A 71510-nucleotide genomic window follows, 5' to 3' on the forward strand; every position below is an offset into this window, starting at 1 on the left:
GTCACAGGCTGGGGGACCCATGAGCAAAAAAGGGTAGGGTGAGGGTAGCCAGTGTCCAGGGTGACTGGCACAGACCTGCAGAGTGCCTGAACGCCAGGTTAGACCAGATGTAGGACAAGGAGGAGCCATGAAGAGTTCTGGGGAGACCAGACTGGCGATTAGGAGACTGAATACGAAGCAGTCTCCATTAACGGTCACCATCCTACCAAACACTGAAGATGCATTCATTTCATTTACAGCAAACTTGCACGTGTCCACAAGGCGCATGCACAGTAAGCAGCGAATGAGGACTGCAGGATTACTGACAACGGAAAGCAGATGGAAGCCACATGCACGTCCAGCGATAGTGTCTGTGCGGTTGTGGGAGAGGATGTCACGTGGAAGATGTTCAAGATACTTTCAGTGAAAGAAAAAAAAAAAGCTCTCATGATAAGAACTTGATTTTGCTTTTGAAAAAGTTACTCATAACCCTCCTCTTTACATATGAGTGGAGATAGGCTAAAATGTTAATGGTAGTTACCTGCTTGGTGGCTTTCTTAGTCTTGTGTTTTCTGTTTAAAAAATATTTTCCTATGATAAACATGTATTACTTATTTAAAAGAATAAGGATAAACATTAATTGTCATTAAATGGTAGAGAGAAAAATTCTATTTTGCCAATCTTCTGATTATTCATGGGAGAATCCAGGGAATGGGGGGGCAGCAGAAGGTAACATCAATGGGTTAACTAATGATTCAAAAGCGATTTACCTTTTACTTTCAACAAGAGGGCAGAGTGAGGGGTGGGGGTGGGAGATAAAGGCATCGGATCTGATTCTCAGTGTTCACCAGTTGAAGGAGCTAGGCGGTTCCACATTGCCAGTGGACAGAAGGTCTACCCCTTCAGCCATTGGAAAGAACGACAGTTCATGGTTTCATTCCTTCGTTCATTCATTCACTTTTTGGGTGAGCACCTGCTGTGTGTTAGGTCCAGAGGGCAGTTCTAGAATTTATCTGAGACACAATCCTTGGCCTCTCAAAGCTAGCAGCTGATTTATTCAATATAATAAGTCTATCTGCCCATATTGAAATTGCCTGCCTGGTAGAGTTAAACATTTATTTACATATTTATTTTGGCTACATTGGGTCTTGTTTGTGGCCTGTGGGCTTTCTCCAGCTGAGGTGCACAGGCTTAGTTGCCTCAAGACACGTGTGATATTAGTTCTCTGACCAGGGATCAAACTCATGTTCCCTGCATTGGAAGGCAGATTCTTAACCGCTGGACCACCAGGAAAGTCCCCAGAGTGAATAAAGAAGTATCGAAAGCTTCCTATGTGTCAGGTGCTAAGTGCTCTAGGTAGATAATCCCACTGACACCTCTCCCTCACAAGGTAGTTACTGGTGTTGTTACTCCCTTTTATAGATCGTGAAAGTGAGCCCTCAGCAGTTAACAAGCTGCCTGTTGGAAGTGGTGGAACTTCTACTTCAGGAGAAACGTCATCCCAGCTCACAGACTTAACCTGCCTTATCGAAAGCACACAGAACAGCAGTGTTGGTCGGCACAGCCGTGAGGCGAGTGGTCGCCTTGAGGATGCTGAGTGAGCATCTGCTCTGGGCCAGGCACTGCGCTGGGGACGCCATGGGGGCTCAGGCAGGACTTGCCTTCAAAGAATGTCCAGAACTGAAGCAGAAGCACGGACAAATCTGGTCCCCATGCCACAGAAGAGGAAACGAAACCTCTGAGAGCGTGAGAGGCATTTCTGAGTTTTGCATACAACAAGGCACGTATTGATAGAAGCAAGTCCACTTTCTTGCTTCTCTTCACATTCCAGTCTGTGACTCTGCATAGATTCATGAATTAGTGCAGTATTCATACAAGTTGAACGAAGCAGTTGAGGAATCTTTTGTAAGACTAATTCTTAAAACTCTTATTTATATATTCATAGGTCAGGCATAATGTGGAGGGAGCGTGATACCATCTCTTTACATTGTTCTACCCCGAAGCAATTCTCAAAATGTGGCCCAAAGACAAGAATTCTCTGATGGGCCGGTGGTTAGGACTCCATGCTCTCACTGCCGAGGGTCTGGGTTCAATGCCTGCTCAGGGAATTAAGATCCCACAAAACTTAGACATCATTTCCTCTTCTCATGTTAATTCTCTTGTGAGCGTACAGTGTTTCTCAGAGGCTGCTTGGTGTGGATGTCATCACCACTCTGACAGCTAAGAGAACATGTGCTAGTGTGTCGTGTTTTAAAAGTTATCAGTTTAATTTCCGATATGGCAATTGTCAATAGCTTCACTTTACACAAATAAGAGCTCTTTGGAACCCTCAATAATTTTTAAGAGTATAAAGGAGTTCTGGCATTAAAATGTTTAAGAAATGGTATTTTATAGATTGAGATAGTGCTTTAAGAAGTTTTCGAGATATAAGGGATAGCAGTTTATATTATGAAATGAAAACATTTGTTATTTTCTTTGTGACGGTGGTGATGTATCATATGCCATCCCATTATTTTGCTTGCACATGGTACATAAAATGTGTGCTTTCATTCTGAATCCAAGTAATGCTTAGAGAATAATTTCCAGCCTTATGAGGTTTCTCCAGACTGAAGTTAATAAAAAACCTAACAACTACAACAACTCAAGGAATGTTGTCTAATTTGGCATGACTGTCAAATTGATAGTATTCAACGGTTCAGGTGTACAACACAATGAAACACAATTTTTTAAAGTTTATACTACATTTATAGCTAGGAAAGTCTCTATTATATCCACATAATTGGTGATTTTCCTGTGACAAATGCAAGAAAAACAAATTTTACTGAAAGAACGTGTAATCATTTATGAATAATGTATAATTAGGTATACATTTATTACTCAACCAAGCATTGCCAGCCCATCACTTGTACACTCAGACAAGCGCAATAAAAAGTTTAGTCTTTTGACATTTTGTCAAGTTTTAGCCCAGTAATAACCATAGCTTTACCCATTTACAAACTATGGTAATTATGGAAGTATATCCTCGAGGTAGGTAATAGAATGTATTTTATTTGAAGCTTATGTGTGCTTGCTCAGGCATGTCCGACTCTTTATGACCCCAAGAACTCCAGCCCACCAAGCTCCTCTGTCCATGGAAGTTTCCAGGCAAGAATACTGGAGTGGGAGGCATTTCTTTCTCCAGGGGATCTTCTCAACCCAGGGACTGAACACACATCTCCCGTGTGTCCTGCACTGGCAGGCAGACTCTTTACCACTGAGCCAGGTTTGACAATTAGCTTAACCAATAACTTTTCAATATTTAGACAAGTGGTATGAGAATCTTGCCTGGGTCCTGTACAAGTTAAGGACGGGCCTGGTGTTGTGGACTGGGTCATCGTTTCTCACAGAAGAGGGCAACAATTTCTAGAATGTTCAGATCCCATGTCAGCCACTTTCTACTCAAGCTGGCAGTTCAGTTACCAGAGAAATGTGGAAGATGTGGAATCCACACTTTAGCTTGAATCATGGTGCTCGCTGCCTTTTCCATGGCCCTGAATTGCCTGAGACTTGTGAGAAGTCACCATCCTCCACAGGGAGTGTCTCGGAGCTTGCAGTGCAAGCAAACGTTTTGCATACACAGAGACCAGGACAGGGAGACCCCTGGGAGACGTCCTCCTGCCTCTAGTACCCTCATGGGGGCTGCAGTGATGGGCCTGAAGTCCTGGACGACAGTGAAGGGCAGAGCATCTCCTTGGGCAAGATGGTCCTCACGGGAGACTGGGTCTTGAAGCTCCAGGCCTGAGGTTCCCTGTGGCTCGGCAAGTGTGGCTACCCCAGCTCAGCTCACCTGGACACAGTTTCTCAACACGGCTTGTCCATCAGTCCTGGAAATCCGGGTCAGAAGGCCTTGCCCAGACCTCAGTTCTTTTTCTACACATCTCCACAGAGGTTGCTCAGGAAAAGAGCCGTGTGGGGAGCTGGGGGTGAGGCGGGGGTGGCAGCCAATGGGAAGCCAGCTCAGTGTCTGCAGCTTGGCAAAGGAAGCCCCATCTGCTTCACCTCACCTGTGTGCTCCAGCTCGACCTCTCTGTCCATGTCTCATTCTTTTGCCTTTCAGTATGGAAGGAAGGGGGCTTCCCAGGTGGCGCTAGTGGTAAAGAACCCACCTGCCAATGCAGAAGGCATAGCAGACACATATTTGATCCCTGGGTTGGGAAGATCCCCCGGAGGAGGGCATGGCAACCCACTCCAGTATTCTTGCCTGGACAATCCCGTGGACAGAGGAACCTGGTAGGCTATAGTCCGTGGGGATCGCAAAGAGTTGGACATGACTGAAGCGACTTAGCGTGCATGGAAGGAAGGATGGGAAAGAGGAGAAAGAGTGACCCTGTCGATCTCTGACGTCCCCTCTGTCCACCCAGGGGTATGAGGACACAGTTGAGGGTTACCAGGGCAGGGAGAGCCATGACTTTGGGTCTTCCTCTTCCTTCTCCTCCTCATCACTAATTACCACTGATAAGCAGCCACATTAGGTGCTGCCCTGGGTTCAAAAGGTGATGCCGTTCCCTACCTTCCAGGCATCTCCGGGCCAGGAGACTGGAAGGACAGATGTGTCAGTCTCTACCCAGGGCAAAAATAAAAAAGATCTGGGAGATAATTGGACCAGATAGAAGGGCTGGGTTGGGAGGGTGACGATAAAGGCAGAGTGGAGGTGGTGAGGCTGACTGCTTGCCCCGCACACCAGCCCTTAAAGAGTCCTGAGTGATAGAGGCCCGAGGATATGGCAGGGCGAGGCCAGAGGCTGAGGCCGTGCCCTGTTGCTAATTCAGTTCTCATGAACACTTACTGCCTGGCAGACCTCATTCCATACAAAAGTGGTTCTTTTCCTCACAACACCTACTATGTTTTCAACCAATGTCTATTGAGTTTCAACCATTTATTGAGTACCTACCATATACATGATTCAGAGCTGGCCACTAGAGTCTAAAAGATAAATGCAGTTCTAAGGAGCTTACAATGGAATATCAAGGTCACCTGAGCACAGAGATAAATGTTAATGAACATAGTGATTGAGGACTTAAGTTTTCTTATTTATAAAATGAGGGGGCTTGACTGTCTATTTATTACCTGCATCCTACCTGCTTCCAAAAGACTTTGAGATAGCTTCCGATTAAACACACTTTATAGTAATTTTGTTAAACCAGAATTAGAAAATTAAAAAGCAAGTGGAAGGAGAGAAACCAATTGAAGGGGAGAAGGGAAAAAGAGAGCTAAAATGAAGTCAAATTGCGTTAAGAAGTCAGATGTCAGTTATCCTCGTTATGTTGTTGCTGTAACTATGGCTCTGAGCTCCCCAGTAGCCAGGCAAAAAGAGAAGGAGAAATGGTCATGTAAGTACCATTGTCTGGTAAAATAAAACATAAAAGGTCTTTAAGCAAGATAAATTTTTTCCTGGTAGTAAATACTAAAGATAAGTTACCATGTGGGTCCTTCCTTCTGGTAACATAGATTAGGAGAGGAGACAGTGCCTTTAGTGGTAGCTTTTCCCGGACACAAATAATGTCATTTCTTCGCCAAGCATTAACAGATGCCAAGAGTGTAACACTTAAATGGAACTGGGCTGAGGGCATTTCTGCATGGGCAGCTAAGCTAATGCGGTTCCGATGTACAGTTTTCTGGTGACATGAACTGATAGTGAGATAGAATATGCAGAGGAACAGTTATAGAGTGGGTTGTCTCCCCACTTGATCACAGCTTGGGGCACGCTTCCACATGTGTACTGGCTTCATTTATATTAAGTAAATATACCCATATGTTTATCGATATTTCCTCTTCTGTAAACTCCCTGTCTATAGTCTTTGATGATTTTGAAACTTTATTTACTTTGGCTGTGCTCTGTCTCCCTCGCTGCTTGGGCTTTTCTCCAGCTGTGGGGAGCAGGGTCTGCTCTCTGGTTGCGGTGCGCCTGCTTATTGTTGAGGTGGCTTTTCTTGTGGCGCACAGGCTCCAGGGCACGCGGGCTCAGTAGCTGCTGCACGTGGGTGCTAGAGCACAGGCTCGGCAGCTGTGGCGCACGGGCTAAGTTGCTCTGTGCTATGTGGGATCGATCTTTCCTGATCCGGAATCCAACCCGTATCTCCTGCCTTGGCAGGCAGATTCTTCACCACTAGGCCACTAAGGAAACCCTCTTTGACTATTTAAAAAACTGTTTCCATGTCCTCATCTATAAATCAGATAATTATAATGCTTATCTGATAGGGCTACCTACTGTGAGATTTAAATAAAATAATCTATGTGCTTAAAATAGTGTCTAGTACATAGTAAATAATCATTAAATACTAGTTTTTATGATGATTAGACTTTATGTGAGTTTCCTTGTAAATTAAGGAATAATCCCTTTATCGTATGCTTTTTCATTATTGTGAAATGTTTTTATGGTAGTCTTCCGTTGAGGGTTGTTTTAAAAAATTGTTATGTAGTCAAACGTATCAACCTTTTCCTTTATGACTCCTGGGTTTTCCATCCTGATTAGAAAAGCCTTCCAGCTCCAAAATTATAAATCAGTTCACCTGTACTTTCTTATAGAACTTCTACAGTTTTATTACACTTAAATACGCTTTGTTGTTGTTATTCAGCTGCTGGATAGCATCCGACTCTTTGCAACCTCATGGACTGCAGCACGTCAGGCTTCCCTGTTCTTCACCATCTCCTGAGTTTGCTCAGATCCATGTCCATTGAGTAGGTGATGCTATCTAACAATCTCATCCTTGGCCATCCCCTTCTCCTTTTGCCTTCAGTCTTTCCCATCATCAGAGTCTTTTACAATGAGTCAGCTCTTCAAATTAGGGGGTCACAATATTGGCGCTTCAGCTTCAGCATCAGTCCTCCCAGTGAATACACTCATCATGATTGAAATAGAATTTGTTTTGGCCCCATCTTTATTATCCCCCCCAAACAACAATTCTGGTATCTCAACACCATTTATTGAATATTCTTATTTCCCTGTCTATTTAAGTGAGAATTCTAGAAACTTTCACTGAGGTCCCCAGCCCTTTCCCTTATCTAAGACTCCTTTGGTCTTAATATGTTTGGATGGATGCCAATCCGCTGGAGGAGATAAGGCGTGAATGGAGAGGAGGGCACTGGACCAGGAGGTAGTCAGCCTAGGTTCTGAACCTCTGGACCCTTAGCCTTGTGTCTGACCTTTTTTTTCTCAATTAAAAATCTTTTTGTTGAAGTATTACCATATGATCCAACAATCCCATTCCTGGGCATATATTGGAGAAAACCATAATTAGAAAAGATACATAGACTCCAATGTTCATTGCGACTCTATTTACAATAGCCAAGACATGGAGGCAACCTAAATGTCCACTGATGGAGGAATGGATAAAGAAGATGTGGTGTGTATATATATACACATATATTACTCAGCCATTAAAGAAGAACAAAATAATGCCATTTGCAGCAACATGGATGGACCCACCGATTGTCATATTGAGTGAAATAAGTCAGATAGAGGAAGACAAATACCATGTGACATTGCGTTGATGAGTGATCTTAAGTCACTCCTGCTTTCCGGTTCCCCGTTTCTTCTCTCTGTAAGATGAAGAGATGAGATTTGATGATTTCTAAAGTCCCATCCAGTTTTAATACTGTTCAAGTCTAGAGATTACAGAGAGAGTGTGCACAGGAGCAAGTGAGCCAAAACAGGAGATGGAGGCATCATGCTGTTTGTCAGCCTCAGTACCAGCCCTGTCCCCTCACTGTCCACACTCCCCTCTCCTCTGCCCCAGGCCCAAGGGCTTGGGAACCAACTGCCTGCCATCCTGAGAGACACCGGCTCTGGTACAGGAAGGCAAGACCCCAGAGAAGCTGCTGACTGAGGGCTGGTGGACAGATGGCACAGGTCCCTGAGAAAGCCAGGCCTGGGTGAGCACCACTGGGTGCCCATTCCAAGGTCTTAGACTTTCCCAAGAAAGGAAGGCCAGGAAAGGACTGGAAAGCCCTACTCTGAAGGGTGGAAGTGACTATGAGTGTCTGTGGTGTGCACACGCTTGCAAGCACGCACACACACACACACACACACATGCATGCACACATGTCAACAATGTGTATCCACAAAGGAGGGCAAAATTTCGCTTTGAGATGAGACAGATGTGGGTTCAAATCCCTGCTACACCGCTTCATCTGTGTGACCTCAGATACTTACTACTTCTAGCATCTCCTAGAGAATCAACTTTATTAGATTTTTGTGACAGCTCAGTGAATTCTCACACAGCACCTGGGACATGGTGAAAGACCAGGATATGCCATGTCAACTCCTGTTCCTTTCCTCCCCTTCCTGGATGCTGGAGTCTTTGAACAGGCCACAGCACAGCACAACAGAAGGAGATCTGGGCTTTGGAGTGAGGCCAGCACCCAGCTCCGTGAGCTTACATCTCTAGGGCAAGCAGCATGTCTCTGCACTCCCAGGGGCACACAGTAAGTGGTACTAATATTATCACTCAGTACTGCTCTGGGCTTACTGAGGGCAGCATCCAGGCATATCCTGAGAGGACAAGGTGCCCAGATTGGAGGAAAAAGAGATTGACTGGGAGCCCCAAGAAGGCTGAGTCTGAGGGTGCATGTGTGAGTGCTAAATCGCTTCAGTTGTGTCCGACTCTGTGCGACCCCACAGACTGTAGCCCGCCAGGCTCGTCTGTCCATTAGTTTCTCCAGGCACGAATACTGGAGTGGGTCGCCATGCCCTCTTCCAGGGGATCTTCCCAGCCTGGGGATCAGACCCATGTCTCTTATGTCTCCTCCCTTGGCAGGCTGGTTCTTTACCACTAGTGCCACCTGGAATGCCCCTGAGTCGGCAGGATTCACTAGCAAATAAACAGCCTAAGACGATGGCACAGCAACAACCCTATGGCCCTGGTGGGTGTCTTAACCCTTATCTTCAAGTTTAGTTCGACCACTGCACAGCCATTTTCTGGCCCCACATCCCTGTCATTCCAGCCAGCCCATAAACTGTCATCAGCAGGTTTTCCAGATAAAATTTAGTATGCACAGATAAATTTGAATTTCAGGTACACAATGAGTAATATTTTTGTATTATAAATATGTCATCCCCAAATAGACCCCTTTGACATAAATAAAGATTTACTTTGAGCTAAAGGCACTTGAAAGACAGCAGATTTAAGAAGGGCATCCTAATCTCTTTTCTTCCTGAAAACAGGAGATAACAACTTCCATGTGAAAGACGCCTTCCCTGTACCAGGAAAAAAAGCAAACTCTTATCTTCCTTTAGCCTCACCATTTAGTTTGGTTACTTCTCCACAATTGTTTGTCTTTGTTCAATCCAATATAAAGGCATGTCATTTTCACCATTTCTTTGGGTCTTTTAGCAATAAAATTCATAGAAATGTGTATGCTTTTCTCCTGTTAATCTGTCTTACGGCAGTTTGATTCTCAGGTCCGGCCAAAACACCCTACGAGGATAGGGGTAAATTTTTGCCTCCTCTACAGTCCCAAATATTGTGTGGGACATACTTATAACAATAACAAATATTTAGTTGTTCATCTGAAATTCAAATGTCACCGGCTTTCCTGGATTTTTATTTACTGAAGTCGACAGCCGGTAGAACACTTTGATGACTATTACATCAGCCGTGTGCTGGCTTCTGCGGTCAAGTTCACATCCATGAACTGGTATGACCTTCCTCTCAACAGATACGGCCTGGTGGCACGCTTGACACTTCAGTGGGGGGGACAGGAAGGGGGGCTGAGGGTGGGGGTCACAAGCAGGACCAGAGAGTGAGCTGGCTCTGGGGAGCCCTCAGCCAGCAGTATTATTATTACTCCCATTTAACAGGCAAGGAGGGCAACCCACTCCAGTATTCTTGCCTGGAGAATCCCATGGACAGAGCCTGGTGGGCTACAATCCACAGGGTAGCAAAGAGTCACACTGAAGTGACTTAGTATGCATGCCCATACAGCATGCAAAGAAAGCGAAACATATTTATTTAAATATATGTATTGAGCCTGATACTTTTCAATGCCCAAGAGGAAAGGTTAGCTGATTCACACAAGGTCCCCCAATGGGTAGATAATGATCAGTTGAATCCTGTGTCCCTGGGGGTCACTTACCTCTCCTTTGAGAATCTGAAACAACATACTGTACATACATTTGAATTTTCAGTGTCTGTGTTTGTCTCCTTTCCTCCCCAGTTCCGCTCCTTCCAGCCCACTGCCTTAGACTGGGATCTCCAGGAAGGCTTGGTTTTACTTACCTTGGGATCCCAGGCCAGAAACTCAGAGTGATTAATTTCAGGGACAGTTATTTATGGGGGTTCTCTCTTTCCAGGATGCTGTACCTTAAGTTGCTGCCTCGCTGGGACAATAAGAATGGCACTGGCCACATGCTCGCCACCTGCCTTGTTCCCCTTCCTCCAGGCTGTGCATACCTGGGACCCCAGGAAGGAGTTAGGAAGGGAAGGACAGAAGATTTGGATGGGACAGAAGACTAGGTGAGGCTGAAGACACTTAGGTTTAAGGAGGAAAAATGCAAAATGCTCACCCATACAAGTAACTGTTTTGGCATTAGCAGTACTGGCATTTACTACGATGCGTGTGTGCATGCAAAGTTGCTTCAGTTGTGTCCAACTCTAGTGACCCTACGGACTGTAGCCTACCAGGCTCCTCTGCCCAGGGGATTCTCCGGGCATGAATGCTGGAGTGGGTTGCCATGCCCCGCTCCAGGGGAGCTTCCTGACCCAGGGATTGGACCCGAAGCTCTTGGGTCTCCTGAATTGGCAGGCAGGTTCTTTACCACTAGCACCACCTGGAAAGCGCTTTACTATGATGGGTGGTCCCTAAAATGAAAGTTTGGTAGGGGAGAGGTCATGGCAGGGACAGATGCAGGGTCAAGATCAGAGTCAAGATATCCAGGGCAGTGCTGAAGATGTCTTAGCATGCTCAGCAGCATTCCACGGCCATCCCTGTCCCCTTACTCCACCTTTCACTCTCACCCACTGGACGTGGCAAGCACACTGCTGTTCCAGGACCCTTGCTCTAGCTGCTGACTGCTCTGCACATCCTTCCCCCAGATAAACACTCAGTTACTCCCTCATCTCCTTCAACCCACCTTGCTCGTACTACCAAACCCTGCGACTTCTCCCCGAACCAGCTCTCCTCTTCATACTTGGCCAGCGCTGCTGTAACTACTAGAAACTTTTACTCATTTATCTTGTATTCTGCTCACTGGTTTATCTCAAACCTGCAGGGCAGTGCCTGGCATAGAGGATACTCAATAAACAGGTGTCATATTGAATTTATTGAACTGGACTTGGAAGGGACTTTGATAATCTAGTTGTTTCTAATCAGATGTACTTTCAGAGTTTCCCATGGGGCTTGTTGAAATACCCTAACCAGGGAAGTCTCTGGTGGTCCAGTGGAAAGATTGTTCTTCTAGTGCAGAGAGTACAGGTTCAGTTCCCGGTTGGGGAACTAAGAACCCACATGCTGTGTGGCACAGCAAAAAAAAAAAAAAGAAAAAAAGTGGCCAAACAAAAAAACACAAAACAAACAAACATAAAATAAATACATAAAATACTCCAGCTAGTGCCCTTTCCCTGGACCTCTTGGGTCAGCTTGTGATGTTTCTTGAGGCTTCTGACATGAAACACCCCTTGTCTGGTGCAGGCCCCTTACTTAGCAACAAGCTTACTGAGGGCACGCCTTGTTCAAGGTCACAGAGAAATCAGGGTCTAACCGGCATCCCCAAACTCTCCCCCACTGGGGCCCTTACTAGCTCTTGTGGCAGACCTGGGGCACCTTCTAGTCCAGCACAGGTAACCCTTAGTTCAGAATGTTAGTTATCAGAAAGAATATCCACTTCTTTTGTTCCACCTGGTTTTCTCCAGAGCACCTCTAACTACTAGACATTCTACTGATTTATCTTGTATTTTGTTCTCTGATGTATCCCATCCCGAGTGCATGGTTGGAGCTCAGTGAATGTTTGCTCCTAATTTGCTGTGCCGTGCTAAGTTGCTTCGGTCATGCCCGACTCTTTGAGACCCTATGGAGGTTGCGGACTCCTCTGTGAGGCCTGTGACACAGGGATTCTCCAGACAAGAATACTGGATCGGGTTGCCATGTCCTCCTCCTGGGGATCTTCCTGATCCAAGGATTGAACCTGCGTATCTTACATATCCTGCATTGGCAGATGGGTTCTTTCCCTCTAGCACCACCTGGGAATCTCTTGTTCCTATTACTTGCTGTCATATTCTCAGTAAAGCATGTCTCAGAACTCTTCTGAGTTTGTTTTCTAAACTGCAAAATGTGTAGTTCTTAGGATTTTTTTTTAATTTTTATTTTAAAAGATTAATTAATTTTACTCTACAATATTGTGTTGGTTTTTTCCACCTGATAATGTACCTCGAGAAGCTCCTTATAAACCCAGATCACCCTGCAAACCCAGCTATCACTGTTGTCGGTCCTCCTGCTTAATGCTCCCCGTGGCCCCACATCTCCGCCTCCCAAGAACAAAACTGCAGCTCCCTGACCTAGAACCTGAGGTCTCTACCTTGGCCCCAGCAGCCCCCTCACTCCATTTGCCGCCACTCCTCACGCACCCTTCAGTCTGGCCAGAGGTAATCGCCGCCCTGAACAGGCAGACCCTTCCACGCCTCCACACCTTTGTACAAACTGTTCCTCCTGCCGGGAATGCCCTCCTCCCTTCACTACCCAGAAAGCTCCAGCATCTCCTGCCTCCCACAGCACCCTGCCTCCTGGTTCCTCTGTACCCGATGTGGAGTTGGGTATGAGGTGAGATGAGATGGATGAGATTCCTGGATCTGCCACCTGTCTTGGGTAAAGCTGCTTAACCTCTCTTAGCTCTTAGCCAAACGGAGGTGATAAGAACACTCACCTTCTCTGGGCACTGTGAGGGTCTGACCCCCACCTGGCGCCCAGCAGGTGCTCAGGAAAAGCTGCTCTTGGGTTCTGATTGATACCTCCCCACTCCCAGCAGCACCCAGGCTCTCTGGTCTCCCCACCAGCCAGGTAGGACCTGGACTGTCCTCTAAGACTACTTGAGGGCCACCCTGGCCTCCCGGGAAGCAGAGGGAACTTTCCTGTCCTAACTGATTAATGAAGCAAGTAGGATGAGAACCATAATGTCAGCGGACATAGGACCCGCCAAGAACGGCTGCATCCTTAGGCAGGAGGCCTGCGTCGCGGCAGGTGAGGGGGAGCCTGGGGAGGGAGAGGGCCCAGCTGCGGCAGGAGTCTCCCCCGCTCCACCAGGTGCCAGACCTGACCCTGCTCCATTTCAGAGGCAAAGTGCTAGGGCCAACAATAGCCCTGTTTCGGTGATTTTCTTGTCTGCCAGGGCCTGCCATTTTCCTGGTTAGTTCCTCATCCCATCCTTCATTCCTGCAGCCTTTACTTCTACAACCATCAATAGTGAAAGTGAAGTCACTCAGTCATATCTGACTCTTTGCGACCCCATGGACTGTAGCCTACCAGGCTCCTCCCTCCATGGGATTTTCCAGGCAAGAGTACTGGAGTGGGTTGCCATTTCCTTCTCCAGGGGATCTTCCCGACCCAGGGATCGAACCAGGGTCTCCTGCATTCCAGGCAGACGCTTTAACCTCTGAGCCACCAGGGAAGCCCAACCACCAATAATTCTCACTAATTATGCACCTACCACAAGCCAATACCATGAAAATAGGGTACCAGCTAAACGTGTGGGCTTTGGAGTCAGGCCAAGTGCTTGGCATACAGTAGGCATCCGATGAATGATCATTGCCATCTCAAATCTTCATAATAACTATTAGACTATGGTGTGCTTTGAAGCCAGACTGTTCCAGGTTCAAGTCCCAGTTCCTCCTCTTTCTGGGTATGCAACCTTGACAAATTGCTCAACCAGCTTATGTTTTAGTCTCCTCCTTATCCCTAAAATAAGGATGATAATAGCTCCTACCTCATGGAGCTGATAGGATGACTACCAGGCTTCCCCAAAGGCTCAGCAGTAAAGAATCTGCCTGCAGTTCAGGAGACATGGGAGACACGGGTTTGATTCCTGAGTAGGGAAGATCCCCTGGAGGTGAAAATGGAAACTCACTCCAGAATTCTTGCCTGAAAAATCTCAGGGACAGGGGAGCCTGGTGGGCTACAGTCCAATGGGTCACAAAGAGTCAGACACGACTGATGTCTTTACAGCACTTAGTGCAATGCTTCAAAGATGGTAAACACTCAATAAATGTTAGTTATTGTTAACCATTTTCCTCTTTGGGGCATGAGGAGACAGAAAAAAAAGAGAAATTAATAACTCGACCAAGGTCACCAAGCTCGTAAGTGATACAGCCAGGATTCCACCCCTGGGTTATTTGATTCCAGAGTCAGAGTTCTCTAGGTTTTTCAATGGTTATCTTTATTTTTTATTACCTTCATTCAATAAATTTAAGCCCAAAAACAAGTTTTTAAATATATCCTAACTATAGTGGCAATAATTTAAAACACTTCAAATATATTTGAATTCACAAGTTCATGATTTAAAAAAACTGATCACTTTTGGGGATGCTAAGAAGTAACCTTTAGATGAGGGTGAAAGAGGAGAGTAAAAAACTGGCTTGAAACTCAATATTCAAAAAACTTAAGATCATGGCATCTGGTCCCATCACTTTAGAGCAAATAGAATGGGAAAAAGTGGAAGGAGTGACAGATTTTATTTTCTTGTATTCCAAAATCACTGTGGATGGTGACTGCAACCATGAAATTAAAAGATGTTTGTCCCTTGGAAGCAAAGCTATGACCAACCTAAACATATTAAAAAGCAGAGACATTACTTTGCTGACAAAGTTCCATCTAGTCAAAGCTATAATTTTTTCAGTAGTCATGTACGATGTGACAGTTGGACCCTAAAGAAGGCTGAGCACTGAAGAATTGATGCTTTTGAATTGTGGTGCTGGAGAAGACTCTTGAAAGTCCTTTGGACAGCAAGGAGATCAAACCAGTCAATCCTAAAGAAAATCAGTCCTGAATATTCATTGGAAGAACTGATGCTGAAGCTGAAGCTTCAATACTTTGGCCTCTTGATGTGGAGTGGACTTATTTGGACTCCCATTTAAACAAACTGTTTTAGAAATGCGAGAGAATTTGAACAATGAATGAATATTTGATGATATTAACACATTATCATTAATATTTTAGTAATAATAGTAATGTGGCTATTTTTAGGGGCTTCCCAGTTGGTGCCAGTGGTAAATAACCCGCCTGCCAATGCAGGAGACATAAGAGACACGGGTTTGATCCCTGGGTCAGGAAAGTACCCTGGAGGAGGTACTGGCAGCCCACGCCAGTATTCTTGCCTGGAGAATCCCCATGGACAGAGGAGACTGGAGGGCTACAGTCCATGGGGTCACAAGAGTTGGACACAACTGAAGCAACTTGGCACGCATGCATGGCTATTTTTAGAGATACATATTGGAATATTTACAAATGAGCTGATATAGCAGCTGAGATTTGCTTCAAAAGAATCCAGGGGTGAACTTCCTTGGTGGTTAAGATTCCACACTTCTTCTACAGGGGGTGCAGGTTCGATCCCTGGTTGGAGAATGAAGACGCCACATGCCGTGTGGAGCATGGCCAAAAATACCACCAGAGATGTAGCAGAAGTGTAGATGGGCCTGACAATCATTAAAATAGGGTAATGAGTACCCTTCTTCATAATGAGTTCATCATATTATTACTTCCTAAGTTAAAAATTTCCATACTAAAAACTAAAAGAAAAAACTGAATGATATAAAAACATTTTGTCTGGATAACTGTGCCCTAGTTATTACTCCTCTTTGAGCCTTGCTTCCTCAAGTGTGAAGTACTGGAGCTAGACTGCCTCCAACACTGAGTGTTTGCCATGTGCCGGGCGCAGTTTTAAGTGCTTGATTTATTTTCAGTCATGGAATCTCTGAGCTGGGGACCTGTATTGTGCTCATTTCTGACGTGAGGAACCTAAGGTCTGAAGAGGTTGCCCAAGGTCACATACACCAAGTGGAGAAGCTGAGATTCAAACCCAGGCATTCCAGCTCCAGAATCCTGGTGCCTACATTCCACAGTAGGCTGCTCAACACACAGTACTACCATCTGTCCCTCTGAGCTCCTCTGGGGTCCTTCCTGTATACTCAATCCCTCCCCGATCCTGCTGCCTCTTTACCTTGCCTCTGGCTGGGCAAAGAGGCTCGTCAAGGGTGGGAACTGTGGGAACCTGCCAACTGGACCCCACCTCGAGACTGAAGGTGTGTGAGAAGTGTGCTCCTGAGAATCGCTGATCCATGAATTGGGCAAGGGTGGGGCCTGAACTTGAAACGGAGGCAGAGCTGTGCCAGGCAGGAGTAGCTGAATGCTTCCGCCTTCCGTGGGCTGCACTAGCAGCCTTTCCCACCCTGGCCCAAGTGTGGAGAGACCCAGTGATCTCTCTCCCAGATGTGTGTGCACATCTGGGGAAGCACACCTGGGGAAGCACTGTGCCAGAGCTGACTGCAGGAGGAACAGGAATCTGATCCTTTGAAGGGAGCAAAGAGGCAGGAGGCTGGATGCAATGACTTCAGGGTCACTGGCTGTTCTCAGCTGTCTTCAGCTCCTAGCTAGGGAGTGTAGATGAGTTCAACCTGACTCTTCTCTGGAGATTATGATTTTAAAGATTTAAAGATTAAAGTCTCCAAATGCTATAGTCACCCAGGTGGGCCTGGCACCATCTCAGCACCATCCTCTGCTGTCTGGATTCTCTCCCCACCCTGTCCCTCGCGTCAGTCCTTATAGTAGTACAGCTCTTCCTTTTTTTCTTTCTCTTTTTCTGGCTGTGCTGGGTCTTCCTTGTGGCATGTAGGCATCTCTAGTTGTAGCTCGTGGGTTTTGTGGCCCTCCAGGCATGTGTGATCTTAGTTTCCCAATCAGGGATACAACCCACGTCTCCCGCATTGGAAGGTGGATTCTTAACCACTGGCCCACCAGGGAAGGCCCAGCAGGCATGTTTTCAGTAACTCATTCTATGGCAGGCACTGTACTTGGCACTGAGGATATGAAGATGGATAAAACATGCTCTTACTTATCCTGGAGCTCATAGTCTCCTAGGGAGGCAGGCATATGAACAGAGAAATGCGGAACGTGAAAGAGAAAAGCACCTGTTCCGAACCCCCATTTCCAGGATGACACAGCTGTCCCCTCGCGCATCTTTCTGCATTTCCAGCTTAGTCTGGATAGATCTTATATCAACATGTCACAAGCCCTCTCCATCTGAGTCTCCCCCATGACATCTTCCCATGGGGTTCCCCTCAGAAGACTGGACAGTAGGGAAGGGATCAGTCTAGATCAGTAAGGTTCAATAGAAAGAAATATGTGAGACAAAAATGCAGGCACATTTGTAATTTAAACTGTTTCATACTCTCATGAAAAAAGCAAAAAGAACAAGTAGAATTAGCTTTAATATTTTATTTAACCCAATATACCCCAAATATTATCACTTCAATATGTAGTCAACATAAAAACTTATGAATAAGACATTTTATATTAGCTTTTCATCCTGTCTCAATAGCAAAAAAGCCCCAGATAATATTGATTTAAAAAATTGGCAAAGGTGTGGGGGGAGGAGGGAAAACCTGGGAGATTGATATTGACATATACACATGACTATATATAAAACAGATTAATAAGAGCTTACTGTGTAGCACAGAGAACTCTATCCACACTCTAACGACCTAGACAGAAAAAGATCTGAAAAGAGTGGATATACACGTCTATGTGGGGCTTCCCAGGTGGCATTAGTGGTAAAGAACCTGTCTACCAATGTAGGAGGCTTAAGAGACCCTGGTTAGATCCCTGATTCGGGAAGATCCCCTGGAGGAGGGTATGGCAATCTACTCCAGTATTCTTGCCTGGAAAATCCCATGGACAGAGGAGGCCGGTGGGCTACAGTCCATAGGGTCGTGAAGAGTCAGATACGATCAAGGTAACTTCACATGCAGGCGTGTATGTGTATGTATAACATTCACTTTGCTATACAGCAGAAAATAACACAACATTGTAAATCAACTATACTTCTATCATTATTTTTAGTAGGCAAAGAACTTGAATAGACTTTTCTCCAAAAAAGACAAGCGGCCAGCAAGTATATGAAAATATAAAGTCACTAATCATCAGGGTAAAGTAAACCAAAAACACAATGAGATACATCACACCTGTTAGGAGGGCTGTTAGTAAAGAAAAAAACAATAACAAATGTTGGGGAGGATGTTGAGACTCTGGAACCCTTTCACACAGTTGGGAAGAATGTAAAATGGTGCAGCCTCTATGGAAAGCAGTATAGCAGTGTCTCAAAAAATTAAAACTAGAACTACCATATGGTCTAGCAATCCCACTTTTGGGTATTTATCCAAAAGAATTGAAATTAGGATCTCAAAGAGCTATTTAGGCTCCCACATTCATTACAGCATTATTCACAACAGCCAAGATGTGGAAATAATCTAAATGTCCAATGATGCCTGAATGCATAAATGAATAGAAGGTGATATATATATCACCTTTTCTCTATCTCTATCTATATACATCACCTTTCCTCTATATTTCTAAATATATATATATAATACATGTGCTAGTCAACCTTAAAAAGGGGGGAAATTCTTCTATATATGACAACATGGATGAAGCTTGAGGACATTATGTTAAATGATAAGCCAGTTGCAGAAGGACAGATGCCGCGTGATTACCTTTTGTGACATATCTAAGTCAAACTCACAGAAGCAGAGAGTCCAACGGCAGCTGCCAGGAGCTGGCAGAAGGTGGAAGTGGAGAGAGTTGCTATTTAATGAGTGTCAAGTTTCAGTTATGCAAGATGAATAAGTTCTACACATCTGCTATATAATATCATGCCTATAGTTAACAATACTGGATTGTGCCCTTAAAAACTTGTTAAGAAGGTAGATCATATATTAAATGTTCTTATTGCAGCAAAGCGTTTTTTAAAAAGTGCTCAAGAAGCATCAGTCCAGGTCACCTTGCCTTCAGTTTTATGCCCCTGCCTTCGGGGCACAGCTTGTGTTCCTTGTTTTCTTTTCTGGGCTCCATGCAACCCTTCCAGGACCCCAAGCGTGACGGAGCCCTTGGGATGGCATCCGGGTTGGAAGGAGGAGCCCATTGATAGCTGTTGGGCTTGGCTCTGTCCTTGCTTGGGAAATGGGACCCTGGGTCGGCTCATGCTCTGACCTCTCTCCAGAAAAGCCTGCAGATCTGTCTTATGCCAGTGACGACTGTCAACTGTTCAAGCAAAAGATCTTTTTTTCTTTTTAAAGGAGACTGATTGAACACTTTCAACAGGCCCAGGACGTCACCCAGTCTGATCACAAGTGCTGCAGAGAACCGGCTACATAGCCTCGACCACAGAGATACCACTGAAATATTTATCAGGCTCATGAAATGGAGCTTTCCACTCTGGAGAAAGAGAAGGGACATGGCCCATGTGGAGACTTACAGCATGGCACACCACTCAGGGAGCTTTATGTCCATCACCAAAGCCTTGCAGCTCAGTAGAGGAGCTGCCATTAACCCCATCTAACTGGTTAGAAAACAGTTACTGAGATGGGACCACATGTGGTTAAGAGCTGGGCTCTGGCTGATGACTGCCAGGTGCAGGAGACTTTGGGCAAGTCACTCCACCTCTCCAAGTCTCAGCTGCTTTCTCTGTAAAATGGAGATAAGAGGACCTACCTCTGCTGTCAAGGGCTAAATGAAACCATGCAGCACACTTACTCAGTGCCCAGCACTCAAGTGCTTGATACATTTTAGCGATTATTATTATTCCCCCAGTCATATTACCCTGCTCACCACTGTTTCTAGGTCTCTTTTCCCCACCATTCTTCTCATGGCTCAGATGTATCCTTCCATGTTATTCCTGCGGGAATAATTTGCCCCCATCAGCAACCTCCTGGAGGCTCATCCAAAGAAATGAATTTCTAATGGTGGAATCTTGAGCCTGGTGTCATCTTGGCCAAAGATAGAGGGCTGGGAAAGGGGATGGGGGTCTCTTCCTCTTTCTGCCACTATTGTTTCTATTAAATGTCACTCTTCCAGATGCAGTTCAAAAGTCACCTCCCCCAATCCCTTCTGATCTCCCAACTAAATATAACCACACCCCTTTCTGAACCTCCCCAGACCGTAGTGTTGATAACCATCAATCATATATGGCTTTATCTGAGGCATATTGGGGGACAAACAGCTGTCCCTGCTCTTCCTAACATTCTAGAAACTTGTGGTTCTTTGCAGAATGCAATACAAGCTGACGCTGGTTACAAGCTTCTGAACAATGACTCAGACAGACAGAGCCCATTGTTACATAGTTGGTATGTTCCACTGCAAGTTCCTTGCGGGCACGGATGGGCGTTCTGCATCTCTGTCTCCCTGACACCCAGCAGGGAGCTGACGCAGAGTAAGCTCTCAGCAAATGGTCCTGAATAGATGTGCATGGCAACAGCTCCAGCGTGTCAAGCCTACCATGTCAGGCTCTGTTTCAGCTTTTTCCATATGATGGTTCATCAAGTCCTCACAATCGCCCCATGAGACAAATGTTAATATTCCCCACTAAAAAGTAAATCCCCAAAGGCAGAGAATTGCATCTTTTGTGTTGGCTGTTGTATATACATCAGTCTGAAATGTAGTAAGACCTCAGTAAATATTGGTTGAATGAATGAAAGAATCAATGGATATCTATTACTAAGCTCAGAGAAGTTTAGTGACTTGCCTAAAGTCACTCATACAATAAGGAGCAAGGTCAGAATTCGTACCCAGATGGACCTAGATCCAAAACCGGTATACTTCACCACTGAACTCTAGCAGGTAGGAAGAGACTGGGGGGAGGGGGACTGCTGTAAGAATCGAGGGACACAGTCTACCTTTAAGGAGCACCTGGTGGGGAAGCAGAAACGTACACGCATAGCACACAGAACACAACAAGTGATCGTAACAACCTGTGACCATCCCAGGAATCAGGGAGGGTGGGTGCCCACACCAAGACCCAGGGGAAGGAAATGACTTCTCAGGGGCCCCCAGTACTGCCGAGAGCAGCAGGAATGCAATTTCACACCATAAGCAGTTCCTACAGCTGGAAGGTGATTCAGGGTGTTGGTGCCTACCAGAGACAACGTGTTCCCATGCTTCACAGACTGTGTCTGGGGAGGCAGTGTGTCCTGGGGTGAAGGAGGGGGAGGCAGGAATGGACACCCCAGCACAGAGGAGTTGTGCAACCAAGCTATGACTGGCCTGGACAGGATGTTGGTTTCTTTGCTGTAGGGCTGTTGGGGGCAGAGTGGGGAGAAGGGGAGGAATTTGAAAGGGCCTGTAAGGATAGCAGTGAGAGGGTTGGGGGCCAGGGACCTGCAGGGCAATGGCAGGCTTCAATATCTGTGGGAGGCTGCCACACCTGGGGCCCTCGTATACACAGGGAGGTGCGCTGGTACCCAGAGCAGGCCTGGACCACTGCCTCTTGCAGCCCAGCCTGAGATCTGCCTGCTCTGAGCCATCCAAGCTCCAGCCCCTGCCTCTGCAGTTCTCTCTTCACCCTCGGGGGCAGGTGTTGCTCCTGGCTGGGTGTATTGGGGGTATGGGTGTGGATCTGGGGAGAGGAGGCTGAATGGCTCTGATTGTGCCCCCTAGGAAGCCTGGGACCCCTCCAACTCGTTCTCCATACCCATTCTAAGTGTTGTCATTTTGAATCACTCCTGGCTGATGGTCCCCGAGCCGGGGTCACATTCACACTTCTGACCTTGGCACGGCCCCCAACCTGTCATGTAACATTGGGTTAGTCACCAGCCCTCTTTGGCCTTTTGCTTCTGTGGCTGTAAAATGAGAAGCGGTGCCTCTGTCCACACCTTCAGCCCCCTCCCCTGGCAGCTACCCCCAGACGGAACTGACTGGGAACCACAGCAGAACAAGAATCCGGAGGGGCCGCCACGGTGTGAACTTGGCGGGGAGGGGGTCTGAAACAGAACAGCGGGGGCGCGTGAGCTCCCTTGCCCGAGGAGTAGCCCTGAAGACACTGACGTGTGGCCTTCGAATCTCTCCATTTCCACCTCAGCCTGGAGGTTGAAGACGGTGAGGGGGATTCTGGAGGGAGGAAAATAATTTCCTTCCATCCCCTGCATACCTCAGGTGATGCTCCAGCTCTGCTTGCCCTCCTCTTCCTTCCTTGGCCTCGCTCTCCTCATGTCCCCGGTGATCCAGCCACTGTCCACATGCTAATGACCAGTGGCCACCCAGTCCCTGGCGACCCCACTGCTAGACTCCACGAGGCCCCAGGGCTGTGCTCCAGGGCAGGAAGGGCAGAGGTGTTCCCCTAGAATCCAGTGCCTAGTGTCCCCTGAGCCATGTAAGGTCCTGCCCAAGACCTCCAGCTGGGTGTCCCACCGGCACCGCAAACTCAACCCGACCCCACCTGAGCACATCAGCATCTCCTCCCTTCTCATAATAGCACCATTCACCCAGGGACTTGGCCTCCAAGCTCCCATCTCTTCTGATGCCCCTTCACCCCTTATCTATGTCCAGCCTCTTCCCAAGTGTGGTCAATTCTGCCCCAAGCCATCTGCCTGGACATCTTTGTCTCCCTTTTTGCCTCTCTCCATCATTTGTCTCACTTTAAAGTCACCAGACACGCATGGAGCACTTGCTATATGGCCGGCCCTGTTCTGAGCGCTTTACCAATGCTAACTCTCAAGCTTCACTTCACAGAAGAGCAACCTGAGGCATGGAGAAGTGGAGCATCTCACGCAGGGCCCACACTTGAGCAGCCCAGCTCAGCCAGCCTGGGCTCTGAATGCCCATTATCAGAACTCTCCTGAAGTCTCCTTGCTATCTCTGCACCTCCAGCCTCTCCCTCATTCAGTCCTTCCCACGTGTTGCTCACAGACATACCCTTCTGCCCTTCTTTTAAAAAACTTGTTCAGTTTTGGCTGCTCTGGGTCTTCATTGCTGTGTATGGGCTATCTCTAGTTGCAGTGAGTGAGGCTTCCTCTTTTGTTGCAGAGCATGGGTCCTAGGGCGCGTGGGCTTCAGTAGCGGTGGCGCACTGGCTTAGTTGCCCCACGGCAAGTGGGATCTTCCCGGACCAGGGATCAAACTGGCGTCCCCTACTATAAGGCGGATTCTTAACCACTGGACCACTCCCTCCATCCTGCCCTTCTTGTTTAAGAAAATGCTTTAATGGAAAAAAGGACTCCAGCAGTGTGGTCTTTCTGGAGCATGTGCTAAGTCACTTCAGTCATGTCTGACTCTTTGCAACCCTATAGACTATAGCCTACCAGGCTCCTCTGTCCATGGGATTCTCCAGGAAAGAATACTGGAGTTTGTTGCCAATGCCCTCCTCCAGGAGCTCTTCCTGACCCAGAGACTGAACCCGCGTCTCTTACATCTCCTGCACTGGCAGATGGGGGAAGCTGTGGAGCATACCTTGCTCAAAAAAACCTTGAAGTCTACCCCTTCTCCCCTGGCCCCAGTTTCCCTTCTACGTGAGCATGGAGTAAAGCTCATTCCCTGGGCTGGGGATTCAAGGATGTTACCCCAACAAGCTCCCGACTCCCCTGGGCAGCTCTGTACCCTCTGGACCCTTCAGGCGCCTCTAAGCTCCCCCATCGCACTTTCTCCAGCCCTCGTGCTGCGCAGCGGTGAGCTCTGAACGTGCTCGGGATGGATCGCTCCTCCTTGAGGGAAGACTGCAGGTCTGATTCCTCTCTGAATTACTGTCCCCCACAGGATGTCACACAGAGGTAAGCATTACACACATGAAGAATGAATAACAGTGGAACCGAGTGCTTTACGAGGGTGGGAATTAATTATTTCATTCAACAACATTAGTGTGACATTTAAGGTTGATAGCTTACTTGCAGCTGCTGTTTAGTCGCTAAGTCACGTCCAACTCTTTGAGATCCCACAGAGCTTTTGCAACTGCCAGGCTCCTCTGTCCATGAAATTTCCCGGGCAAGAATACTGGAGTGGGTTGCCATTTCCTTCTCCAGAGGGTCTTCTTGGACTAGCGATTGAACCAGTGTCTCCTGCTTGGCAGGTGGATTTTTTATCACTGAGCCACCTGGGAAGCCCAATAGCTTACTTACAGAGAACTTGTTATGTGCTGGGCACTATGGGAAGCCCTCTACAGATGATCATTTCAGCCTCTCTACAGTCTTGTGAAGTCAGTACCATCACTGTCCCCCATTTTACAAATGAGGAAACTGAGGCCCTGAGAGGGGAAGTAATTGTCTGGAGTCAGACAGCCTTCAAGCAGAGAAGCTGGGATCTGAACCAAGGCCGCCTGACTCTCAAGCCTGTGAACTTGATCACTGGACTTCACTGCCTCCAGAGGCCAGTGGAGTACTAGACAAGTATTCCAACTTCAGAATGATGAATGAAGACTATAGAATGGGATATATAAGCAAAGTCAAGAGTCAACAAGTCCAACTCTACGTCAAGGTCATAGAGTCCAACATCTGAGAAACATCTAGCACTGACAATGTCAAAATGTCTGAAGAACATAAGGATTGTATATAATGTTGCACTTTCCTTAGCCAAATGTTTATCAAGCACCTACTGTACTGCAGGGCACTATTTTAACTCAGGGATGTAGGGCAAAATGCCTCCTCTCACACAGTTGATGGCAGGAGAGAGATAAAAAAACGAAACAAAAATAAATATCAGAGGTGACAATTGCCATGAGAAAAAATACAGCTGAGTCAGGAAAAAGGGACTGTCCAGTGAACTGAGTGGAGGTACACTGGTGGCATTGCTATTTGTATAACATCAGGAAGAGCCCTCCCCCCAATAAGATGATGTCTGAGCAGGGTGGTGAAGAAGTGGGGGTGTGTAGAGATCCCAGGCAGAGGACAGAGTAAGTGCAAAGGCCCTGAGCTAGGCTTGATCCAGTCTAGAACAGCCAAGAAGCCTGTGTAGCTACAGCAGAGGAATGGGGATACAAGGAGCAGGCAAGAGTCAGAAACACAGGAGAATACCAAGGCCTAAGTAAGCTGGAGCTCTGCATAACATTCTACGTCTGGATAACAGTAATAAGATTCATTCATTCCCCATGCCCGGCACAGTCTTCAGCCCTGCTAACACAAAAACTGCTACAGACAGGATCTCTTAGAGTCTGATGGGGAAACTGATGAACTCCAAGTACCACATGACAGGTGCTATGTCAGGGCACTCTGAAAGTATAGAAGTGTACTAGGGTCCCAGACTAGGGACCACGGGGGCTTCCTGGAGGAGATGGCACTTGAGCTGTCAAACAGGAGAAGGAAAATGCTCCGGAGCACAGGATCAGAGAGGGAGGGAGGGAGGTGAAGGTAAGAACCTGGAATGCTGGGCAGAGCTTCAGCAGTGCCAGGGCCGGGGACAGCTCGTGGGAAGAAGGGGTCAGGGAGAAGGGCTGGGGAGGAGAGTGACAGGACAGGGAGGGGCATGGGGTGGAGACTCCGTGTGTGTGTTAGTGGTGGGAGTGGGGGCTGCTGACAAAGCCTCTGGACAGGGAGGCCCAGGTTTAAGTTAAGTGTGTGGGAAGTTGGTGGTTATGGAGTGGGAGATAGCGGATGAGTGGAGGTGGCAAAAAGACATCAACAATTTACCTGCCAACCCGGGGCAACCCACTCCAGCGTTCTTGCCTGGAGAATCCCAAGGACGGAGGAGCCTGGAAGGCTGCCGTCTATGGTGTAGCACAGAGTCCCACACGACTGAAGCGACTTAGCAGCAGCAGCAGCAGCAGCATCCAGGGCCCTGCTTTCTCTCTAGTCACTAGGTAGGTCGAGCTCGGAGACGACAAGGAAGCAGAAGGCAGGGGGCTACCCCCACCTGCACCAAATCTTGGTTTCTCCTCCCATCCTTCAAGGTTCATATCCTTCTTTAGGCGGATCTCTGAGCCCTCACCCTGGGGCAGTTCAAGACACTCTCAAAGGAGATTCTTCAAATAATAATAACTCAAAAATTCACAGCCCTTTGTGGTCTTCAGTATACTTCTGCCACCATAACTCCTGTGTCTCATAGTACATCCAGGATGGACAGAGCTCCACTGTCAGCCTCCTTCCCACAGGAGATGCTGCAACTCAGAGAGGTTAAAGCTTTGTCAAAGTCACACGGCCAGTGGGTGACTAAACTGGGACTCGAGCCCAGCTCTTGAGGTTGCAAATCCCAGACCAACACTGCAGCAACTGCAGAAAACAGGGCCCAGTGATGGCTGAGTCCCAAGGACAAGACTGGGGAGTGGGGTGGGACCAGCTCTGGAAGGGGGAGGAGATGGGTAACAGGGGCAGTGGAGGCTGAGATTGAAGGCAAAAGGGGGCAATGTAGCGGGGTGGAAAGGTTTTGAGACAGAACTAGAGGCCTCTCCAGAAAGATCTGGTAAAATGTCCCAGCAGGGTCGAGAAAAATAGAAGCTGCATCCTCCCATCCTACTACTTGCCCATGTCTCTGTGACAAGGTCTCTGTGACAAGGTCGGGAGGGGCCTCTTGCTCCCATTTCAAAGGCGAGAAAAGGGAGGCAAGGAGAGAGGCCCACACATGGTTTGCCTAAAGGCCGACAGGGACTTAGGGCCCAGGAGGACAGTAGGGTAGAGAAGACATCGGAGACTTTTCCCACTCCAGCTTGAATGACGAAACAGAGACGATGAGAGTGGGGGTGGAGATGGAGATAGAAACCAGGGCGGCATCCAAAGAGGGAGGGGGGAAAGTCATAGGTACGATGGAGCCCGTCAGCGGCAGAGATGGTGCAGAGATAAGGCCCTGTCACCCAGCTGCAGTTACAGGCAGGCAGCATCAGCTGGTCGGGTGTCACGGAGCCCCCGAGCCTCCTCCCGCCCGCGCGGACACATCCACTCGGGCAGTGCCGCAGGGCTGGGCTCCCTGGTCCCCGGGGGTGAGGGTACCAGGGTGGAGGGGGCGGGAGGAGGGGGCGGTGCTCCCCCCGCCTCCGCCGCCGCCTCCGCCGCCTGCAGCTCCGCAGAGGCCTCCGCGGCAGCCTCCTGGCCCGCCCCCTCTTCCCCCCACCCCCCGTGCCTGGATGGTACGCTCCGGTCCGCCTGGCCCGACTGCAGTGGATGTTGCTAGAACCCACGCGGAGAAAGGAAGACACGCAGGCAGGCTGCGGTGACCCGAGCGGCCGCCTCTGCCTCAGGGACCCCTTCCCCGAGAGACGGCACCATGACACAGGGAAAGGTACCGGCATCTCCCCCGCCCGCACCATCCTCCATCCTCAGGTTCCCCCATCTCCCCGTCATCCTAAGCAAGCCCTCTGGACCACTGCAAGCACCTTGTGCTTGGCTCTTGTGCGAAGGTCCTGGGCGGTCCTTGCTGAAGTCAGAGGACCCAAAGGCCCGTTTCAAGGAATGGGCTGTGGCCTCTTCCTGCCCACCAGGCTCTCCTCTCCTCCATCTACATTCCACCCATGCTTTGGCATCACAGGACCCTTCACAGATGCCCAGGTCTTCTTAAGGAGTCAGCTTAGGAGTCGTGTGTGTGTGTGTGTGTGTGTGTGTGTGTGTGTCCCCAGGATGAGCCCTGAGAGGCAGTCTTTTTATGTGGCACCCCCCTCTTTTGTCCAATCCCAACCCCAACCATGTTATACTCATCTTTTACACCCTCCACAGAAACCCCCCCTCCAACTCCCTGTCATCTTTCCATTTCTGGATCCAGCCCCTGTGGCTGAGGAGTTACTATGGCAACCCTGCTTCAGGATGTTCTAATTTTTGTTTTGGTTTTGGCCAGGCATGGGACTGAATGGGACCGGATAAAACAGTCTTCTCTTTTTGTTCCTGTTTTAGGCCTGAAATGTAGAGGAGGGGGACTGGGGCAGAGACTTGGCTGGCCTAGTAGGGTTATGTAACATTGACAGCCTGTGGAATTATACAACCACCAGGGCCTTGGGCAGAGGAAGAGGGTCCTCTGGGGTGGTGCTAAGGATTGGGTAGAGAAAACAGAAGAAGGGCTTTCCTTCTGCTCCCACTTTTTTTTTCTCAGAGCCAATGGCATCTTTCCTGGGCTGTTAGGCCCTCTTTTCCTTGTTTGCAAGCTCATCAGGCCAAAAAATGATGTCATTGGGTGATACCATCTCCTGCCATTCAGGCAGGCTTCACTTGGGAGTGCTGGATGTGGAGAGGGCAGGCCCAAGAAGGCTCTGGGGGTCTGGTCAGCAGGGTGGTTCCTGGTGAGGAGGACCAGTGTGGACAGGGCTGAAGTCAGAGGTGATAATCCTTTCCCAGGTGCGAGCCCTGGGTCTGGGCTCAGAGGACCTTGGTTCTGGTGGGCTGAAGTGGATTTTCCTGGGCATGACCCTTCCGATCTGGGTGATGAAGGGGATTGGCGAGTAGGAGGGAAGCAGATGAGCCAGGGCCCCATTCCCACAGGCCTGGGTTCTGAGGCCCTTCCTTGAGGATTGAGGGGGTGGGGGTTCACCATGGGGAAAATGAAGCGCTCCCACCTCTGCGGATTCTCTCCCTCCACTTCCCACCCCTGCCTCCATCAGTTACTTTGCTGACGCTGCTTCCTGTCCTGGGGTGAATGTATTGCCCCGGCCTCCTCCGCCCCCCACCCCCCAGCTTGCTCCCAGGCTTTCTGATGATGGAAAAGGCCCCTCCAGTTCAGTAGTCCTCAGGGCTGGATGGAAGCAGAATATCCTGGTGTGGTTTCCTTTTTCATACCACCCCTGCCTCCCAAGTCATCTCTTCCCTGGTGGCCTCATTCGGGCCCTCAAAGCCCACATCCTCTCACCGAAGCTGAACTTGTACATTGTGGGGGCTTGTCATCCTGCCATGGGACATTTCCCACTGGGCCTCAGTTTCCTTGTCTGTAAGATGATGGAAGGGGCTGAACAAGGCGCTTTCCCTTCCATTAGTAACAGTCTGATTATGTTCTGGTTTAAGGGAGAGAGGCTGAGATTTCCAATAAGAAAGAAAGAGTCACTCAGTCGTGTCCGACTCTTTGCGACCCCATGGACTGTAGCCTGCCAGCTCCTCTGTCCTTGGAATTCTCCAGGCAAGAATACTGGAGTGGGTTGTCATTCCCTCCTCCAGTGGACCTTGCCGACCCAGGGATTGAACCTGGGTCTTCTGCATTGCAGGCAGATTCTTTACCAACTGAGCCACTAGGGAAGGCCACGAGATTTCCAAAATGGACTCAGCGAAGGGCTTCTTGCCCCTTCACTCCCCTGCAGTCCGTATTCCTCTTCCTCCTTTCCCCCTCTCGTCTCCTCTTTCTGTTTCCCTGATTTCCAAATCCCTGCCCTCCTTGGTCGTCTCCAGCCCAGGAGAAGAAGGCCAGTCCCAGTGGATGGTGTCTGGACTCTGCAGCCCAGTGGGCCATGGCGGGCTTTGAGTCATTCTTCCTCTCTGAGCCTCAGTTCCCTCATTTAAAAACAGGGGTCAAAATATAGTTAGCAAGGTAACAGCGAGATTGAGTGAGAGAACCTTTCATTGAGTAATATTTTTTAAGCGCCTACTCTGTGCGAGGCCCTTCTCTGGACCCCAGGAAGAAGGTGAAATTGTATAGAGCTGGGCACTGCCCCAGGGACAGTGACCCCCAATGGCGGGCTCTCCTAAGAATTTCCAGCTTCCTCAATTCTTAACCCTGTCCCAGTGTATATGCCTCTGGCCAGCTCCGAGCCTCCTAGAGCTCAGTTCTCCCATCCATAAGATAAGATTCTTTTTTCCAGCTTTATTGGGGGTAGAATTGACAAATAGAAATTGTATATAGGGACTTCCCTGGTGGTCCAATGGCTAAGACTCCACGCTTCCATTCAGGGAGTGTAGGTTCGATCCCCGTAGGAGAACTAAGATCCCACATGCTGCATGGCACAGCCAAAAACGAAAAAACGAATTGTATATAAGGTGTATGATATTTTGATGTATATGTAACTTGCAAAATGATCACCCCAATCAAGCCAGTTAACACATCCATCACTTCACAGAGTTACTTTCTCTTTGTTTTTTGGTGGCAAGAACACTTATGATCTACCCTTTCAGCAGATTTCAAGGACACAATACAGTATTGTTAACTCTAGCCACCGTGCTGTGCAGTAGATTTCCACAACTTATTCATCGTGCATAACTGAACCTTTGTACCCTTTGACCAGTATCTCCCCACTCCCCCCACCAACCCCTGACCCTGGCAACCACCATTCTACTCTGTGCTCCTGTGAGTTTGACAATTTTAGATTCCATGTATAAGTGAGATCCTCCAGTTTTTTCTTTCTGGGTCTGGCTTATTTCACTTAGCATAATGTCCTCCTGGTTCATTCATGCTGTTGCAAATGACAGGAATTCCTTCTTTTTTAAGGCTGAATAATATTCCATTGTATATATACCTCACGTAAAATAGGGAATCTCTTGTCTGCACCCCTGTCATTCTAGTAAGGGGAAAAAGTACCTGGGGGAATCCCAGAAGTGGAGGGGCTGGTGCGGAGGACTTGGGTGGCGCCCTGTCCCCAGTGACTGTCTTTCTCTGCCTCTCCTCCACAGCTCTCCGTGGCTAACAAGGCCCCCGGGACAGAGGGGCAGCAGCAGACGAATGGTGAGAAGAAGGAGACTCCGGCAGTGCCCTCGGCCCCGCCCTCCTATGAGGAGGCCACCTCTGGGGAGGGGCTCAAGGCAGGAGCCTTCCCCCCAGCCCCCTCGGCTATGCCTCTCCACCCCAGCTGGGCCTATGTGGACCCTAGTAAGTCTCTCAGTTCCTGGAGGCAGGAGCCTCAGGGGAAGTGGTGGGCCCGTATGAAAAAACTTGTGTAGGAAGAAGTTGCCCAGAAATAGATGCACTGTGTGGTTGTCAGATGAGGTTGTGATGTCAAAGGTTTGGGATTTGGAGGACTGTTCTAAGGATAGGTCAAGGAGAACTCCATGAGAAAAGAGAGATACAGTTTCTGCAGTCAGAGTTCTCTTCAGTAGGGAAGAGGGGTTTTTTCCAAGTTATTGAGCTAGGACAAGAAGAGGGAACAGATGGGGGAGAAAAACCAGGAGTTGGTCTAGAAGAAAGGGATGCAGAGTAGGAGTGGGCAAGGTCAGAGCAGACACAGGAAGGAACAGTACAGTTGACCGTGGCCTCAACTGGGACTGGCTCCCTGTGAATGGGATGCAGTCTGCTTACATGCTGGCTGATCTGAAACCTGTGTGCATGGAGGCCCCAGGGTTGTTGGGGGCCCCGGCCTGAGGATCCCCTTCATCCATCACTCTCCTTGACTCTTTTCCTCCCCCAGGCCTTAACTGGAAGCAAATATCAGCCGTAGTGGGATTCCCTGGTGGGTCAGATGGTAGAGAACCCACCTGCAATGCAGGAGACCCAGGTTCGATCCCTGGGTCTGGAAGATCCCCTTGAAGGAGGGCATAGCAACCCACTCCAGTATTCTTGCCTGGAGAATCCCATGGACAGAAGAGCCTGGTGGGCTACAGTCCATGGGGTTGCAAAGAGTCAGACACGATGGAGCAACTAACCCACACCAGCCTTAGCATCTCTCACAGTCAGGTACAGTTCCTAAGCAGACCCAGGCAGGCTGATGCTAGCTAGCTCTTTGCAGACTAAGAATCGTGGCTGGTAGGGACCCCTCTATTAGGCTGAGTAGCCTGGGGAAACTTTGCCTCAGGGCTGGGAACATACAACCCCTTATGAGCTGTAATGAAGTCTTCCTCAGCCCCTTCAACCTCCCTCAACAGCCCCTCGATCCCCTCCCCCACCTTATTGAGTCCCCACCCCCAACCCCAACAGAATTCTAGAAGCGACCCCAAGAACAATGCCTCAGACAGAGTCTTTACTCACAAGGAGTGGCCACCATGGTTCGCACCTCCCACCACAAAGCTCCTCGGGCCAAGAAGACCCACCCCACCGTGACCTACTGGAGGGCTTACGAAGGTTTGGTGTTCATGGGAGCCCTTCCTACTGCCCCTGACACCCACAGGACTGCTTTTTCTCTCCTTTCCTCCCTTTCTGTGGCCTGGCCGTTTGGGCTTTGGCAGGAAATGTAGACAGTTCACAGAGTAGTGAAGGATGAGAGGTTTAGGGTCTTCAAGCCCCAGGCTGGCAATTGGTCCACCTCCCTCCCCACTTCCTCATTTCCTGTGTCCTGGTTGCCAGGAATGGCTGCCGTAAGGAATGTTTTCACAGAACTGTCAGGGCAGAGGAAAGCAGATCATTTCAGTCAGCAGATGACAAACATTTCCTAAGCCTGCACCAGGCACTGTGTCTGGCACTGAGCTGGTTTCTAGGGATGCACCGATTTTTAAGACTTACATTCACAGAAGTGACTGTGTAGACAATAAATGAACAACCACCACACAGGGAAACAGGTGTGGTGATGGAGGCCTCAGTCATTCACCTGCCCAACAGTCAGGGAGGACTTCCTAGAGGAAGGGGTATCCACATGGAGTCCTGAAGGATGGCATGTGTTAGCTTGGTGAAGAGGTGGGAAAATGAGTGTCTGAGGTTGAAAGAAAGAATATGCAGAGGCTCAGAGGCATGAGAACATATCACTGAAAAGAATATAGTCACGCTGGAGAAGAGTAGCAGGGAGCAGTGTGCACTGGAGCTGGAGGGCTCATGCGAGGCTGAGGAGGCTTTATGAGGGAACTCGGACTTGAGTAAAAGGCAGTGTGTTAGTCACTAAGTCCTGTCTGACTCTCTGTGACCCCGTGGACTGTAGCCCACCAGGCTCCTCTGTCCATGTAATTCTTCAGGCCAAAATACTGGAGTGGGTAGCCATTCCCTTTTACAGGGGATCTTTCCAACCCAGGGTTGGAACCCCAGCTGCATGGACTTCAGGCAAGTTCTTTACCATCTGAGCCACTGGGGAAGCCCAAAAGGCAGTGGGGAGCCGTCAAAGAACTTGAAGCAAGGGCAGTGCCAACATCAGCTTTGAAAGACCAAGATAGAGGCTACTGTGGTGGAGGGAAGGGTCAGGGAGAGCTGGTAGGGATCATGGGGGAGAATGGAGTGGACATATTTAAGGCCTTAGGAATGATTCCGATGCAGAATTAAGAGGTTGGCGTGGTCAGCATCAGGCACAAAGTTTTCACTTTTATCTTGTTTCATCCCCAGTGGGTGGGTATCACCAACCTCTATCATCGAAGAGACTCAGAGAAGGCTGGTGACTCCCTTAAGGGCCCACAGCTAGCCAGTCTTAAGGACCAATCCACATGTTTTCCTGTGGAGCCCATGCTTTTCTGAAAGTCGAAGTTCTAGGACCAGGCTCCCAAACTTCACCTGACTTTATTTCCCCTCCAGTCACTGCCTTTCCCTGGTTCCCAGCTAGAGCACCAGCAGGTCTGATCTCCCCAGGAGTCTCCACTTCCCCAAGGGCCTCAGAGCAACCTAGGGTTGGACCAGTGACCCTGGGGATGTGTGAAGTGGCCCTGGGGGAGTGGCTGTCCCCTCTCTGATTCTCAGCCAAGAGGGAGCTAGAGTGTCCAGGGAGAGGGATGGGGCACAAGAGGGACAGGCCACATTTCTATGAAAGAGCGTGGCCCCCAGGGAGCCCCAGCTGGTGGGGGGGCAGGAAGAAGGGGAGGAGACAGTTCTTTCTCAGGACTCAGAATAGGACAGGTGAGAGGCACCCTGGGAGAGGTCTGGGACCTCTGTGGGAAGAGATGCGGTGGGGCTGGAGGTTTGAAAATGGGGCTGGAGAGAGAGGCTTCGCCTGGTCCCGGGAGCCAGTCTGACAAATGCTCTGAGCGGGTGGCCATCAGGGGCGGTGTTCGCGTGTGTGGGGGGGGCACTCATGGCCCTCCCCCTGCCACCCAGACAGCAGCTCCAGCTATGAGAGTGGCTTCCCCACCGGAGACCATGAGTTCTTCACCACCTTCAGTTGGGACGACCAGAAGGTTCGCCGAGTCTTCATCAGAAAGGTAACTGCCTCCCCCAACTCTCCCAGACTGGGAGGGTGGGCGGGAAAATCCTCTTGAGAAACCCCTGGCCCAACCCTCTGCCCAGAGGCCACCCTTCTCCCCATCGCTGTGATCCCAGCTGATAGTACCTGCTCTAAGTGGGGGCATCCACCACCCCCTGCTATGCCTGAACACCTGCTCTCTTCTCTCCAGATCCCATGGGTGTAAGCTGTGGAGCGTCATTGCTCTCTTTTCTTCTTGGCCTGGATTCCTCCCAGTGACTCTGAAAATGGAGGGTGGAGGGCCTGGGATGCGGGTCTGGAGGGTAGATTGAGTCACCAGGAAGCTGGGCCCTCCTGATCCTGGCTGGGGGCCTGAGCCCCCCGGCCTGCCCCTAAGCTGAGAGGAGCCCCTTCCTGTCCCCAGGTCTATACCATTCTGCTGATTCAGCTGCTGGTGACCCTGGGTGTCGTGGCTCTCTTTACCTTCTGGTGAGTTGACCACGTGGACCAGCATGCTCCAGGAGCAGTGGGGCCAGGCCTGGGGTTGGGGGCATCCAGCATCAGACAGGTGTGGAAATGTTGGCCTGGGGATATTTGTTCAGGGCAGTGGCCCCCCTCGTGCTGGGAAGAGCCTTAGCCTGGGCACGTGGAGGGGTCCTCCATCCAGTGGGGGTGGCCCCATGCTTCTGGGCCAGCAAGTGTCTGTGAAGCAGCCGTTCCTCTCAGACACACCAGCCCTACATCCAGGCATGTCCATGTCTCAGCCCAAGACTGTAGCTGGGGTCCCCTGCCCCAATGGGGTGCAGTCTCCTTTCTTCCTCTCCAGTCCTGTGAACTGGGGGCGGGGGGCAGGTGCAGATGTAGAACCAGAAATGGAGACAGAGGGTCAACTCGGATTCTCTCTTCCTCCCTTCTCTGCAGTGACCCCGTTAAGGACTATGTCCAGGCCAACCCAGGCTGGTACTGGGCATCCTAGTGAGTATTCCACGCCACCCCCACCCCTCACCGGAAGCACCCATGGCGGCCCGGGGTGGAAGGTCTCTGCTGACAAGTCCCAGCCCATGGCCTCTCCCCACACCATGGGGACTGTCCTCACAGGAGCATGGCCAGAAGGGCCCTTCTGAGGTGTTTAGGTCTGAGAGGGAGGGGAGAGGAGGGGTGTTGGTTCTGGAGCCTGCATAAGGTGGGAGGAGTGGAGCTGGGGTCATAGCTGGAGAGACCCAGACCTTGGCCCTGAGCAGAGAGGGGCTGGGACACCTTGGCCTACACTAATAATAATGTTGCTACTCTTATTAACATAGTTGTTATTAGTGCTTACGAATTATTAATCATAATAGCTGCCACTTATAAAGTGCCTAATAAGGGCTGGGCATTGTTCACTGTGCTTGATACACAGTATTGCATTCGCTCAGGTCTACTGGGTATAATTACCTCAGAAAACTCAGTCTCGGAGAGGTTGAGTTGGCCCAGGGTCACACAGGCAGACAGTGGTGGAGCTGGGGTTCAAACCCAGTCTTCAAGTTGAGGCTTGCACTCTTAATCCCTCTGCTTGGCAGACTCCCTTCGCCTCGAGCAGTCAGCTCCCGCCTATCCTAAACACTGCAAGGAACATGGCAAGTAACTTGAGAGGCTATTCTGACCCTCCCAGGTGGGCAATTAAGAAATTGTTCTGGATAACACCAGGCCGGACCACCATGGGCTCAAAGCAGAACCACTGTCAGCAAAGTCTCCTTCGGCACCCATTGCGAGCCCAGGCCGGAATGGGGCTGCTGGGAAGGCGGCCTCTGCAGGGCCAGGCGGCCTGTGAAAGAGGAGGGGCAGCCCTCAGTCCCCGTCAGGGGCCGCGTGCCTCAGAGGACGGGGCCACGAGGACTGGGGACCGGAGTGGCTTAAGCAAAAGCGTGTGTGGGAGCTGGAGTGGGAGTGCATGGGGGTACATCTGTTGAGTTAGGGACCAGGCTGGCAGAGTACTGCAAGGTTCCGTGGAGCGGAATCTAGGACACCCCACAGAGCAGTGGGCCTTCTGGGATGGAGGCCCCCAGTGTCCACCCAAGGAGCTTGTGCACAACAGCTGTCCCAGGCCTGTTATTGAAAAGGAATCTGGTGGAAAATGTAGGCTCAGCCCAGAGCTTCTTGGATCACCCAAGCCCAGAACAGTCCCACAGTAGGCCTTGAGATAACATAAGCCAGCCCAGAGACTGACAGGAAGGAGACATCTTGGCCTCTGGGGCTCTTTAAGAGCCCCAAGCTGGGGGTCCCAGGGGAGGAGACGTTCACACCCAAAGCCTTTCTTAGGGTGCAGGACGGAGGGCCTGTCTGCAGACCAGGCAGGGAGGCAAGCGTCTAGGGGATCTGGGCACACTAATGAGGGTAAAGCTAATGAGGCCCCAGGGACTCCCACCCCAATCAGCCCACGTGGCGGGTTGGCATGACTCCCAGCACGTCAGCACCTCCTGGCAGCCTCTGAGCCCCGAGACCTCGAGAGTGGAGTCGCCAGGCCCCTCGTCAGGCCTTCTGTGGGGGAGTCTTCAGGACTCTGTGCCCTGAGCAGATGGAGCAGGGGAACAATCCAAGAATAAGCAGCTCAGGAAGTGGAGGCAGAGTCGACCCACGGAGGGCGGGTGTGAGACTCTGACCTCCGAATGCCGAATGCCGAGACTTAGCATCCTGCTTCCTCCTCAGCACCTCCAGGCAGAAAACAGAGATGCTGTGCTGGGCTCAGGGATGGATGGGGGTGGAGATAAGCTCGGGCCTGGGCCCCGAGCTTTCCGTGGAGGATGGCAAAGCCTTAATGGTGCTGATGAATTCATCACCGAGATGCTGTGCTGTCCTACAAAAAGCCAGCCTGTGGCTCTGTCCTTCCAGCCCCCTCCCCACCTCACCTTGGTCCTGAGTCTGCCTCTGGGTCGGACACCTAGCAGGGCTGACATCTAATGGGTCTCACCCCCTCCAAGTACCAAGTCCTTAATAGCAATATGAATGAAATAGGTCGTTTTCTCTGTATGAGGCACTGTGCCGTGGGATTTGCAGATATTCTTCATTCGATCCCTAGCAATAAACCTCCCAGGCAAATACTGTTATTAGTACCATTTTATACATTGAAAAAAATGAAGGTCAGAGTGAAGATGTTGCTTCCTAAGCAGCAGAGCCAGGATTGAAGCCTGTCTTTCTGACCGCAAAGCTGGTACACATCCCCTCCGTGCCTGGCAGCCTCCCCAACAGCCAGGAACTGGTTCCAGAGCAGCGTAAGTTGGGAGAGGACGCTGGGTTTGGACGCTGGCCTCCACCTGAGCCTCGTGCCTCTGTGTTGACATTCTGTAAATAGACCATGGCTCCAGCTCAGGCCCTGGGGCCCTGGATCTGACGAGTCTGTCTCTCTCTCACTCCTGTGACTCGTTCTCCACTCCCTGGATGGCCACCTCCCAGCACCCCCACCCCCAGCCCTCGCTTTCTCCAGGCCCCAATTACCTCTCTCAGTGGGCTCTTGCCTTACTGTCTGATTGCTTCCTCTGAGCCGCGGCAGCAGGAACTGCATGCCTCCCTGCAGTGCGGGGAGTAAGGCCTGTGGTATAGAGGTGGGGGGAGCCAGACAGAGGAGGACAAATGTGAGCCCAGAGCTGGGCCGGGGGGCGGGGTGGGTCCCAGTCTCTCCAGGAAGCTGTCAGTCGGCCAGGATCTAGTCATAATAATAACAGCTCTCATCCTCAAGTCCCTACCCTTCACCAGGCCTTGGTGCTCAAGGCTGTACTGGGTGCTTCCATCCAACTCTCGCTACAGCCCAGTGAGCTGGTACCAGTATTCCTATTTGACAAAGCAGGAAGCTGGGGCTCTGCAATTCAGCAGCTTGTTCAAGGTCACATGACAGTGGGGCCAGAGCTGGGATGGGAAATGTGAGGGTCAGGCTCCTAAGCTGCCCCCAGGCCACCCGTCCCTCTGCCCTTCCTCCCAACCACTCATCTGGAGGGTTGGGGATCTCTGGACTGGAGAGAGAAGGAGGTTGAGCTCTGCCCTCAGGAAGCTTCTAGACTGGCCAGGGAGATAGGCCCCACACCCAGGATACACATAGACTATGGTATTATTATTACCATTATTGTTGAAGTGACTGACCGGTGACTCAAGGGGGACCCAAAGAGAGCAAGTGCCGGAGTGTTTCTTAACGACTCCAAGGGCAGGGTGATGCCACGGTCCCTCACAGAGCAGGATGTCTGGCAGCAGCCCTGGTCATGGCACGGAGAACCCCTCCATCACCGTGGCAACAGTGACGCAGCATTTGCAAGCCACTGAAGAGCAGGGAAGGGTGAAGACAGAGGGCTCCTATTCACGAAATCCAGTGGGCTTGTCTCAACCCCTGCATTCCCTGAGTTTTTCATCCAGGAATATTTAAAGATAGCCTAACCTGTGCTAGGCTGAGGATTAGACAATAGGTCGTTCCAGATGCTACGCCTGGGTGCGGATCCGATGAGCAGGCCTGTGGGGTATGAGGTGCAGGCTTCAGCTGAGTTCTGCCCGCGGTGCACAGAGCAAGCCCCTCCAACCCCGGCCACAGGCATCCTCGCCGGTCAGTCCTTCCCAGCAGGGGCAGAGGGAGGTGGTCACCCCGTGAGGATGCGGAGGGCGATGAGAGGGTAGATGGAGGGGTGGAGCATGGTGCAGGATGGGCTGGAGAGGTAGGCGGGGAGTGGATCACAGAAGACATTGCCAGGTCTTTGGAATTTTAAACAGAAGAGTCACATGATGGAATCTGCCTGTAGCTTGGAGAGTGGCAGGCAGGGTTGGAGGCAGAAGGACCAGATAGACAGAGGTGGCTCAACCTAAAAGGGTGGTTGCAGGAATGGAGAAAAGGGAACAGATTTGAGAGCTGCCTAGGTAGAGGACTTACAGGTCCAAGTGATTAGCTGGGTGTAGCAGGCTGGGCGTTACAGCTGACAGAGCTGCTGGGTGGGTGCCTCCAGGGCTGCAATGGGGGGTGCCCAAGGAGCAAGGAAGAGGACAAGTTCGACTCTAACCTTCTGCGTTGGGCATATTTCTGAACGTGTCTGCCCAGTAGGCAGTTGGTTATTCAGGTCTGAGGTTGAGAAGGAGATTCTAGATCAGAAATATGGGTGTGCAAGTCCTGAGCATCTGCTTGATAAAGGGAGTCCTAGGAATGCGTGAACCCACCCAAGGGGAGCGTGAAAGGAGACAGCCTGACAGAATAGACCGAGTGCTGAAGCGGGTGGAGAAGGAGTGACTGAGGGAGTCAGGCGGGAACCCAAGGCTGTGTCACTGTGGAACCAGGGCAGCAAGTGAGAGACCAGATATTGAGAAGCCAGGAAAGACAAGGATGGACAAGCGTCAGCTGGACTCAACAAGGTCATAGTGATGTTGCAAAGATAGCTCTCATTAAGCTGGGGCTCAGGCTGGTTTGTTGAGGAGTAATCACGAGATGGAGAAAATGCCTTGAACAGCAACAACTTTTTCAAGAAGCTTGGCTGTAAGGGTGGGTGGATAAAGTAGCAGTAGCTAGAACCATGGAAGGTGTTGTTTAAAGATGGAGAACAGCTGAGGAGGTGTGTGAGGGAGAAGTGGTGGTGGTCAATGGTAGGACAGGGGAGGGTGTGGAACCGAGAGGCTTGGAGATTAGTCTGCAATGAGAGGAGGCACAGGAGGAAGCGCACAGAGATCCGTGACGTGATGTTTTCAGGTGGCAGACAGGGAGCCAGGGCGCCCCACCTCATCCCAGATCTTTCTGGGACACATCAGGGCAGACCAGGCAGGAGAGTGAGGCAGCCTGGGAGGTTTGAAGCTGGAGGAGGATGGTTGGCATTGCTGCCATAGGGGATGGGTGAGAGAACTGAGGAGAGAGATGGGGAGGGATGACAGGTGCCATGTCTGAGGGCACATTGGGCACTGGAGACCATGCACTGGTGTTGGCACCAATCTAGGTAGGCATGGGCATGCCCCACCCTTGGGTCCTCAGCCCTCATCTCCCACCTCCTGGACTGGCCTCCACTCCCACTGCTCTCCAGAAAATCCTCAACCCTGAATCCTTGTCTCTGGGTTTCACTTGAGCTTCTTGCCAGTCTCCTGGTGGACATGGCCACCTGATCCAGAAATTCATGCCATAGGTACTTCTCACTGTGCCAGGTGCTGGCAGGAAAAACAAGATCGTTACAAGTAGCAACAGGTCCAGGGAAAGGCCTGAAGGAGGCAGTGTGGGGTAGTGGTTATAAGCGAGGACTCTGGGGCCAGAATGCCTGGGTTCTAATCCTGCCTCTGCTGTTGTGGTAGTTGTGTGACCTTGGACAAGTCGGCTGGCTCCAATGAGCCTCACAGAGACGACGTGAGGATTATATTAGTTAATAGTCATAAAGCATGTAGTTCTCTGGCTGGCACATAGAGAACACTATATGAACTCCACATATGAAACTACACATATACGCCTATATCTATGCGCGCATGTGTGTGTGTTCAGTCATGTCTCATTCTTTGCAACTCCGTGGACTGCAGCCTGCCAGGCTCCTCTGTCCATGGAATCTTCCAGGCAAGAATACTGGAGTGAGTTGCCATTCCCTATTTCAGGGGATCTTCCCGACCCAGGGACCAAACTTGCATCTCTTGTGTCTCCTGCATTGACAGGTGGATTCTTCACCACCAGGCCACCTGGGAAGTCCATGTTTGTGTACACACACACACACACACACACACACACAGAAGTTATATTATCTGGAGGAAAACCACTTTGGATTGGGTGGTTAGCTATCCTATGGCACCCAAGATTCATGATTTCTAGAAGTAGGCTCATCTTTCCTCTCTTTTGGAACTGGACTATCACCCTGTCCATTGCAAGGTTCTAGGATGGTTGTGGGCTTAACCAATCCCTGCCCCTGCCCCGCGGCACCCTGCTTGGTGTCCTGTGGGCAGAGAGTGGGTTGAGCAGGCGACGGAGTGGAAAGGCTTCAGGAAAGACCAGCTGACTCCCCCGTCTGTCTCTCGCAGCGCTGTGTTCTTTGCGACCTACCTGACCCTGGCCTGCTGTTCTGGACCCAGGTAAAGATGGTGGCGGGGGGAACTTGTGGTAACATGAATAGGGTCTTGGAAGTTCTGGCCCCAGTCCTGCCTGCCACCAGTGCTGTGCACCCCTAAGAGAGCCCCATTTTCTGGGCTCTGTTAAGCAGGCCTGCCTTCCCCCGTTTCCTTGGCACCTGAAAGGTGGGGGGAGGGTGAGTGGACAGATGGGGGCCCGTGGGGATGTGCCCCAGGAGCGGGGGTGAGCTTGCGGAGCCCCAGTCTGTGCTGCCCACACCACCACTCTCCTCTGAACTCGGCGGCTTGCCTTACAGGAGGCATTTCCCCTGGAACCTGATCCTCCTGACCATCTTTGTAAGTGACGCGGGGGTATCTGGGGACAGATGCTGTAGTGATGGAGGGAGCAGGGATGCAGGGTGAATTTCGAGGGCCAGGAGTTGGGGACAGCCAAGATGAGGTCACTGAGGGAGGCAGGGGTATTTTCACCCCACTTTTTCTTCGAAGACAGTTCACCCTCTCTTTCCAAATGAGCTTTCTCTCTCCACTCCATCCACTCTCTCTTTCCACTATGATTGTGTTTTTAAGAGGTTTGTGTGGGAAATCCTAGAGCTGTGGGTAACAATGGGGATGGTCGTAGGAAAGGGGAAGAGAAGGGCTGCAAAAGAACAAAGGCACAGCTGGCTCAAGGCCCATTGGGACCTCCTTCCCCAGATGAAGTCCTGGAGGTAAGCGCATATGCACAAAGCAGACTCAGAGTTGAGGGGTGCACACAAGGGGAGGCCCTTGAAGGTGTCTGGGCCCCACCATTCCCTCACGCTGTTCTCCTTTCAGACCCTGTCCATGGCCTACCTCACTGGAATGTTGTCCAGGTAAAGCGGATAGGCAGAATGGGGGAGTTGCCCCAAACACTATCCCTCCTGGGAGCGCTGGCTAGGCAGGTGTTGGGGAGGGGCAGGCAGGTAGGAAATGCTGGTTTCAAGCCCACTCCTCCTGCACTCTACTGGACAGTGCCTCCAAGACCTGGCCAGGCTGGCGGGGTTGGGGTGGGAGACGGAGGAGAGCAAGGTGACACCTCTCAAGCTGCAGCTGAAAGGACCCCAGATTCATGCTCATGCAGTTCCCTGAAAGCCACCTCCATATACCAGCACAACCCCCCCCCCCCCCCCCCCCGCCGCCGCCCCACCTCTTCAGGATCCTTCTAACAGGATTTCGAGTCTTAAGCATGTTGGGAGGTTGGGTTCTAGTAGAAAGGAAGGGGAGGCAGGAGAGGGAGGATCATGGGAAAGGAGGGAAGGTGGGGCCCCCACGGTGGTGGGATCAGGTCCTTGCAGAAGCGGGTGGGCCTGGGAGGAGGGCTGGGGGAGACCAGAAGCCCTGCCCCGAAGCTGAGCCCCTGCCCGTGGGTCCTGCAGTTACTACAACACCACGTCTGTGCTGCTGTGCCTGAGCATCACGGCCCTCGTCTGCCTCTCGGTCACCGTCTTCAGCTTCCAGACCAAGGTCAGCTCTGGGGCCCGTGGGCCCGGGAAGGCAGGTGGGGTGCAGGCTCCGAGCTTGGATCCCTGGCTGGGGAGAGGTCACAAGGATGAGAAGCGTGTGGGGAGGGCACCTGGAGTGGATGGGGAGGAATGCCAGATTCTGGGGTGAGCACTGGAAGACAGCCTGCTGGCGAGGCCTCAGCCTTCTGGCCAGTGTGCTGCCTGGCCAGGGCCCCCAGGAACGCCAGGCCGCCCTGTGCAGGCTTGAGGGGCCCGGCAGCTGACGCTCAGCCCGTCCCTGCAGTTCGACTTCACATCCTGCCAAGGTGTGCTCTTCGTGCTGCTCATGACCCTCTTCTTCAGTGGGCTCATCCTGGCCATCCTCCTGCCCTTCCAATATGTGAGTCTGTGGCTCTGCCTGCCTGCCTGCCGTCCCTGGGGATAAAGGGGGTGGGATTGCTGGCCCGAGGCCGCCGCTTCCTCCTGCGCCCTCCAGGGAAGGCCCGGAGCCAAGGCCTCACAGCCTGCCATCCAGTCCTGCCCCTCCTGGCACCTTCCGTGGGCTTGTTGGCAGTGTAAGCAAACACAGGCTTTTCTTGGCAGGTCTGGGCACCTGCCTGCTCCACAAGCCACATCCGGCTTCCCCTTTCCCATCCTCCCCGCTAGGGTGGAGGTGAGGCTGAGGCGGAGGGCTAGGAGCTTTTGCAAACCCTAGGCAGGGGAGGGGCTCTGGAGCTCCATGGGGCTACGAAGCCCAGAGGGGCCCTGAGGGCAGGCCTCCTGGGACTCTGGGGGGATCAGTCAAGTCCAGAGAGCCAGGATCTAGCTGGCCAGGCAGGTGGAAAGTGAGATGGCAGGGCTTTAAGCACACCCTCACCTCATGAGGGGGTCCATGGGAACAGTCGAATCTCAGCTCTTTAAGTGTCTGGCCTGCCCGGGAAACCCAGCTAGGACTGCTCGGGGCTCAGTGACCTTGGCTGAGGCCCAGGCACTCGGGCTGCTGCAGGTGGAGAAGGGGCAGACCGAGGGCATCACAGGATGGGGTTTGAGTCCTGGGAACCCAAGAGAGCAGCTACTGGACCCCTGCTGGAAACCCAGTGCTGTGCCTGCCCCCAGGCTCCTCTTGGTCCCCACCACCCCTTTTCTTCCAGGCCAAGAGCAGCCTTCTTCACTGGCCCTCCCCTACCCCATCCTGCCCAGCCCCTGGGTATTGGCTCCCAGTCCAGGACATCAGGATTGGTTCTGGCATTTCCTTGGCTCTTCCCAGGATCCTGTTGACGAAGGGAGGAACCGGAGCTGGCCTAGGGGCCCTCTGTGTATCTAGGATGGGGGAGGGGGTACAGGAAGGGGCCCAGCGCGTCAAAGAACCCTTTATTGACCCAGGTCAGGCTCATAGGATGCCTGTGTTTCCAGGAATCTTCTGGGGGAAGGCCCTACAGAGGGCATGGCTGGTTTGGCACCTCTTGCAAGGTTTCCACACACGGCCAGGTGCCATTGAGTCCCCCCGGGGGAGCGGAGGTTGGGAAGCAGGGGCAGACAGTCCCATCAAGTTCAGCGACAAGGACTCCGGGTGCCCCTCCTCCCCGGACTAAAGTCTATCCGCTTTCCCCTGAGACCCTCACCTCCACAGGCAGAGCCAGGGAGTCCCGACAGGGGGACCGAAAGCACAGGAATGAGTGCACGCTGGGAGGAGGGCGCAGCCTCCGGCCAGACTCAGGCTGGGAGGATGACAGGGCCCCATAGGATGAGTCACCCTGGGCCAGCCTCAGCCTGGGGCTGTGTGTGGAGTGAAGAAGTGCTGGGCAGTCGGGAGCTCCCCTGCCAGCCCCTCATGATCACTGTTATTCTGGGGCTCCCCTAGCCCAGAGGGTTAAGGACCTCTCGGTCTGGGGCTGGGTTAGGGGGGTGGTGAGAGAGAGGGGCCCCACGGGGAGGTCTGTCCTGCGCCCTCCATTCTCAGGACTGACCCCTTCTCACCTCCCCGCTGCCCCTCACCCACCCCACCCCCCCGCCCACCCTCACCCTCACCTGAGTCCATATTTTTGTCTGCCTTGCAGGTGCCCTGGCTCCACGCAGTGTATGCCGTGCTGGGAGCAGGCGTTTTTACATTGGTGAGTTTACCCCCCGGGGCCCCGCCTTCTCAGCCCCCCACCACCTCCTCAGGCCCCTCTTCTGTCCCTATCTTCCTCATAGTCCACTTCTCTGAACCCCCATGGAGCGTCAGTGGGCAGGGGCGGGAGTCAGTGCTGCTCAGGTCTCCAAGACAGATCAGCTGACCTGTGCACAGGCATGGAAGGTTGTAACAGCAGAACTGACACTTTAAACAGAGCTGGGAAGGGGTACCCCTGGTTCCTGGGGAGAGGCTGAGTGTCGCTTGTGGGAGCAGGAAAGTGAGGGTGTCCCCACCACATGGACAAGTTAGCCCTGGCTGTCTCCTGGAGGTAATCTGGGAAGACTTCTTGGAGTAAAGGAGATTCCAAGTACTCGGTGACAGATGCATTTAGACTGAACATGTCCTTGGCTGCCCTCACCGAGCTGAGAGTGTTGATGATGATAACGATAACGATGGTAGTTAATATTTTATTGAGCACTTACTTCTCCCACAGCAAGCTCTTCACATACACTAACTCCTCACCGTAGCTCTATAAAATAGCTTCTGTTTTTCTCAAATTAAGATGAGGAGCTTGACCTCAGAGACTTTAAATCCCTCCCCAGGTGGCACTAGTGGGAAAGAACCTGCCTGCCAACGCAGGAGACATAAAACAATGAATGGTAAATCAACTAGCGTGGCCTTGATCAAGACTAGGGCACCAACTCATCCTGGTTGACCCAGAACTTTACTGGTCTCAGCACTGAAAGTCCTCCTTCTTGGGGGGGAACCCCCTGGGAACTGCAAGCTTGGACAAACCAGGATGGTTGATTATCCTATGGCACTAATTGCTCTTGGTTCCGGACCAGCAGTCTTTCTTACAGATGTGTGTGTGTGTGTGTGTTTAGTCGTTCAGAGATGTCCAACTCTTTGCAGCCCCATGGACTGTAGCTTGCCAGGCTCCTCTGTCTATGGGGATTCTCCAGGCAAGAATACTAGACTGGGTTGCCATGTCCTTCTCCAGGGGATCTTTCTGACCCAGGGATCAAACCCACATCTCATATATCTCCTGCATTGCAGGCAGATTTTTTTACCTGCTGAGCCATCAGGGAAGCCCTTCCTGCAGATAGTACCTGCTGAAGACAGATCTCAATGAAAAGGATGGGTCAGGGGAGTCAGCCTAGGAGGAAAGGAAGCAGGAGGGTCAGACTGAGGGGAGTGAGACTGGGGAGGCCGAAGAGAACGGTGTTTGCAGGGACAAATGGAAGAAGAAGAGGGGTCCAGGCAGGGCAGAGTGGGAGGAGGGCAATCACTGAGGAAGGGTCAGGAAGTGTGCTTGGCTTCTTGCTGCTGCAAGTGCGTCAGCTGTGCGGGGAGACTGTGCAGACAAGTAGGGTTGGATGAACAGTAATCCCTTAAATTTGTTTAATAATCATTTGTTATTAGAAATAATAAAAACAATCCCAACTATCGGTTCCACCCTTTCCATTTTACAAAGCACTTACACACATATTATCTCATGGGATCTCCATCACATCCCAGGGAGGGAGGCAGTGCTTCTGTTAGAAGACCTGCTTTCTAGATATACCAGAGGTCACGGGTGTTAAGGGGCTGGCACAGAGTCCCACTGCCAGTAAAGGGCAGATTTAGGGCAGGACCCAGTTGTCCTGGGCCCAGCCTGCTGCTATTTCCAGAACCCCCATCATCCCCCTCAAAGAGGAGAACTTCTATTGGCTTGAAGTGGGGAGAGGGTGGGGCGATCTCTCTGGCAATGTTCCCCCTCTTTCTCTTGCACCATCTGTATTGCCCTTTCTACTGGATTTTTTCCATCAGCATAAAAGCAGGCTTTAATTTCTCCCAACTGAAAAAAATAGCAATACAAAAAACCCCTAACTCACATTTGTCTCTAGTCCCCCTGTTTAGAGCAAAGCATCTTACAAGGGAACCTGTGCTGTCTCCAGTCCTTCTCCCTCCCTCCCTCCCTTCTCTCCACTCCATCATTCCTGTGTGTGCTTAGTCGCTCAGTCGTGTCTGACTCTTTGCGACCTCATGGACTGTATCCCGCCCGGCTTCTTTGTCCATGGGGATTGTCCAGGCAAGAATACTGGAGTGGGTTGCCATGCCCTCCTCCAGGAGATCTTCCCAACCCAGGGATCGAACTCCAGTCTCCCACATTGCAGATGGATTCTTTACCATCTGAGACACCAGGAAAGCCCATGAATACTGGAGTGGGTAGCCTATCCCTTCTCCAGGGGATCTTCCTGACCCAGGAATCGAACCGGGGTCTCCTGTGTTGCAGGCGGATTCTTTACCAGCTGAGCTACCAGGGAAGACTGAATCCTCTTTAAATGTTCTCATCAGGGTCCCCGGTGGGCTCCCTGTGACTGAACCCAGTGGTCATTTCTCAGTCCTCACCTTGCTCTACTCTCGGCAGCATTTGGTACAGTTGCTCATGCCCTCCCCCCAGAAACCTCTTCTTCGCTTGGGATCCAAGCACCAGCATCTGCCTCTGCTTTCATGGCTCCCCCCTGGTCCGTGTCGCCATCATGTCCCACCTGGATTCTTGACATGGCCCCCCGTGGGTGCTGCCCCACGGGGGGTGGGTGCAGTCTGTACCAGTACCACAGCGGTGGGAGGGATCCTGTTCATTGTTAAATGAGGTCAGATCATTTCTGCACTTGGAGAAGGAAATGGCAGCCCACTCCAATGTTCTTGCCTGGAGAATCCCAGGGACAGAGGAGCCTGGTGGGCTGCCGTCTATGGGGTCGCACAGAGTCGGACACGACTGAAGCGACTTAGCAGCAGCAGCAGCATTTCTGCACTTGGCCTCCAGCAGTCGCTGCCCACTGCCCGCAGGCCCTCCTGACCTCATGGCCTCCCGCTCCTGCTGCAGCCACAGGCGTCCTTGCTGCTCCCTAGGATGGCAGGCTCACTCCCAGCCCCAGGCCCCTGCTCCCATAGTTGCCTCTGTCGATTCCTTCTGATCTTCTCACCACTCCCCATCTCCTCTCCTTCACGTGTTTGCTTTGTTTACAGTCTTGTGTGCTGAGTGTGTTTATACACACACACACACACACACATAGGCATGCCCACAGGTCGCTCCCTTTATTTCTCTCCATCGCACATCTCTTCCTTTGACATACTGTATGTTTTTCTGGTTTGTTTATTTATTGTCTCCGTCCAGCAGAATTTAAGTTCCTTGAAGGCAGGGATTTGGGTCTGGCTGGCTTGTCGCTGCATCCACAGTGTCTAGAATAATGGGTAGCTGTTCTACCCACAGCCTAGGGGCTCACAGCAGGCACCCCTAGATGTTTTCAAGATGAACGGACTCTGGAGAGGCCAGGTCCAGCTGAGGCACTGTCAGACTGAGGCACAGAAAGCATGACTGCACAGCTGACTTAGGCATCCGTCTCCTGTGAGTCACAGGGGAGGAGGAACCTTTGCACCTAATTACCCATTAATGTTTCATTAGGAGAGCAACACTCTGACTCTCCTCGGTCAGGCTCATCCTTCGAGTCATGTAAACAGTGGTCAGGAGCAGTGGCGTCAGTCCCCCGGCCCCATCCCCTGCCTTCTGTCACCTGGGTCAAAGGGAGGAAGACCTGCAGCCCATCCGTGGTGTGGGGAGGGTTGAGGAGGGGCCACTGGCCTCATTCCCCTCCCTCCCTCTCAGTGTCACGTGGATGGAGGCCCACAGAGGCCCAGCCCCATAAGAACTAAGGTTCCCGTGCCTTTCCACTAACCTCAACTCAGAAGGCCCTTGACCTCAATCTGATCCTGCTTCCAGCATCACTTCTGTCCTTTGGAACCTGTAGTCCAACCTATCCCCAGAACCAGTGCCCAGCACCCCTGGTCTCTCTATCTGTCCATCCTGCCTTCTCCTACCCTAGCCTTTGGCGAAGTCTCGTCACTGTGAAGGGCGCTCCAAGCGTTGCAGCTAGGCAAGGATGTCACTCCGCGATCCCTGCCCCTCTTGCTGCCTCGGGGAGGATGTGTGAGAAAAGAGGGATGAGACGTGTTAGAGGAGGGCCCAGCCCCCGGTGAGAACCGCCCCAACCCCACCAGCCTGGGACCTGGCAGGGCTGTGAGAAGCAAAGGGCTTTCTCCTACAGACCTCAGCCTTGCCCCTGAAAGACTGCCTTCTTGGATAGCAGGCCTCCCAGCTGGACTAGGGGGAGACTGGGGAGATGGGGAGCCAGGGTCTCCTAGGGCCGTGGTCCTGCTGGCAGGGATCACCCCTCCTGGGCCTCACCCTGACTGGCCTTGGCACATTCTCGAGAGGCTTGGGTTTTTCTCCGTCGCCCTACCCTGTAACCCCGCTCTGGGCACCAGACTCAAATGCCAGTGGAAGTGGTGAGTCAGTCGGAAGTTTCTGGCCTCAGGGTGGCCCCGTTCTCCTCTCCCTTCTATTGCCCCCTCCTTGAGTGCATTTTTGTAGAAGCTGATGGAAAGCGAGGCAGGGGAGCATGACGGGTGGGCTGGGGTGGTGAGGCAAGGCGCAGGGGCTGGGACAGAGCAGGACAGCTGAGGCAGGGGGAAAGAGAGAGGGAGCGAGCAGGCAGGGCCTGGCCAGCTGCCTTCCTGCTGTGGCAGCACCTCTGTACCTACATGACTGTGGGCAGGTGCTCTTCCTCAGAGCTGGCCCTTCTCTGGGGGGCAGGTGCTCTACCTCAGAGCTGGCCCTTCTCTGGGGGGCAGGTGCTCTTCCTCAGAGCTGGCCCTTCTCTGGGGGGCAGGTGCTCTACCTCAGAGCTGGCCCTTCTCTGGGGAAGTGAAGTCTCCCAGTCCCTGAAAGCATGAAGCCAAGCCTTGATACCTGGGGAGAAACCAGGAATAGGACTTCAGGTGACAGGCCCGGTGGGAAGAGAACTCTCTTCTGCCTGTCCCACCTGGCCAGTTTCAGGACCTCTGGCAACATTCATTCCTGGGCTTTAAGGAAGATGAGTGAGAAGCTGGATTCATGAGTAGGACAGAGGCTGGGAGATGAGTTAGGGGGCCGCTGCAGTGTCCCAGAGTCAAGGACAGGGCAGCCCGGAGCACTTGCATGGTCAGTACAGGATGCGTCAGGGTCTGATGGTGTCTGGGCGAGTGCAGCTTGGATGCGAAGATGCTCTTTCTGTAGAGGGGCTGGGCCTCCAGTTCTGGGTATTGACTCCTGGCCATTGAGGGGGCATTCATAGCCATCTGTCCTCAGTCCCCGGGAAGGACCGTGAGCGCTCAGAGCTGGCAGGGACCTTCCTGTGCTGAGACCCAGAGAGAGCACAAGCAGACTTACACACCACATGCCTGCATACCACACACACGCACACCATACGCACGTCACACACATATACCACGTATACCACATACACACACACACACCACTCACATACACACAAACCACACACAAACACGCACACCATACACACGTCACACATACACACCACATATACCACATACATACCTATACACATCACACACACACACCACTCACATATACACACACCATACACATCACACACATACACCACATATACCACATACACACCTACACACACACACACACCTCTCACATATACACACACCACACACAAACACACACACACCATATGCACGTTACACACATACACCACATATACCACATACACACCTACACACACACACACCACTCACATATACACACACCACACACTCACAAACACACACACAGACGCCATACACACATCACATATATACACCACATATACCACATGCACACACATACACACCACACACATACACACACCACACACATACACCACATATACCACATACACACCTACACACATCACACACACACACCACTCACATATACACACACCACACACTCACAAACACACACACACACCATACACACGTCACACACATACACCACATATACCACATACACACCTACACACATCACACACACCACTACACACCTACACACATCACACACACACATCACTCACAAACACACCACACACTCACAAACACACACAGACACCATACACACATCACATATATACACCACATATACCACATGCACACACACACACCACATGCACACCATATACACATCACGCACATACACCACACATACCACATAGATACCTACACATACCACACATATACACTTACCACACACACATGCACACCATACACACATCACACATGTACACCACACATACCACATACACACCTGCACACATCACGCATACACACCACACATATATACAACCACACACACATACACGCCATATATACGTCATATATCTATACCACATGTACTACATACACACCTACACACATCACACATACACACTACACACATACACGCCACACACACATGCACACTTTACACATGTCATATATATACATACACCACACATACCATATGCACACCACACACACACACCACACAATCACATACACACACCACACACACATGCACACCATACACATGTCACACATACACACCACACATCACTTACACAACATATAACACACACACCACAGACACACAGACACACCACACGCATGCAGTGTTGGCTGCCAGGCTGGAAGAAACGCCCCTTTTTCTGATTCTCAGCTCAGCACTCTTTCTATTCTGTCTCCCTTTCCATTTCACAGATGGAAAGATGGAGGCCTGGAGAGGTCTGTCCCCTCACATGAAAAGGGTCCAGAGAGGCCTTCTCAGCCTCTGTCATCCGGAGGCTGGGCCTCAGGCAGTCTCTTCTTCCAGGTCCACCTGGGAATCCGCGTGTCCTGGGAATCTTCCCCAGTCTTTGAGAGGCTCAGGGAAGAGACCCAGTCTGCCCCACCCCACCACTTGCCCTGCTTTTCTCGTGGGGGCTATGGTAGATGCCCTGCCTTCTTCACAGTTAGAGAAACACTTTGAAAAGTAAAAATGGCCACACAGACCTGAGGCAGGGATATGATTTTCTTTCAGACTTAATTTCATATAGAATTTGGCGACTCCTTTGCCTCACTGGTTTCCATGAGCTTAAGGGATCCAGTGAGAGAAGCTTCTCTGTTTGGCAGCCCACCGTCTGCCACCACAGCAGCCCTGATACCCCACCTGAGGCCTCATCTGAACCCTGGAGGCCAGATGAATTCCTCAGAGGGCAGGAGGAGGGAGGGTGGATTGACCAGTAATTGTTCCTTCAGGGGGAAAGTACACTCGTGCCCCACTCCTTCGCCTCACCTCAGTCTCACTTCCTGAGACACTAATCCTCGAAACCAACGCCCTGCTCAAACCAAGCCCTTCAAACCAACACCCTAACTCGGAGAAGGTGAAGGAAGCCCCCTGCCCCAGGGCTTGTGGACTGATGGAGGGGTGATTAAGAGTCCCAGTAGGGCTCAGGGCAGGACACATGTACACGGGCCTGAGCGGGGGAGGTGCTTGCAGGAGGCCTTCCCGGGAGCTCTCCAAGAGACCACGGGCATCCCACCCAAACCACAGTCAAGGCCTCACTCATCCTTTGACCGCTGTGACCTTTGGGCAAGTTACTTGATCTCTCTATGCCTAGTTTTTAAAATGGGGCTAATATTAACTGTTTCACAAGGCTGTGGTAATGCTTAATAATATATAAATGGAAAAAAGAAAACAGCTGAGCACCTGGAATGTGGTAGTTTCTCAGCTGCCCTGGGAGCTTTCACTCTTATCGTACATGTTAACCTTGTAGTTCAGAGCCCAGATTTTGGAGCACAGTGTGTGTGTGCATACAAAATTGCTTCAGTCGTGTCCAACTCTTTGCGACTGCATGGACTATAGCCTGCCAGGCTCCTCTGTCCTTGGGATTTCCCAGGCTAGAATACTGGAGTGGGTTGCCATGCCCTCCTCCAGGGGATCTTCCCAACTCAGGGATCGAACCTTTGTCTCTTAAGTCTCCTACATTGGCAGGCAGGCTCTTTACCACTATTGCTCCTTGGGAAACCCCTGGAGCAGAGTAGATGGGTTCAAATCCATTCTCTGCAACATTTAATCTGGGTGGATTGATTGAGTCATGTCACTCTCTGTACTTCTGTTTCCTTATCCATAAAAATTCAGATAATAGTTCCCACCTCATAGCTTGTAACTTGTAAGTGAATCAGTATATACAAAGCACTGAGAAAGTGCCTGGCATGTCATCAGTGAACAATAATATTACCTGTTAGTAGCTGTCAGTTGGAGAAGGCAATGGCACCCCACTCCAGTACTCTTGCCTGGAAAATCCCATGGGCGGAGGAGCCTGGTGGGCTGCAGTCCCTGGGGTCACTAAGAGTCGGTCACAACTGAAGCAACTTAGCAGCAGCAGCAGCAGTTGTCAGTTGCCCAAGGTCAGAGGCAAGCTTTGAACCCAGGTCTATGGGACTGCCCAGTCCATGTTCTTGAGGTCTGTTACATGCACACCCTTCCTTTTTCACCTGCCTGCTCACATTGCTCCCCTCTTGTCCAGACCCTGTCAGACCCTGTTCCTTTGGTAGTGGTGGCCCACCTGAAGGTGCTCCCCAGGACTGCAGCATGCAGAGGTCATCTGTGCTGTTTAAACTTTAAAAAAAAAAAAAAAGCAGAACTGCTCTTTTATTTAAATATTAATTTATTTCTTCGGCTGCACTGTGCCTTAGGTATGGGATGTGAACTCTTGGTTGCAGCATGTGGGATCTAGTTTCCTGACCAGGGATTGAACCTGGGCCCCTGCCTTGGGAGCTCAAAGTCTTAGCCACTGCACCACGAGGGAAGTCCCCCGTGCTGTTTAAACTCTTAACACCCAAGCCACTGAAGACAAGAGAAGTATCTTCTATGGGACTGAAGCAGGTCTCCACTCAGCTGCCCTCTCTCTGTCCTACATCCCAACCGAGGGCGTAAGGGCTTAAAGCTGGCAGTTAGTCTTTTTTCTCTGGAATCCTCAGAGCCCAGTCTCACCCTTTAGCCCAGAAAGTGAGGAGCAGGTGGGCCCAGCGCTCCCTGCATCCCCTCAGGTAGCCCACTGGGCTCTTAGCCATGAACTTTGGGTATACTTTTCTTCCCACCTCTTCCATCCTTATACACACACACACACACACACACACACACACACACACCACACACCCCATGCCCCAAAGTGATGTCACACAGTGGAAAGAGAATGGAATTGACTGTCCTCTCAGCTGTGTGAACTGGGTGAGGCACTTGCATTCTCAGGGCCTCAGTCTCCTCAGTTCCATTAGAGAGATGATTATGCAATATCTGCCCCAGGGGCTGGTGGTGAGAATTAAATAAAAGGGTTCATGAACTCTCCTTTTGTGTTACTTTAACCCTTCTTTTAAAATTTCTAATATATAGCATGTGCATGCATGCTTAGTCACTAAATCACGTCCAACTCTTTGCAACCCCATGGACTATAACCCACCAGGCTCCTCTGTCCCTGGGATTCTGCAGGCAAGAAAACTAAGTGGGTCGCCATGCCCTTCTCCAGGGGATTTTTCAAACCCAGGGATTGAATACATTTATTCATATATTTCATTTTTTGAACCTTAAATAATATATATAAAGCAAATGTCATCAGGCCATATCCTTCCCTGCCTTCCCAGTGGTAATTGCTATGGTTAATTGTCTTTCCTTCCAGACCTTTCTATATGCATTTTATGTTTATATGCTAGGTAGCTTCTATGTCATAGGTTTTTTGTTAAGTAAGGGGGCTAATGTGATATGGATTTTTCTGTCAGTTGTTCATTTCTCATAATAGATGTTATGAGAGATATTTCTGCCTCAGCACAATTGATCGAGTTTGGGATTGTTTCCAGGGTTTCTCTGTTAGAAGCAACGCTGCCTTGAACAGCTTTGGGTGTGCTGCTGGCATTTCTGTGATATAGACATGGTCCATGTATTATTTTTTATGCTGATTCAACCCATTATAACCCCACCCTTTTGTAGTCGATGCCTGTTCATTGGTGGCTCTGAGCTGCCCTTTCCATGGCATGGCTCCCTCAGAGCCTCTCCAGCTTACCCCTGGGAGGGCGGCAGACACAAGCCTGGGCACCACAGGATCAGGCCAACTGCGTGGCCTGGGGGGTCCTGGCCAGGTCCAGCCCTGACCAGTAGGGTGACCCAGGAGAGTCCGCCTTTGTCTTCTGTGCCATCAGCACATGCCTCCTCCCTCCCTGCAAGCCCACCCCAGCCCCACTGTCTCTTTCAGGATGTAGGAGACAGGTAATCTGGTTCCAGCTGGATAAGTGGCCATCAGCAAGTCACTCACCTGCTCTGAGCCTCCCTTCCTCCTGTGTAAAATAGTGATGATACTATCCACCTCCTAGGGTGAACTGGGCAAGTGAGATAAAGGACTAGTGTGTGAAGACTGCTCAGATGTAAGTTAATAGCACCCCCATCCTGCTCCTACCCCTGACCACCATGCCCCTCTTGAAGGGTCTTATATCCAGCTGGCTCGCAACTTAAGCACCTGCTGTCATTTTAGGTGTTAGCGGGCAACTGAGTTGTTAGCTCTCAACTGAGATCTTGGCTGCCAACTAAGGTGCTAACTATAACCAAGATACCTGCTCTCAGCCAAGACGTTAGTTAACAGTGCTCATCACCCAGGGAGATTATCAAGTTACTTTCCCCTATGTGCGTCCATGCTCATAGTATAATCTCTGATCATGTTTTTTGCTCTCATTAGACAGTGCTCTGAAGGCAATTCCCTGTAGCATAGTAGATGCTCAGTTTAAATATTGTTGGGAATAAATGAATGGAAACCCTTCAGCTGGCTCAACAGGCATGAAGTTGCAGTGGTGGGTGGTACTGGGCTGTGGAGTGGAAATTTGGAGCAAACTCTCCCACATAGCCCATGGAGATCAGCATCCATGGCCTTGCGCCAAAGGCAGGGACAGCATCCATTTCATCCCTCTTTTCTCGAAGAGAAGGGCTTCCCGGTGGCTCAGACAGTAAAGAGTCTGCCCACAGTGCAGGAGACCTGGATTCGATCCTTGGGTCAGGAAGATCCCCAGAGAATGGAGTGGCAACCGATCCATGAGATAGAGGAGACTGGTGGGCTACAGTCTATGGGGTCACAAAAAGTAGGACACGACTGAGTGACTAATACTTTTCTCCAAGAGACAAGCCAGCTGGCTGTTCTAGGAGGCTCCTTGGAGAGCAGCCCCCCACCACTCCTCCAACAGGGTCAGGTTCAAGCCTTCTAGGTTGAGAGATTTGATTTCATTAGCTCACCCAGGGGTGACCAGGCTCTGGGAAATCAACCAAGCAAGCAATGATTGGTAAGCCAGATCGGCAGTTTATTAACTTGTGCTGGCAGTCGTGACCACTGAGCAGCCAGGAGCATTTGGGTCAGCCACTCTCCTTGCTTGTTCTCCCTACGCAAGGAAGCTTTCTTTACCTGGGAGTCCAAATCGAAAAGAGAAGGAGCAGAGTAGAATGGAGTGAAATGACACTAAAGAATAATAAGTTGATGCCACATTCACTGTCAGACATCAACCCTCAAAACCACACCATGGTGCGGTCATCATTACCGCCCCATTTTCCAGATGAGAACACTGAGGTCAAGTGGGGTATGGCTCCAAGGTATTATAGCCCAAACCTAGGTGTTCCGACTCCAGTCAGTCCTGTGTTCTTGTGCCTTGAACACGGCCCCCTCAGCCCTGGCTGTGGTTCTGTTTGCCTGCTGCGAAGGCCACCCAGCTTCCCCTGGCAACAGTTCTGCCTCTTTGATGAGTGGCAGGAGACACCTGCATCTCAGCACCCCGTACACATGTCCTCAAGAGGGCACCTCTCCTTCTGCAGACAATAACAGTAAATCCACACTAACAGCCACATTCATTAAGTGCTTACCAGGTGTTAGACAACTCGCCAGGCGCCTTGCAAGCATTATCTCACTCTCACAACCACCTCAGGAGGTGAGCACACTCATCTCCCTTCTGCCGAGTTGGACTCAACGGCTCAGAGCAACTGAATAGCCTAGCCCAGAGTCCCAGGGTGAGTGAGTGGCGAAACTGAGACTGGAATTCAAGCCGGCCTGACTCTCAAGCCCATACTTGCAATCACCCCCACCTCCCCGCCCTCAAGGGTGACATGCTTTGATGTCCCACAGGCTGGAGCTGCTCCCTGTTGGAGCCTCTGGCCCCTGGGCTCCGGCCTCTCTCCGTCTCCCTTTGCCCCACTTCTCCCCATGGTGAATTCCTCATTCTTCACACCACCACCCTCACCTCCAGGGCTTCCCCAGGCCCGCTTCATCTAGCAAACCCCTCCTCATCCTGCAAGCCCCAGGTAGAGTCACCTCTGCTGGGCCACCTTCCTCCTGCCCAATCAGCCCTAATTATGGCATTTCCGAGGTTATATGGTAATCATCCGTAAGTGCCCACCACTAAGTGGTGAGACCCTGAAAGCCGACATGGCATGGTGTTCCTCGTGGCCTCTGCAGTTCTGAGCAGGTTGCTGGGGCTCTCGGGGGAGCCTGATTCCTGGCAGAAGACACAGTAACCCTGCGTAGGGCCCATAAACTACAGAGCAGAACAGTTCAAGGAGGGGGCTCTGGAGTCAGCCTGCTTGGGTTCTGATCCTGGCTTTGCCACTTCCCAGCTGTGTAACCTTGGTTATGTACTGAACATCTCTGGGCCTTGGTTTCCTCTAGGAAAGGGAGAATCATTACTGGATACTGATGTTATTAGGATGAAGTAGGTAATGTCTGTAAAGCACAGAACAAGTGCCTGTTCCCTGCTCACTGTTACATGGAGGATTTATCCATCCTCTAAGAGTAGGGCCCTGAGGGGAATGGCAAGAAGACTATGCTTCAGCTTGAAGGTCCCCTCCTCCAGGAAGCCTTCCTTGACACCTGACACACTCACATAGGTCAGGTTCCTGTTATCAGCCCCTGGTGGCACTTTGGGTTTCTCTTTGGTTACTCATCATACTAACAATTACTTTACCCACTAGACTCTGAGCTCTGTGAGGTCAGAGATCTTGTCTGTCTTGTTCTTTGCCACATCGGTGCCTGGCACACAGTAGGTGCTCAGTAAATAGGTATCGAATTAGGGATGGAAGGTGTTGGGAAAGTTCTCAGGAGGATCACTGGGCAGCCAGGCCGCAGGTAATCACAGTATCGGGGGTGGGCCTGGTTGCTCAGTGGTCAGTGTCAGCGACCAGACTTTCTGACCTCTCTGTCTCTCCTCCTCTTTCCCTCAGTTCCTGGCATTTGACACCCAGTTGCTGATGGGTAGCCGACGCCACTCGCTGAGCCCCGAAGAGTATATTTTTGGAGCCCTCAACATTTATCTAGACATCATCTATATCTTCACCTTCTTCCTGCAGCTTTTTGGCACCAACCGGGAATGAGGAGCCCTTCCCACCCCCTCCTTCCTTCAGAGAATGCCCCCTTGCTGGTCCCCTGACCCTCCCTGTGCTCCTGCAAGCCGAGATATAAAGCTAGCTGCCAGCCCAGCCTTCGGCCAACCCACTCACTGTCCTCAACCCCGCCCTCTGCAGCTTGTACCCATGCCGCCAGGGGCCCTGCGGAACCCGGTCATACTGTCCCCTGTGCCGCCCCTTCCCCCCGGTTACCTCTCCCAAACTGGGACCATCGAGGCTGGAGGCCCTTCTGGGTTTGAAGACCCAAGATGCATGGGAGAAGCCCAGCAGGATTTCAGATGTGGGAAAGAGGCCCCAGGAAGCCCAGCTGAAGCCTGCAACCCTACCATCATTCCTCCTAGGGCCACCCACAGTGTGAGACCCTGGGGCACACTGTCTTGTGCCCAACCCCTGCCTCCTCTCCCTCCTTCCAGTTTAGGCTTTGACATTCATAAGGAAGTGGTGGGGAGGACAACTGGGAGACAAGATGTGCCTGCTCCATGGAGAGGCAAGGGTACTGGGTAAACAGTATGGCTGTCCCAGGCTGCCCAGCTTCCCTCAGCTCTGGGACCAGGGGCTTGTTTTGGGCACTTGGGCCCTGGGGCAGAAGAGAGGGGCAGGAAGCCAGTAACATCTGTGTTTGCCTTGTTCTACACTTACGGGTCACAACACAGCGCTGCTAGGGCCGGAGGGGGGTGTAGGGGGGCCCTGCTCCTAAGTGGAGACCTGTCCTGAGATTCCAAGGGAGCAAGCAGCCAACCAGCTGGGCTCTCAGCATCGCTGACTCTCCCAGACTTGCGTCCTCCTGGGAGATGTGGCAGGACTGAGACCGACGTCCTCTCACTGTCTTCTCTTAAATCCCCAGCCTGCTCTCACACCCCGAGGCTGAGTAAGGGCTTGGGCGCTGGAAGACTGGGTGTTCTGGGAAAAGGAGATTTATTCTGGCTGCTGAGCCTGTGGCAGCGGCCCCCCAACCCCACCTGACCCAGAAGGATTTGGGGCCCTGCCTCCAGCCCTTCCCCAAGGCCTTTCTGCCCATCTTACCTCCAAAACCTCCCTCATCCACTGCCAGTTGCTGACTTATCCTCAGCCAGGCCTCCTGAGGCCTCCACTGGCAGTGCCCGTGTGTCTACTCCTAGCTTCTCTGACCACTCAGTTCAGAGGTCCAGGCCATTCCACTCCTATCTCCTCATCTCTCCAATTTGGAAACCGTCCAGCTGATGTTAACAACCAGGGCAAGTCCCTCCGGCTGGTCTCATGTGATGGGATCGGGTCTCCTTATCAGCCTCCAGGCAGCTGAGATCTCAGGCAGACTGTGTGCGTCAACCACCAGCCCCCTGCAGGTCTGCTGGAGAGTGGACCAGGGGGCCACACTTGGGGGAAGTGTGCAAGCTGCCTTGGCTGGTGGCTAACTCAGCCAGTGGAAAGTTACTGGGTGGAGTCAGGGAGGTTCAGAGTGGATACCTGGACCCTTCCTTGACTGCCCCCTCCAGGGTTGCCTCTCTCCCCACATGCCAGTGGCTCTCTTTGCCCCTGGGGAGGGTAACTAGGTATGTTATCTACGTGTTCCCAACCCCTCCCTCTCCATCCTTCCTATCTCCAACTTGTAAGAAATATTGTAGAAGCATTTGAAGCTTTGTTCCATCTTGGATGTGAGGAGAGAGGGAATCAAGAATGGATGGTGGTGGTGCTGGTATGTGAAACAGAGATAACAGAGCATGGGTGGGAGGCTCCCTGTGTGTTGTCTAAATTAACCCGTTACAGCGATCCTGCAATGGAAGTGGCACAGTGGAGAGCTGAGGTGATGGAGAGGCTTGATCCAAGATCCTACAGCTAACAGACTGGATGGCGGCCGGAATGAGACTGAGTGGTCAGGCCCGGACAGCTCGGGGGAGTCTGTGGTCCTGAGTACCACCCCTGGCCTTCCATCTCCCCCCTCCCCCGCTACCACCACCGGATTTGCACTCTGTAGTTTCCAACTTCTAGACACAAGCTGGGAAGGATTCTGGTGCCTCATTGCCAAGAGGCTCATGGTGTTAAGCAAGTGATTCTTGCTAACTATGATTCAGTTCTTCTATCAGCAAAAGGGAAGACCGTGGCCAGAGTGCCACAGGGAGGGGCACCGGACACATATTTGCACTGACTTTTTTTAATCACCTCTCCTCTGAGGTCCCCTTGATTCCTCTTCTGATTTCTAGTTTGAGCTCTAGAGGGGTTATCTCCTCCACACCTTGCCCTGTAATTTTCAGCTTGGCCCTTGGTCATACTTCTCAGAATCCACTGATCCAAGCCCTCCTCTTCATAGGACAGTTCACGACACTGGGGATTGAGAAGCTCTTCTGAGGCTGAGCTCTGAAAGCATGGGGAGCGGGAGGCAAGCACTCCACTCAGCCTTAAACGATGGTGAGGGGGCCATTCAGGGCCCCTCAAAGCAGAGTGTGCTGCAGAGGCCCCTGTTCTGGGTCCTGAGAGGGTGACCTGCTGGGCCGGCAGCAGAGCCAGGGCTGAGGCCCCTCCGTTCCACGTGCACTGAAGCACGAGGAGCCTGGGGACACCTGAATGGATCTTGGAAGGAGGAAGGGCGGGGACCAGGAATGCAGGATTACGAGAAACAGAGAAACCGAAGCTGGGCAGGTGCCACAAGCTGCCGAGGAGGAGGGGAACCTGTTGGCCCCTCACATTTTTGGCAAGGGTGGGGCTGGGCCTGGGAGGGGACAGGTTGATTTGATAAAGCTGGAGGCAGCCAGGAACCTGACCATCTGTGATGCGGGTGGGAGATCTCTCACTAAGGGGAAGACAAATCAAAGGAGCCTCTCCTGGGGATGGTAGATGAGCGGGGGCTAGGGAGGCACACACAACTCCCTGGCCTCCAGCACCAATCGCCAGGCTCAGGTGTGGCTCTTGTATCACCTGGGGAAGCCCCAGGAGTTGTGGTTCTCCCGTCCTCAGCTTTACCTCCCAGGGGAGTCAGGATGACCCAGACTCTTGTTCCAAAAGGCTCCACCTCTCCCTCCCTGACCCATCTGGGATTGCACACAAGCACTTTGCTGTCCCCCTGTGGCTGCCTGAGGAAAAGCAGGGCCTGATTGTGCTGAGGAGAAGCAGACGGAGCCTGGGGTTTGCAGGTGGGATCTGGCCGTTGGCCCTCATGCCCGGCTCTTCTCAGATCACCCCAGACCACTCTCCTGCTGTTCCCTTTAGTCCAATCACTGTCGCGTCTCAGACACTGTTTACCTGTCTGCTGGAAACCACCCCTGTGGCCCCCAGCCCCAGAGCTTTCTCTTGGATGCCTGAGGGCAGAGAACACTCCCAGACAAGTCTTTCAGGCCTCAGCTCCTTCAAGTTTCCCGGGGTCCGCGCTGTTTCCTTCCCAGGCCTCACCTTCCTGGTCCGTGTCTGACAGGAGATAAGAATAAAAGTAAAAATGATACAGAAACGTCTCCTTTCTTACCTTTTGCTTGTCGCCTCAGATGGCTCTGGCTTGGGGGGTGGGTGTGGGTGTGGGGGTGTGTGTGTGTGTGTGTGTGTGTGTGTGCATGTAAGGGTTAACTCAGATTCAGTGGGAGCGATTTCACACCAGAGCTGATGCCCCCAGCGTAGCTAAGTGAGAGTGAAATCGCCACGGCCCACGTTGGCCCCTGTGTCGATACATAATAGACCCTTGGTAGAGGCTCTTTGATCCTCGCACCTGTCACAGCTCTGCGAGGGCCTCCTCCCGACAGGGGCCCTTCCATGAAAGCCTGTTCTGTTGTGCGCAATTCTGTTAGAAGAATCTTCCTTATTTTGACCCCAAATCTGTTTCCCTAGAAGCCCATGTGGTGAGAGTCACCTCTCCTATGAAACCTTTCCCCCTCCTCCCTCCAGGTGCCCTGGCTGCTCCTTCCTCGGAACCCCTCTGCCCTGTACTACTCTAGGTGCATTTTAACCACTCCTTCTGTCTCCTCCTATAAAATCTGAGATGCATGAAGGCGTGAACCAGGTCTTGTTCACCCCTGAATTCATAGGTCTTGCGGCAAATGGTGTCAATAAATGGCTTTCGAATAAATGGAGGAGGGAATGAACGAAGCCCTTCCAACCCTTCTGTTTTACCTAACAAGACACTGCAGAGCAGAGGTTGTAGTGACTTGTCCAGGTTACACACGAGTGAGTGAGTGGCGGTGGTTTCACAGGACACGTGGGGTGATGATGACATTACCGGATTCCTTTGTGGAACTTGGGGCTACTGGCACACGGGAGGGACACGTCACACTGGAGCAAAGGGAGACCTTATCTCACCTCTGACAAGGTTTTGGCATCGATTCAACTGGAGCAGGGAAAGGAACAGGGCAATAGTTAGAGGACTCTGAAGGAAGAATAACCTTTATTAAGCACCTACTGCATGCAAAGCACTTCCACAGCTGGCAGGAGATAGGAGGAGAAATCTCCACTGGTGCTGCAGGAGAGAAAACATATCCAACAGCTCCAGCCCATTTAGCCGAGAGTCCCAAATAAGTGTGCCTTACAGCAACCGCGGCAGGAAAGCAAGCGCTGAGGAGATGCGGAGCAGGGGCAAAAGGAGGCCTGAATTGGGGCCGGAATTGAATGAAGGCTGAGAGGCCTGGACTGGCAAAAACAGACGGATGGCTGCCATCCAGTGTCCAAGTGGCTAAGACTCTGTGCTCCCGATGCAAGGAGCCTGGGTTCAATCCCTGGTTGGGGAATGAGATCCCACATGCTGCAACTAAGAGTTTGCATGCCTCAAGGAAGATCAAAGATCTTGCGTGCTGCACCTAAGACCCGTGGCAGCCAAATAAATAATAAATATTTTTTAAAACCAGAAGGATGGCAGCCCAAGTTGGCAACACTGGGCTCCCTTACCATCTCCTGCCTCCAACCAGCCCTTCAGTATCACTGTCTCTATTTACCCATTCTGTCTTCATTAGTTGCCGATGTTGTTCAGTCACTCAGTCATGTCTGACTGTGACCCCATGGACTGCAGCACGCCAGGCTTCCCTGTCCATCACCAACTCCCAGAGCTTGCTCAAACTCATACCATCAAGTCAGTGATGCCATCCAACCATCTCATCCTCTGTTGCCCCCTTCTCTTCTTCCTTTCAATCTTTCCCAGCATCAGGGTCTTCTCCAGTGAGTCAGTTCTTCACATCAGGTGGCCAAAGTACTGGAGTTTCAGTTTCAGCATCAGTCCTTCCAATGAATATTCAGGACTAATTTCCTTTACAATTGACTGGTTTGATCTTCTTGCAGTCCAAGGGACTCTCAAGAGTCTTCACACCACAGTTCAAAAGCATTAATTCTTCAGCACTCAGCCTTCTTTATGGTCCAACTCTCACATCTGTACATGTTGCTAGGGCTGCCATAACAAACTACTGCAAACTGGGTGGCTCAAAACAACAGAACTAAGCTATTCTCCCACAGTTGCGGAGGCTTGAAGCCTGAAATCCAGGTGTCGGGAGGGTTGGTTCCTTGTGGACACTCTGAGGGAGAATTTACTCTGTGTCTCTCTCCCAGCGTCTGGTGGTTGCAGACAATCCTTGGTGTTTCTTGGCTGGTGGCTGCGCTCCAGTCTTTGCCTCTGTCTTTCCCTGGCCTCTTCCTCTGTGTCTCTGAGTCTCGAATTTCTCTCTCTTTTCCCTTATAAGGATACTTGTCATCAGATTTAGGGCCTACCTTAAATCTAGGATATTCTCAGTTCACGTACTGTTGAAGCCTAGATTGAAGGATTTTGAGCAGTCCCTTGCTTCCATGTGAAATGAGCACAATTGTACGGTAGTTTGAACATTCGTTGGCATTGTCCTTCTTGGAACTGGAATGAAAACTGGTCTTTTCCAGTCCTGTGACCACTGCAAAATCTGTTGAGTCAAAGCTATGTTTGTTTGTTTGTTTGTTTGTTTTTCCAGTAGTCATGTACAGATATGAGGGTTGGACCATAAAGAAGGCTGAGTGCCAAAGAATTAATGCTTTTGAACTGTGGTGCTGGAGAAAACTTTTGAGAGTCCCTTGGACAGCAAGGAAATCAAACCAGTCAATCCTAAAGTATATCAACCCTGAATATTCATTGGAAGGACTGATGCTGAAGCTGAAGAAGCTTCAATACTTTGGCCACCTGATCCAAAGAGCTGACTCATTGGATAAGACCCTGATGCTGGGAAAAACTGAAGTGAAAGTAAGTCGCTCAGTCGTGTCCAACTCTTTGCGACCCCAGGGACTGACTGTAGCCTACCAGGCTCCTCCGTCCATGGGATTTTTCAGGCAAGAATACTGGAGTGGGTTGCTATTGCTTTCTCCAGGGGAATCTTCCCGACCCAGGGATTGAACCTGGGTCTCCCCCACTGTAGGCAGATGCTTTACCACCTGAGCCACCAGGGAAAAACTGAGGGCAGGAGGAAAAGGGGATGACAGAGGATGAGATGGTTGGATGGCTCATCGACTCAATGGAGGTGAGTTTGAGCAGACTCCAGGAGATAGCGAAGGACAGGGAAGCCTGGCATGCCACAGTCCTTTGGGTCGCAAAGAGTCGGGCACGACTTAGTGACTGAACAACAACAGGTAACTGGAACAGAATCTGGTCCTTGGAAGTGAGACACTGCTGTAAAAAAACTTCAAAAGTACAGCACTGGTTTGGGGACCAGGCAGTAGAAGATTCCTGACAAGTCTCAATGAGACTGTTAAGGAAACTTGAAGGACGACCAGGAGACTGCATATAAAGGTTCAAAGGAAAATTGAGGAAAATATAATTGAAACCCAGAGGAACACAGACCCTTTTTATGTCAAAACTTTTTAATGTGAAAACTAGAAAAAAATACCTGATGAACTGATGGATCTTGCTAAGACGATTTCCAGGCAGAATGCTGAAATGTCAGTTGGCTTGTTTTGTTGTTTTCATAAGAAACAGATAGTGAGAGAAGAGCTAAAGAAGGAATTATTCTGTTAAACAAAATTTGGAGTAGATATAGAAAGCTTGGGACAGTCTATCCAGCCAGCAAAGAATACTTTATTAAAGACCTTAGGACAAATATTAAATCCAGGGTACTGTCAGGAAAACATGATCTCCTAGCAAAGATGAAGCCAAAGGTGTGACTGTAAAACCCTTTGTTAAGAGAGATGGTATGGGGTGGGAGGTGGGAGGGGGGTTCATGTTTGGGAACTCATGTACACCTGTGGTGGATTCGTGTCAATGAATGGCAAAACCAATACAGTATTGTAAAGTAAAATAAAGTAAAAAAATAAATAAATAAAAGACCTTAGAACATTCTAAGCTGGTGCCTCATAGAATCTTTCCAAAAGACAAAAGCACTCCTAAGAATCTCAAAGGCATTTGTTGCAAACCCACTCTGCTGGGACTTCCCTGGAGGTCCAGTGGTTAAAATTTCATGCTTCCTATGCTCGGGGCATATTTTTCAATACCTGGTCAGGGAACTAAGATCCCACATGCTGCCTAGCAGCCAGGGAGCAGGGTCGGGGGAAGGACCCACTCTGCTAAACAACAGGGCCTCTAAGGATCTTAAATGGGCTTCCCATCTGCCTGTCAATGCAGGAGACAAAAGAGATGAAGAGATGCCGGTTAGACCCCTGGGTTGGGAGGATCCCCTGGAGAAGGAAGTAGCAATCCACTGCACTATTCGTGCCTGGAAAATCCCTTGGGCAGAAGAGCCTGGCTGGTTGCAGTCCATGGGACTGCAAAAATTTGGACATGACAGAGTGATTGAGCATGGAAGGATCTTAAAAATATCCCTCAGCAGCCTCACTGGGGGCCCAAGACAGAGAGAGACAGCCTTGTCTTAAAGAGACTTATGAGTGTGATTCTTGTCACCTATTGGTCAGATCCTCAATAAGTCATAGAAAAAACAGTTTTTGAGACAGCTGTATTTGTAGTAGCACCACCAGTTCAATTGCCAAGGGACAGAAACAGTGCAAAATGGAGAAGACTTGGAACTCCCGAACATCTGTGGACAGGAAGCAGGCTGAGAAAACAATTCAGAGGTAATATGGACTACTTTCTATGGAAAAGAGAGTGACTCAGAGGCAAAACCAAGAAGCCAGACTGAAGGTGCAGTGAAGAGCCGCAGAGAATCATGACCAGAGGGATATACTGGGCCCTAGTCAAGGAATGGGCAACATGTGCCCAGATGGAGTTCATAAACAACGTCTTCTGTATACCTCTCATTCCCTCGCTTTTGAACCAGAGCAACTATTGTGGTTGTCCCATCCCTGTTCCCCTATAGTATGCTATGGTGGTGGGTGGGGAGTGAGGGGTGGGAGATGTCTCTCTTGTTCTGAAGTCTTCAGATTGACAGCAGCCTTACCTGGGGACCAAACCTGAAGAGCCTCAAGTGCACATAGACTTGGTTTAGATGTGATTCTGGACCTCAGGCTTCAGCCTGATGCTGTAATGGGATGAGACGTCAGGGTCTTGGGAAATGTTGGGTATATTTTGCATGAGGCTTGAGGATAGAATGGAGCAGTTTAAAACAAAGACCACAAGTTCTTTGGCCAACAGAATTGATAAAAATATTTCCATGGGAGTTCCAAGAGCTCTCTAGCCCAGGAATTCAAGCAGAAGTCCTAACTGATTCTAATTAGTCGTCCTTGGTTCAGAAGTTCTCTGCTGGACCAATCATTGTGGCACTAGGGTGGAATGCTCTGACAGAATGGACCTAGGTCATATCTTTATCCTTGGAGCCACATTCATTGATGGGAATCAGGGAGGCAAGGGATATCTACCCCAAAGGGAAATCAGAATATGGTTCCCAGGAGAAAGTCGAATGCTAAGCAGGCAGAAAGAACAAGTGTCCACCAGCAGAGGAAAGAGACCTTGTCCTCAAGGGACTCAGCAGAGTGGTGTGACAATGTCAGGGAGGTAACTAATGTATTAACTGCCCTTCTATTATAGTTATATATTGTCGTTTAGTTGCTGTCTTTGCAACCCCATGGACTACAGCACGCCAGACCTCCCTGTCCCTTACGATCTCCTGGAGCTTGCCCAAGTTCATGTCCATTGAGCCGGTGATGCTATCCAACCATCCCATCCTCTGGCGCCCTCTTCTCTTCCTGCCTTCAATCTTTCCCAGCATCAGGGTCTTTTCTAGTGAGTCGCCTCTTTGTATCAGGTGGCTGAAGTATTGGAGCTTCAGCTTCAGCATCAGTCCTTCCAGTGAATATTCAGAGTTGATTTCCTTTAAGATCAACTGGTTTGATTTCCTTGCTGTCCAAGGGAATCTCAAGGGTCTTGTCCAGCTCCACAATTTGAAAGTTATATATATAGTTATATAGGGAGCTAGAAAAGGCTTCTCAGAGGACTTTGAACTTAGAGAATGATCACACTTTGGTCAAGAAGAAAGGGAGAAGAGGGTATTTCAGACTAAGGGAATGACTGAAAAGCCTGGTGGCATGGAATGTTACAATATGTAGAGGATTGCAATTGTCGGGTATAACTAGAACACAGGGGATCGGAAGAGCATAGAAAGAAAAGATGCTAAAACTTGGAGAGGAATTGGGATATGAGGGACCCAGCAACACTCTGCCAAGGAGATGGACCTAGATTCTGTAGACAGTGAGAACACTGTAGACAGTTAAGTAGATTAATTAACGAGATTAGACAAGATTAACTGACAAGATTAGATCTGTGTTTGGGAAACAAGTCTGGATGAGAATTTAGCCATCTTTATCAAGTGACTTTTAGAAGTGTATGCCTTGTGCCCCAGGAATCATATTTTTAGATGTTTATCCTAAGAAAACAACTGGACAAATGCCAGTGAAAATTTGGAAACATAAATATTAAACAATAAGAGACTAACAAATTGTGATAAACTTGTTCTATGAACTACTAAGCAGTCATTAAGAATGATAATCTGGGTAAATATTTACACAGAATCACAATGTTGCATAACATTAAATGAAAAATAATATTGAAAAATATTGAGTATAATCCCCATTTTTATTTTTTAAAATATATTTTGTGGCTTTTCCTTATGGTAAACTGCCCACAAATAAATATAGATGGAATGAGATAATCAGAAAATTTACATTTTGTAATAAAGTAATAATTGATTCAGTGACATACTTGGGCTTAAAAATCACTGCAGATGGTGACTGCAGTCATGAAATTAAAAGATGCTTGCTCCTTGGAAGAAAAGCTATGACCAATCTAGACAGTATATTAAAAAGCAGAGACATTACTTTGCCAACAAATGTCCATCTAGTCAAAGCTATGGTTTTTTCAGTAGTCATGTATGGATGTGAGAGTTGTACCATAAAGAAGGCTGAACGCCAAACAATGGATGCTTTTGAACTGTGGTGTTGGAAAAGACTTTTGAGAGTCTCTTGGACTGCAAGGAGATCCAACCAGTCAATCCTAAAGGAAATCAATCCTGAATATCCATTAGAAGGACTGATGCTGAGGCTGAAACTCCAATACTTTGGTCATCTGATGCGAAGAACTGACTCACTGGAAAAGACCCTGATGCTGGGAAAGATTGAAGGCAGGAGGAAAAGGGGATGGGAGAGGATGAGATGGTTGGATGGCATCACCAACTCAATGGACATGAGTTTGAGCAAGCTCTGGGAGTTGGTGATGGACAGGGAAGCCTGGCGTGCTGCAGTCCATGGGGCCACAAAGAGTCAGACATGACTGAGCAACTGAACTGAACTGAATAAGTGATTCAGGAAACAATCATCAAATGAAAATGCTAAACTTTTAGGTGAAAGTTTCACTAGGACAGAATATTTACATAGTTTCAACTGATCTCCACACAAATTACTTCCCTCTTTTATTTTTTTAAAGATTTTTTGAGGTAACAGTTTATAACATTATAAACTATAAGCTTCACGTGTACTATAAGTTTCACATGTACTATAAGTTTCATATGTACATCCCCACATTTTTGCTTCTGTATACCATACAGCATGCTCACTACCAAAATTTCAGTTTCCATGCATCACCATACAATTGATCCTCTTTACCCAACTGGCCCCCACTACTACCCCAACAAAGGTCCGTCTAGTCAAGGCTATGGTTTTTCCAGTGGTTGTGTATGGATGTGAGAGGTGGACTGTGAAGAAGGCTGAGCACCGAAGAATTAATGCTTTTGAACTGTGGTGTTGGAGAAGACTCTTGAGAGTCCCATGGACTGTAAGGAGATCCAACCAGTCCATTCTACAGGAGATCAGTCCTGGGTGTTCTTTGGAAGGAATGATGCTAAAGCTAAAACTCCAATACTTTGGCCACCTCATGCGAAGAGTTGACTCATTGGAAAAGACTCTGATGCTGGGAGGGACTGGGGGCAGGGGGAGAAGGGGATGACAAAAGATGAGATGGCTGGATGGCATCATGGACTCGATGAATGTGAGCTTCGGTGAACTCCGGGAGTTGGTGATGGACAGGGAGGCCTGGCATGCTGCAATTCATGGGGTCGCAAAGAGTTGGACACGACTGAGCGATTGAACTGAATTGAACTTCCCTTTCCCCTATAGTAACTACTATTTTTTTCTCTACAAGTTTATTTTTGTTTGGTTTGCTCATTTATTTTGCTTTTATTTGGTTTTTATATTACACATATGAATGAAATCATGTGGTAGTTCACTTTTTTTATTTATTTCACTCAGCATAACACACTCCAGGTTCACCCATGTTGTCACAATCGGCAAGATTTTACCCTTTTATGGCTGAGTACTATTCCATTGTGTTATCTTCTTTATCCATTCATCCATTGATGGGCACTTAGGTTCAATATCTTGGCTACTGTAGATAATGCTGTGATCAACATAAGAGTGCTTATATCTTTTCAAGTTAGCATTTTCATATTCTTTGGATGAATACCCAGAACTGGGATTTCTGGATCATTTCTAGTTTTAATATTTTGAAAATATACTGAGTTCAGTATATTTGGCTGCACCAATTTACATTCCCACCAACACTGCACAAGGGCTTCCTTTTCTCATCCTTGCCAACACTTAGGTCTTCCCTTGTTATTTATTCTAACAAGCATGAGGTAATATCTCATTGTGGTTTTGATTTGCATGTCCCTAACAGTTAGTGATAATGAACATCTCTTCATGTGTCAATTGGTCATCTGTATGTCTTCTTTGGAAAAATGTCTATTTAGCTCCTCTGTCCATTCTTTAATCAGGTCATTTGGTTTTTTGTTGCTGAGTTGTATGAGTTCTTTATGTATTTTGGATATCAACCCCTACTGGATATATCATTGGCAAATATCTTTTCCCACTGCTTCCCTTCACAGATCTTGCCTCAGTCACATTATTCTGAATACACCTTAGGAAATTCTTGAATGCAAGGAGTCCCTTGGATTTGAAAGATGATAAAGGAAAATGCAAGATTTTATGAAAGAACACTTTGCACAGCAGGGAGCCCTTGTGGAACTCATTATATTCAAGCAGTAGGACACGCTAAAAATGTAAGTAGGCTCAAACAGCATTTAGAAAAAGTCACAGATGCTAAGTCCAGGTGAATTAGAAGAGGATCTGAGGCTGCTTATAGACACAGTTCCTAATTTTTTCTTTGTAATAATCTTTATTTTTTTATGACTACAAAATTAATACATATTCATTATAGAAAGCTTGGGAAATACATTAGTTTGAAAAGAGAAAAGGGCAGTCAGAGAAAGAAACAGAAAGAATTAAAGAAGGGAATCAAGTGCCTGTGTGCCTGTACTTGTGACACAGTCTTCCTCCTCCCCACCCCACCCCAAGCTCTTCTGATTTGGATAATTATGGATTGATCAATATTTAATGTTTCCATTGTTAAGACTCAAAACCCTGGTGACCACTGAGCTATGTAGTATACAATGATTATTTTCCTTTCTTGCATATTTTGTTTTTCTGGAGGTTAATCACTGTTGTTAGTTGTTCTTCATTTGCTTAATTTTTTTAACAGGTTTTTTTTTTTTTTTTTTTTTTTCCTGCAACATGTCTCAGTTATGCCATTCAGGATCTCCATTTCATCAAGCAGGATCTTTTGTTGTATTTCAAGTGATTAGTTGCTCCACAGCATGTAGAGTCTTAGTTTCACTACCAGGGATCCAACCCAGCTCCCCTACATTGCAAGGCAGATTCATAACCACTAGATTACCAGGGAAGTCTCCACATGCTTAGTTTTTATATCCCCATTAACAACTTATTTCTTAACTCTCTCCTAAGTGGGTAAACATTCTCTCAGTATGCCCAAATCCACTAGATATAACATCAGTTTCATCTTGTTGAGCCCCTCTTCTCTCCTGTAATATCCTGAATCCTCTAACTTGCATTGGTTACTCTAAAGACCCGCTGTACAACTATTATCCAGGAATCTTCCTTCATCCCCATTCTGAGGATTGCCTTCATCACTCTCCTCTGTTAGAAACTTGCAATCTAGATTCCATGAATTTCTCTTTCTTGGTTTCCTATCTCATTTCAGTGGAAAACATTTTCCAGTAGTGTCCTGAGAAGCAGTTCATTGAGGGTAACAGTTTTGGCTTCTTGCAAGTCTGGAAATGTCTTCATTCTGTCTTCACACTTCATCAATCACTAGACTGAGTATAAAGATTGGAAATAACCTTTCCTTCAGAATATTCAAGGCATTGTTTCACTGTCTTCTAGGCTGCCAGTATGGCTGTTGAGAAATCCAGTGCTATTATGATCCTTGACCCTTTGCCTGCTTCTTTTGTTTTATTTTTAATCTTTCTGGAAACATGCAGGATTTCCTCTTTGTCCTCACTGTTTTGAAAATGTATCATGTTATGTCTCATTGTGGAACTATTTTTATCTGTTATACTCCCAACAAGACTTTCAGGAAATTATATTGAT

General features: G+C 50.1%; 1 protein-coding gene and 1 non-coding gene across 2 annotated transcripts; one reads left to right on the plus strand and one right to left on the minus strand.

The window, feature by feature from the left end:
- Positions 1-13543: 13543 nt before the first annotated feature.
- On the minus strand, positions 13544-13615 carry TRNAS-GGA (transfer RNA serine (anticodon GGA)). The gene has a single exon. It is a non-coding gene; the product is annotated as a tRNA-Ser (tRNA).
- A 13550-nt stretch (positions 13616-27165) lies between these two features.
- Positions 27166-57701, plus strand: FAIM2 (Fas apoptotic inhibitory molecule 2). Its single transcript, XM_052641059.1, has 12 exons — positions 27166-27180; positions 30477-30672; positions 33742-33845; positions 34251-34315; positions 34748-34801; positions 40805-40855; positions 41149-41188; positions 41666-41703; positions 42247-42334; positions 42617-42712; positions 44370-44423; positions 57552-57701. The coding sequence occupies exons 1-12, from the start codon at positions 27166-27168 to the stop codon at positions 57699-57701; spliced, it is 951 nt and encodes a 316-aa protein (XP_052497019.1).
- Positions 57702-71510: the final 13809 nt, after the last annotated feature.

Source organism: Budorcas taxicolor, chromosome 5 (genome assembly GCF_023091745.1).
Source record: "Budorcas taxicolor isolate Tak-1 chromosome 5, Takin1.1, whole genome shotgun sequence".
Lineage (NCBI taxonomy): Eukaryota > Metazoa > Chordata > Mammalia > Artiodactyla > Bovidae > Budorcas > Budorcas taxicolor.

Excerpts from the sequence above, each read along its gene's own strand:
- FAIM2 (XM_052641059.1), top strand. Across the intron at positions 41,189-41,665 it reads TGATCCTCCTGACCATCTTT|ACCCTGTCCATGGCCTACCT; the intron begins GTAAGTGACGCG and ends TTCTCCTTTCAG. Across the intron at positions 41,704-42,246 it reads CTCACTGGAATGTTGTCCAG|TTACTACAACACCACGTCTG; the intron begins GTAAAGCGGATA and ends TGGGTCCTGCAG.